At 42.3% G+C, this 69,782-nt stretch overlaps 3 protein-coding genes and 1 pseudogene across 4 annotated transcripts in view; 2 read left to right on the forward strand and 2 right to left on the reverse strand.

Annotated features, from left to right (window-relative positions):
• Positions 1 to 19,090: 19,090 nt before the first annotated feature.
• On the reverse strand, positions 19,091 to 19,957 carry LOC308379935 (arylamine N-acetyltransferase, pineal gland isozyme NAT-3-like; the record flags this gene model as incomplete). The annotated part of the gene is made up of 1 exon (XM_080857208.1): positions 19,091 to 19,957. One exon carries the CDS (start codon positions 19,955 to 19,957, stop codon positions 19,091 to 19,093), a length of 867 nt encoding a protein of 288 aa, XP_080713334.1.
• Positions 19,958 to 29,495: 9,538 nt separating this feature from the next.
• got2b (glutamic-oxaloacetic transaminase 2b, mitochondrial) lies at positions 29,496 to 47,023 on the forward strand. The gene is made up of 10 exons (XM_080857179.1): positions 29,496 to 29,584; positions 31,774 to 31,930; positions 35,585 to 35,713; positions 39,468 to 39,527; positions 39,644 to 39,805; positions 40,106 to 40,210; positions 42,180 to 42,330; positions 42,568 to 42,733; positions 44,086 to 44,236; positions 46,164 to 47,023. The coding sequence occupies exons 1-10, from the start codon at positions 29,505 to 29,507 to the stop codon at positions 46,284 to 46,286; spliced, it is 1,284 nt and encodes a 427-aa protein (XP_080713305.1). The 5' UTR covers positions 29,496 to 29,504; the 3' UTR covers positions 46,287 to 47,023.
• An 8,050-nt stretch (positions 47,024 to 55,073) lies between these two features.
• On the reverse strand, positions 55,074 to 57,385 carry LOC308379829 (beta-1,3-galactosyl-O-glycosyl-glycoprotein beta-1,6-N-acetylglucosaminyltransferase 3-like; annotated as a pseudogene). Its single transcript has 2 exons — positions 57,285 to 57,385; positions 55,074 to 56,231 (listed from the first exon to the last, which is right to left on the reverse strand). The product of its transcript is annotated as a beta-1,3-galactosyl-O-glycosyl-glycoprotein beta-1,6-N-acetylglucosaminyltransferase 3-like (transcript).
• Positions 57,386 to 69,156: 11,771 nt separating this feature from the next.
• The window catches only part of slc38a7 (solute carrier family 38 member 7), an 8,970-nt gene continuing 8,344 nt past the window's right edge, over positions 69,157 to 69,782 (forward strand). Inside the window, exon 1 of the mRNA XM_080857260.1 lies at positions 69,157 to 69,315. The gene's annotated coding sequence lies outside the window, so the exon portion shown is untranslated. The remainder of the gene's footprint in view (positions 69,316 to 69,782) is intronic.

Here is a 69,782-nt window from a genome sequence, read left to right on the forward strand (position 1 = left end):
TGTCTGTTTTGGGAGAGATATTACCTTTTGCAGTGGTGGTCCGTCAGGGCCTTCAAGGCCTTCTCTGCTGGCCTAAACATCATCAGAAAATAAATGTAATAAATACATTTAATTTTAATATTTTCTTTTCATAAATATGTATTCAATTATTCCTCATAGTCCATTATCTTCATTTCATAGCTTCCAGTGTTGTTAATTTATGTTAGAGCTTTCATCCAATCATATTTCAGCTATCATGTGTTGCCACGCTCCGAGAAACCTTCCCCGAGAACAGAATTCTTCCCTGAGGCCTTCAGAATTCACATTGAAGGCCCGTGTACATCTGATTGGTTTTCACAACTGGCTGTTTCAGTTCATTTAAGTTGAATGAACTGAAACAGACAGTTGTGACAACCAATCAGATTTCGAGTTGGCGACACTGGGCCTTCTAGAAGGCCCGGAATATTTCTTTCCTCGCGTTGAACGTGACACGTAAACGTCCTTTGATTGGATACTGAGGCAGACCGGTGCAGTGCTTCAGTGCTCAGTTTAGCTGGCTAATGCGAAAACGGAAAACGACGTACATCGGTTTCAATGCTTATTATGCTAGTTGTTTCAATTGGTAAGACTAAATATAATTACATTAACCAACTCAAATAAACTAGTTTACACCAACTTCATAAATCCAGTTTTTGATACAATTACAAAGCCATTTTCAAGACGGAACTTTCAAGAAAAACTGGATATCGTGAGGATGGGAAGTTTAATGAAACTGCTTTGCAGGTGGGACAATGCGATGTTTAGTGGACAAACTTGTTTAAGCTCTCATAGGCTACTTTCGGTAGACTTAATAAAACTTTGTAGACTAATCCCTGAAAATCGCCTTTTATTTTTAAGTTGTGACAGTAATATCCAAGCGATCATATAACTGAGAGTTTACTACTCTCAATGTATTGTTAATACGGGTGTATTGATTTTAAATGCTCCGGAAATATTAATAAAGTCTGTTGTACTCGACTATGTTAAGGTGATGCAATGCTCACTTATACTGCCTTTCTGAATAAATATAATGGTTCGAGAGCCATGGCGTCATAATGATAGTATTAGGAGGTGGATTCACTCAGTTTAACATCGTGTAGGACATCGCTGAAGGCCCAGTCGTGAAATGCACGGACCGCCACTGACCTTTTGCAGGTGTGCCATAGTGTTTTGATAAACCATCTAGGTTATTTTGGCAAATATATTTAAAGCTTGGAGAATGTCCTTTTCTTTTCGGGAAGGAACTTTTCATTTTGGGGGCACTGACTATTTTTATGAGAAAATTATTTGGTTTTGAAGCTTGACTTAACTGTTTTGGGTGAGATATGACCTTTTGAAGGTGATCTATGTAGTTGTGCTGAACCATATAGGCTATTTTGCCAAATGCACTAAGAGCTTTGAGAATGTAATTTCGGTTTCGTGAAATTGCCCAAAGCAATCGATAAAAACTGTAATGTGTATGACATGTGTCATGTCATTCTTATGACAGTGTCATATCACCCTTATGTAGACCCCTTCAAATAAAGTGTTACCGAACATTCAAGCTAAGAGCAATAGAAACCTGGTGTAACAATAAATATGACTTAGTAGGGATGCACCGATACCGATACCAGTATCAGGTATCGGGTCGATACTTCGTTAAAATACTCGTACTCGTACTCATACTCGTTTTGAACTACCGATACCAAAAACCGATACCCAGTGTTGCGTCTGAACGAGTGTGCTTTCTTCTCCTCTACTGTCTATGCCTGGCAGGTGTGAGAGCGCCGAAGTTGCATAGAGGCCGAGAGCGGTATTGCAGACAGATAGAGCTAAAAAAAATATTGCTGGCAACATATTGAAAAAAAGAACAGGACTAGTTCATTTTGTTGTAGCTGTGAACTAAGTTAAACATTTTTAATTATGAACTCTGAACTGAACTAGTTCATTAAAAAAAAATGTTAACTATGAACTGAACTAGTTCATGTAGAAAGTGAACTTCCCCAACGCTAATAACACTTAACAGTATTTCACTAATCAAACTGGTCGCGCTATGCGGACACAAATTGTGATTTGTTGTCCTACATGACCTACCACTCTCTGCCCTACTAGTAAGTAGCTTATTTGCCGTCTTGTTTCGTCGTGTGTTGCACTTGCTTGATGTTTGACTGTGTTGGGAAAGGCCGTTAGCGTCTCTTTAGCTATTACCAATTCCATTGTGCTGCCTTAACGGCGATTTGGGCTCATTTTAAGATAAATGATGACGACAGGAGTAAGGCACAGTGTAGAGCTGCACTGCTACGGTGTTGAGGGGCGGAAAAGAAAGTACTTTGTTTGACACAAGCAATTTGATTAAACATCTGAAGACGCACCATAGTGCTTAGCACACAAAGTTCACTCATGCCAGGGGCGCAAGAGACCAAAACGCGAAAAAAACGCACACGCACACAGACAGAGAGAGAGAGAAGGGGAGGAAGAGAGACTTATAGTGCCACATAGGAGATCATTTGTGTACCGGAGACTCTTTTGTAACTGAACTGTGCTCATGTGCTTATCCAGGAGTAGTTCTGTTCACTTTTTTGTAAGCAGACTGTGTTGTTAACTATGCAGCCAATTGAATTGCCTTTATCATTTGATCTGCCTTTATATTTACATTTTGTCTAATGTGATGATATTGACTGTTTAATTTGTAAAACCAGAAAGCTCTGATTATTTTTGGCTTGGGATAGCCATCTGTTAATGTTGTACTATAGGCTTGACATAATCTGCAGAGGATAAAATAAAATATTTCATGGAAACCAAATCTAGGAAGTATCGGTATCGGTACTCAGTATCGGCAAGTACACAAATAAAAATACTCGTACTCGTATCGGTTTGTAAAAAAGTGGTATCGGTGCATCTTAGAAATAGAAAAACGACATAAAAGAGAAAAAGAAGTGCAGGAATGTAACTGCTGTAAGTGTAAGTCCAGCACTAGTCAAGGTGCCAGTTAGGAAGGGAGGTGCTCTCTGAAGAGTTGGGTCTTCAAAAGCTTCTTGAAGGTAGAGAGGGACGCCCCTGCTCTGGTAGTACTAGGCAGTTTATTCCACCAACGTGGAACTACAAATGAGAATAGTCTGGGTTGCCGTGCTTGCACAGACGGCAGTGCCAAACGACGCTCACTAGACGAGCGCAGCATCCTGGGTGTAACATTTGCCCTAACAAGAGCATTAGGTGGGTGGGAGCAGAACAAGCAAGCAAGCATAAGTGACTTGAACCTAATGCGAACAGCTACAGGCAGGCAGCCACTGGAGCTTAATGAGTAGCGGTGTGACGTGTGCCCTCTTCGGTTGGTTGATTTTATTTTATTTACAGCAGCAGCAGTACAGGATGCTTAAGCTATTATGTGTTATATTTCCACCAGCAGCACAGGATGCTAAAGCTAATATGTTTTGTAAGGAGAAGACCTTTCTTGGGCTGATGTGAGTGACGACTGTAAGTAGTTACGCCCCATAATGCTTTGCATGTGTGTGTAATGTTTGCGCTTAATGTTCTGGAATAATTCTGCCTTACCTCTTGTGTCCAGCATGTTAGCGTGACTAACTTCAGTTAAGTCTATGCGCTGTGTTGTCTAACTCTGCCTGCTGTGAGCGTGTCTGTGCTGTGTCTGTGGATGGCACATCTGTAATGGGTGCAGTAGTGTTTGAGGATACAATTGCACGACTCAGAGACAGGTGTAAGTGCAATCAACAACTTTTACTAATAAAGTTCGCTACACGGGTAGGCAGTCCATAAACAAGCAAACAGAAGGGGGCAGGCAGTGGCAGGGTTCGGTGCAGGCCCGGTCGAGGGTCGGTACACGGGAAGGCAGTCGGAGATCAGGAGAATATCCAGTAGGGAAGAGGCGAAGACGGAATCCGTTTCATAGGCAGGGGTCGTAACACAAGGTATTTGGTGGAACGCTAGGAACATAAATAAACTATGTAACCAAAGATGTAACCCTCTCTCTCGCTATCCAACAGCCCGCTGCTACTCTGCGTTGTGTTTTGACGGTTGGTTTAGGTTAGCGGGCGGTTGGGCGCACCAAGGATTCGGAACTGGCAACGAGAAAACAGGGACACACAGACTATATACACAAGGTGATGAGAGACAGGTGAAAACAACCAAGGCGGGGCAAACACACAAGGGTTCTGTGAACTCTTAGGGTTGTGTGCAGTTCTGTGGCACTCTTAGGGTTGTGTGGTGTACAGGGAACAGGATTCACATTAATAGATGGACTTGACGCCTGAGTACTCTTTATCTGCCTCCATCTTCTGGGCTAATGTGCCACTGTTTCATATGCAGCTCATCTGATTAGCTGAAACTTCACCCTAGCCTAGAATACAACCCATTCACCACAGACAGACATGGGCTCTAACAGGGGTGTTCATGTGAACAAGAGGCTCATAAAGAGGGAGGCTGGCTTGTAGTAATATGGAATAACACGGAGCATGAGTGAGAGCTGATGAACGAACCCATCAGAGCATCAGGACGTGATAAATGAGGAGCCTGTCATGCAGATGCTTATTTATCTCATGTGGACTCTGTTTGGAGCTGGTTCAAATCTCCAAGAAGAGAAACCTTTTCAGCACGGCCACATGCCAGGCCTTCAGGGTCTGTGCTCACCAGAAGAGACTGGTAAAGTGTGTGTGTGCGCAAGTCTGTCTGTCTGCATGTGTGTGTGTGCCTGACTATTAGTATGAGAAAAGGAATTAGTTTGAATTGATGAGTTTTGGGAGAGATATGACTTTTTTAGGAACTTTTCATTTTGGGGGCATTTTTTTGAGAAAATGATTTGGTTTTGAAGCTTGACTTAACTGTTTTGGGTGAGATATGACCTTTTGAAGGTGATCTATGTAGTTGTGCTGAACCATATAGGCTATTTTGCCAAATGCACTAAGAGCTTTGAGAATGTCATTTCGGTTTTGTGCAATTGCCCAAAGCAATGGATAAAAACTGTAAATCACTAACAACGTTGTTGGAGCTATGGATGACGGAAGTGTGTATTTGAGACGTAGCTAGCACAGCGAAGACGGAATCCGTTTCATAGGCAGGGGTCGTAACACAAGGTATTTGGTGGAACACTAGGAACATAGGAACATAATAGCACTGTCTGCATGTGCGTGTGTGTGTGTTTGTTTACACATGTGTGTATGAATGCTAGCTGTGATAACACAAATGTCTGTGTGTGTGTGTGTGTGTGTTTGTTTACGCATGTGTGTATGAATGCTAGCTGTAATAACACAAATGTCTGTGTGTGTGTGTGTGAGTGTGTGTGCGTGCGTGTGTGTGTGTGTCTGCGTGTTTCTGCGTGTGTCTGTGTGTGCGTGTGCGTGCGTGTGTGTGTGTGTGTGTGTGCGTGCATGTGTGTGTGTGTGCGTGTGTGTGTGTCTGTGTGTCTGTGTGTCTGTGTGTGTGAGTGTGTGTGTGTGTCTGTGTGTGTGTGTGTGTGTGTGTGTGAGTGTGTGTCTGTGTGTGTGAGTGTGTGAGTGTGTGAGTGTGTGTGTGTGGGCTACAAAGTGTTCTCACAGCTGCCCAGTGTGTCCCTCCTGTCATGTTTAATTAAAGACCTCACGGGTTCACAGACCTGAAAGGGCTTCAGCAAGCATCACACACACACACACATACACACACACACACACACACATTCACACACACACACACCCACACACACACACACACCCACACACACACACACACACACACACACACACACACACACACATTCACACACACACACACACACACATTCACACACACACACACACACAGACACACACACACACACACACACACACACACACACATTCACACACACACACACACACACACACACACACACACACACACACACACACACACACACACACAGACACACACACACAAACAGTTTCACAGACCTGAAGGGCTTCAGCAAGCATCCCCAGCTGTCAGAGAATAGAAGTGCAGCCACATCTACAGTAATGATGACAGTCTGACGTCCACATCTACAGTACTACTGATGACAGTGACATCTACAACGACTGTTACCATGGGAGACTGGAGTCTACACCAACTGTAACCATGATGTGATGGCTGTGCAGAGGTGCTGCGGGGTGCTGCGGGGTGAGTCTGGCATATGTAACACGAGTATGTGTATGTGTGTGTGTGTGGGGGGGGCAGGAACAAAACTTGCCTGTAGAAAACTGACAACCTACTAGCAACTGTTTCTCCAAACCGTGCTAGCTACGTCTCAAATACACACTTCCGTCATCCATAGCTCCAACAACGTTGTTAGTGATTTACAGTTTTTATCCATTGCTTTGGGCAATTGCACAAAACCGAAATGACATTCTCAAAGCTCTTAGTGCATTTGGCAAAATAGCCTATATGGTTCAGCACAACTACATAGATCAACTTCAAAAGGTCATATCTCACCCAAAACAGTTAAGTCAAGCTTCAAAACCAAATCATTTTCTCAAAAAAATAGTCAGTGCCCCCAAAATGAAAAGTTCCTTCCCGAAAAGAAAAGGACATTCTCCAAGCTTTAAATATATTTGCCAAAATAACCTAGATGGTTTATCAAAACACTATGGCACACCTGCAAAGGGTCATATCTCTCCCAAAACAGACAACTCATCAATTAAAACTAATTCCTTTTCTCATACTAATAGTCAGTGCCCCCAAAATGAAAAGTCCCTGATGTATTGTCAGTATGTCAGTGGACCATAGAAATATACCTCATGTGCACATTCCAATCTTGGCTTAGTCCTTTGACACTGAATGGTTACTGTAGTAGATGTTTTCTTTCCAGAATACTATGTGTATCAAACAGAAACAAATTCAAGAGGAGCCAACAAGGTTTCACATGGCGAACTGTATTGGACTCATGCCATGGAAATTGTTACATTATGTAATTGCAAAACAGAAACAAAAAATGTGTACAGCAAAAAACACTGTCAAACAAAAAGAACATCAAAACTAAAATTAAGTATAGCCTACACTACTGTAACAAAACATACAGAAGGAAAGGAAGTCTTCAGTCTTCGTCCTCACTCTCGTGCTCATCCTCACGCTCACGTCTGTCTGGCCACAGATTCTCATCTACATCGCATCTTATGTTCTCCCTTGCAATGCAACGTGGGAAGAATCGGCGTGCATGCCGCAACCTTCCCCTGAATTGATCAGCCGTTACATCCTCACAAGCAGCATCCATTGCTTGGAGGAGGGACCTCTGATTTAGAGCCCGATGCTCTTAGACCCTCCACCTCCAAGCTGAAAAAAACTCCTCAATAGGATTTAGAAATGGGGAGTAAGGGGCTAAGAGCACCATCACCATCCTTTGATGGGCAGCGAACCACGCCCTGAAAGTTGACATTGTCCCACACAATCACATATGTCGGCAAGTGAGGCCCTACCAAACCCCCCTCATGTAGAGGGATAAGATCAACGTAAAGTCGGTCTAAGAACACCAGGAGCTTCTGGGTGTTGTATGGGCCGATACTTGGAATGTGGGTGACTACCCCGTTTTCGGATATCGCAGCACACATTGTGAGGCAGTTGCCCTTGCTCGTTTGGTGCTTCCATGTTCATACTTATCAACTGTACTCAGAGATGGGCAAAAATACATCAAAATGTATTTTGATACAAAATACAAAATACCCCTCAAATAAATGTATCAAAATAAAATACAAAATACTGTTGCCAGAAAATGTAACAAAATACAATACATGTATTTTGTATTTTTAAAATACAGGAAATACTTTTTCTGAATTTTCAATTTTCTCACAATTTGGTATAGCAGAACATTCAGGTTTGGGCTATTCAGTGGTGTAACGTAGTAACCACGAGGCCAGGTGCAGGCTATTATGACGGGCCCGTGTCAGTGGTTCCATATCCTTTTTCATGTTCTTTTCTCATTACAATCTCTATGGCTTCTGGGAGGGCTATCCCCACTGTGCTTTCGTCATACGAAATTGCCAGGTAAGGACTAGGACGCGATCTGGCACTCCGCGCCTGGGCGAAACTCTCCACTTTGTAAATGAGGCGCGCCTCACCTAGGACGCGATCTGGCACTCCGCGCCGATGAGACTCTTTTTAAAGATCTAAGCCTACTATAAACGTTGTTGAGACTCTTACTTAAGATCTTACTTATTCTCACAGAGACTAAACAATACACGTAGTCTACTAGAAACGTTGTTGAGATTTTTATTAAGTTGAAAGTCGGTAACAAAACAAAGACAAATAGCTACACGTCAAGCAATGTCATTTATTTCCTAAAATACGTTTTACGAATCCAACTTACATTACCACTGCACACTCACAACCTTACTGATAACGTATAGAAGTTGTCCTAGCATTTGTATTCAAAGTTTACACTTTAATCTACCAAAGTACTCACCATTTAACAATACAACTTCCACAAGTTACAGATTATCTTTGACAACATTGGCGCCCACATGTGATTTGACAACACTGGCGCACACATGTGACATCACACAGATAAATGACCGTGTAGCTATTTGTTTTGTCTCTGTGAGAATGAGTAAGATCTTTAGTAAGAGTCTCAACAACGTTTATAGTAGGCTAAGGTCTTTAATAAGAGTCTCATGTGCGCCCGGGCCCCTGCCTCTATGCAATGCGGCGCGGAGTGCCAGATTAGGTCCTAGGTGAGGCGCGCCTCATTCACAAAGTGGAGCGTCTCGCCCAGGCGCGGAGTGCCAGATCGCGTCCTAGGTGAGGTGCGCCTCATTCACAAAGTGGAGAGTCTCGCCAGATCGCGTCCCGGACCTTAGCTCTAATGCGTATAAGGACATCACACGGCTTTCATCAAGTCACATTGTGTCAAGATGGCTAACATTCAGTGCAACAACACGATTCGCTCTTTGAAAGAACCTCCTTTTAGTCGGTGTACTAATGAAGATAAATTGACAAGGATCAAGACAGCTTTCTAAGTTTTCGACCACAACCCTGTTTTAAAAAAAAATTATTTAACATGAGAGTCAATGAGAGAGATCTGGGGTGAAAAAGGGGCGGGCTATAAGAAGCAACACTTTTGGCAAATTTACTGATTTGACAATGACATTCAGAGGCAGATCAGATGGTCTCGTGGTAGAATCCGACAGAAAAAAAATCCTTCTGCCTAAACAGTGGAGAAAGTAATTTGAGTATTTTAAATACAAAATTACTCCACTCTAAAGTATTTTGTTACAAATTACATTCGATTTTTTATTGGCCCTATCAAATACAAATTACAAAATACTCAAAAGCAAATTAACTAGTATTTCAAATACAAGTAATTGAAATACTGCCCATCTCTGACTGTACTGAACTTTGTCAAGCCCTAGATGTTTGATGGAAGCATTTATACTCCTGGATAGCACCTGTCAGCTAACTAAAATGACTGAGTGATTGGTGATTGAATGTGAGAAACTCCCCCTTGATTAGTAAAGTTCTAGTTGCACCTGAAAAAATGAAGCCGATGATCCAAGAGATCCATATTACAGTATATACCATGATGTTTTTCATGGTATTATGTGCCTGAACGATTGTGACAGTGGAGTAAACTATTCTGCAGGTGATGATGTACAGAAGGAAATTATGCCAACATGGTTTGCAGCGAACAACCACTTGACTGAGAAGCAACAGTCAGTTTAGACCAGCAAGATGTATTCAATTGGTAACTGAAGGCAATTGTACCTAACCATTTGCACAGATGTGCTAAATCATTTGAAATGTGTGCAAGCTGTAGGCAATTGTACTTGTCATTTGCAAGGAGTTTCTAAAACAATTGCAATTTGATTAAAGGAATAAGAAATGCCAATCGGTTTTGAACAAGTGCCCAGTGGTTTGGAGGTTTGCACGTGTCGTTTTGAGAATGTAATTTCTGTTTTGTGAAATTGCCCAAAGCAATGGATAAAAACTGTAATTCAGATTGTAGAGGGTAGAAATTAGAAATGCATTTCACACATTTACTAAAGCAGCTGGTGGAGGGGCCTCATATATACTACACATACTGTATATACTAGGGCAACTGATGGAGCGGCCTCATATACTACACATATATACTGAGCAGCTGATGGAGTGGCTTCATATATACTATACATACTGTATTAGAGCAGCTGATAGAGCGGCCTCATAAGTACTATACATATACAGTGCTGCTTGAAAGTATGTGAACCCCTTGAGCAGTGAAGAGTTTTCTGTTGTTTTACCATGAATTTCCTATTTTATTATCACCAGTTTTCTATATATAAAATGTCAGGTTTATGTTTATCAATTGCATGTACTTGTTTAGGAGGAATAATGTGAGTAGCCAGAAAACTACATAAAACATGGAGTTAGTGTACAGTACAGTCGTATGCAAAAGTTTAGGCACCCCTCTAAGGCTGCATGATAATTTACTCTGTCTTCACCAAAAAAGATCACAGTGGTCAAATATTTATTTTGTAGTTATCACTGAGTGCTAGGGTGTTTTCCAGACAAAGATATTTAGTGTAGCAGTATTTATTGGTGTGAAATTAAATCAAATGTGAAAAATAGGCTGTGCAAAAGTTTGGGCACCCGAATAATTTTGGTGATTTGAATACCTGTACCTACTCAATGCTGATAAAATGCAACACAGAATTAGTCTGGTTAGCTCGTCAAGCCTTCAATTCCACAGAAAGGTGCATCCAACCATTAGAAAAGGTATTTAAGGTAGCCAATTGCAAGTTGTGCTTCTCTTTGATTCTCCGGTGAACAGTGGCAACATGGGGGCATCAAAACAGCCATCAAATGATCTGAAAACAAAGATTGTTCAGCAGTTTTGTTTAGGGGAAGGCTACAAAAAGTTATCCTGGAGGTTTCAGCTATCAGTTTCCACTGTGATGAATTTTATTATGAAGTGGAAGGCAACAGGCACAGTTCTTGCTAAGGCTAGAAGTGGCAGGCCAAGAAACATAACAAAGAGGCAAAGGCGAATAATGGTCAGAATGGTCAAGAATAACCCTCAGACCACCTCCAAAGATCTGCAAGGTCATCTTGCTGCAGATGGTGTCACTGTGCATTGCTCAACCATTCAGCGCACATTGCACAGAAAACAGCTGTATGGGAGAGTGATGCAGAAGAAGCCTTTTCCGCACACACGCCACAAACAAGCTCGCTTGAGGTTTGCCAAACTACATTTGAACAAGCCAGGCTCATTTTGGAACAAAGATAGAGATATTTGGTCACAACAAGAGGCATTATGCATGGAGGCAAATTAATACAGCATTCCTAGAAAAACACTTGCTGCCCACAGTAAAATTAGGTGGGGGGTCCATCATGCTGTGGACTGTGTGGGTAGTACAGGAACTGGAAATCTATTTAAAGTTGATGGTCGCATGGATTCAACTCAGTACCAGCAAATTCTTGACAATAATGTTCAAGAATCTGTAACCAAGCTGAAGTTACGGCGGAGTTGGGTGTTCCAGCAGGACAATAACACGAAACATTGCTCAAAATCCATTAAGCCATTTATGCAGAGGGACAACTACAATGTTCTAGAATGGCCATCCCAGTCCCCAGACTTGAATATAATTGAAAATACATGGGATGTCTTGAAGCAGGCTGTCCACGCTAGGCACCCATCAAACCTTACAGAGCTGGAGCTGTATTGTAAGAAAGAGTGGTCCAAAATACCTTCATCCAGAATCCAAACACTCATCAGAGGCTATAAGAAGCGTCTAGAGGCTGTTGTTTTGGCAAAAGGAGGCTCCAATATTATTATGATTTTTCTGTTGGGGTGCCCAAATTTATGCTCCTGTCTAATTCTGTTATTATACATTTGGCATATTCTCTGTTTATCTAATTTACCTTATTTCACTTCTAAAATATCACTGTGTCCATGTAGTATTATATATGTGACAAAGAAGTTCCTGATCCAAACGCCCAACAATTTATAAATGAAAGTAATAAAGATTATCAGGGGTGCCTAAACTTTTGCATACGACTGTATGTGCAAAAGTAAGTGAACCACCAGCTGCATTGGTAAAGTCAAGTAGGCAACAGATTCGGTGAAACACATTTGGGTGCTTAATTAGTTAATTAAGCAAACTAATCAAATGAGACATCCTTAGGAAAAGGGTTAGGCAACACAGATTAAAAAAGAGAGGAAAACCAACCAAACTACTCTAGTGCCAAGGTGTACCCGCACAAATCAACAATGCACAGAGGAAAGGAGATATCCGAGGACATCAGGAAAGAAGGCACTGACAGCCCAGCAGTCTGGGGAAAGTTAAAAGACCATCTCCAAAAGATTCCAGCTCCATCCAACAACTGTAAGACAAATCATTTACAAATGGAGGGCATTCAACATGACCACAACTCTGCCTAGAAGTGGCAGAAGTGGCCCATCAAGACCATCACCAAGAAGCACCAGAAGAATAATAAATCAGGTAAAAGCCAACCCACACATCACCTGGGGTAAATTTACATGCATCTACAATCAAACGAAAATTGCTGTCTTTTCTGCAAACAAAGTGGTTTTAATTGTGACCAAATCATTCTATCTTGGACTCATCTATCCAGAGAATGGACTTCCAGAAGGCCTCTGGTTTGTCCAAGTGCTCTCTGGCAAAGTTGAAACGTGCAGCTTTGTTCTTTCTTGAGAGCAAAGGCTTCCTCTAGCAACCCTCCTATGAATGCAATGTCTATTCAATTTTCGTCTGATTGTAGACACAATTCCCTCTGAACAAGTACATGCAATTGATAAACATAAACCTGACATTTCATATATGGAAAACTGGTGATGATAAAACAGAAAATTCATGGTAAAACAACAGAAAACCCTAAACTGCTCAAGGCACCGCTGGACTGGGCATAGGGCATGGCGGGCATTTGCCCGGTGGCCTGAAGCCTTTTATTATTTTTTTTATTCATGCCAAACTCACGTCTAACGTAGCAGACCACGTTAATTTCAATGCAGGCCACATTAACGTCAATTCAAGTTAATGGAAGTTACACAGACCCGCGGGTCCTGGCCTTCAAGTACTCTATCTAAAGTTTTCAGCGCTAACTAACTTAATTAAAGAATTAGGTGTCTCGACAACTATTTATACTCCTATAATACCGTACGTATCTTCGTCATGGTGGGCATTATTTTTGCAAAGTAGCAATTAACAACAGCACATGATTAACCTACATACACTGAAGAAACAATAAATAAAAACGATTCAATGAAACGAATAAGTTATTTTCTTTGGTATGTTGTCATTCAGAATTTCAGATTTGCAATGGGGATTTCTGGGTAACATGTTTAACACTGTTAATGGACCAGATAATTTAAATATTCGTCTCGCGAGAAAGGTAACAGAGTGACATTAAGGCTGCTAACTGTCAATAGCAAAGGAGCAAGACTGCTATACCCTATTGTGAAGGCTACACGAGTCTGTTGAAAATGTCTTATAAACACAAAAGTGGCAGTAAGAAAAGGCAAGAGAGAAAAGAGCTGCAGGAGAAGGTGGCAAAGCTACCTAAATTAGATTATTTTGATTTTTCAACAAACGTTCGCCAGTCCGTGGAGTCTGCTAGTGCTACGACCCTCCTGCTAGCACCAAGGCTCGTCGAATGCCATTCAAATAGGTGAGTAGTACAAGGGTATTTGATGGGCTGCCATGCCCCCTTTAACAAGTCGCAGTGGAGCACCCGTTTCATTATGTGTTTTTCAGATGTGGGTAAAGCAGGTGTGTCGCTTGTCATCCGTGTTTTAAGAACGCTTTAGCACACTTTGACCCTGTGTTTACGTTACCGCGAGTCGGAGCGCGTCGCTATCCATGTTTCTAATACATTTGTCACTGTCCTGTCTACTTTCAAAGAGCAAGAGGACTTTGAGTGTGAGAGGTGTCGGGCCATCCGTGACCGCACCATGGCCAGGAGGATGGAAAACAGAAATGTGTGTGTCTGTGTTTAATAATTTAGTTAGTTTCATCGTGTCTGAGATACACAATTTAAATATCCTATTGAAACTTCTTCTTGTAAATATTGTTAATACATTGTTTGCTGTTCCTCTTAATAAATTAGTTAATTACGTTATGTGGGACGTCTGTCATTTTTAAGACCAGGGTTATCGTAAACAGTGCTATCTAGGCTACTTTCTGACCATTTCTAACGAGTTGAACAAGATTTCGTTCTTTGTGTACACACCTGTCACAATCATATCGATTACAAACATCTTTGTTTAGCGTAATAGGGAACGCCAAAGTAACTATAGGGCCCGTCAAAATGGCGTGCACCGGGGCCCGTCGTAACCACGTTAAGCCACTGTGCAGATGTCATCATTGACAGGGTAGCCGAGAGCGATCTGATGAAAAGGCTGCTTTTGTGATGAGGTAAAATAATACGCTGACTTGAAACACTCATAGTGGATCAGATTAAGTTAATTAATATTTTTTTATATAATTCCTTTACTTAAATTTAAGTAACAAGGTTGAAAGAAATGACATGTCTAAAAAGTAATGTGACCTACGGTCAATAGATCATACTTTTGATAAGCCTACGATAACAGTATTTTGGGAGAACTTTTCATAATGCTTCTCATAGTGTTAAAATGTTTGTGTCTCCTAGTGCACATTGATCGTTTAAGGCAGTGATTCCCAACAAGGGGTAAGTGGTACATACCACCTGAGGTGCGCAAGCAAACTGCAGGGGGTACGTGGATAAATTAACGAATGTGTGCAGCATAGTCACTGCATGAGTGAAGGGGTACTCATGGTGTGACAAAAAGGCTTAAGGGGTACGCATGTCAAAAGCAGTTGTGGAAAAAACCCACGCTGTCACACAGCGCGCTTACATTTTTCCCGGTCAATACCTGGTGGTGGCCTGCTCTTGGTTAAAAATGCCCGGCCTGAAAAATGTCCCCAGTCCAGCCCTGGCTCAAGGGGTTCACATACTTTCAAGCAGCACTGTATACTAGAGCAACTGATGGAGCGGCCTCATACATACTATACATATTTAGCAGCTGATGGAGAGGTCTCATATATACTACACATACTAGAGCAGTTGATGGAGCGGCCTCATACATACTACACATACTAGAGCAACTGATGGAGCGGCCTCATACATACTATACATATTTAGCAGCTGATGGAGAGGTCTCATATATACTACACATACTAGAGCAGCTGATGAAGCGGCCTCATACATACTATACATATTTAGCAGCTGATGGAGAGGTCTCATATATACTACACATACTAGAGCAACTGATGGAGCGGCCTCATACATACTATACATATTTAGCAGCTGATGGAGAGGTCTCATATATACTACACATACTAGAGCAGCTGATGGAGAGGTCTCATATATACTACACATACTAGAGCAGCTGATGGAGCGGCCTCATACATACTATACATATTTAGCAGCTGATGGAGAGGTCTCATATATACTACACATACTAGAGCAGCTGATGGAGTGGCCTCATATATACTACACATACTAGACCAGCTGATGAAGCGGCCTCATACATACTATACATATTTAGCAGCTGATGGAGAGGTCTCATATATACTACACATACTAGAGCAGCTGATGGAGTGGCCTCATATATACTACACATACTAGACCAGCTGATGGAGTGGCCTCATACATACTATACATATTTAGCAGCTGATGGAGAGGTCTCATATATACTACACATACTAGAGCAGCTGATGGAGAGGTCTCATATATACTACACATACTAGAGCAGCTGATGGAGCGGCCTCATACATACTATACATATTTAGCAGCTGATGGAGAGGTCTCATATATACTACACATACTAGAGCAGCTGATGGAGTGGCCTCATATATACTACACATACTAGACCAGCTGATGAAGCGGCCTCATACATACTATACATATTTAGCAGCTGATGGCGCGGCCTCATATACAGTGCCACTTTAAAGTATGTGAACCCCTTGACCACTTAGGAGTTTTCTGTTGTTTTACCATGATTTTTCATTTTTTTCATCACCAATTTTCCATGTAAGGAATGTCAGGTTTATGTTTATCATTTGCATGTACTTATTTTAGGGGGAATTGTTTGAGTAGCCAAAAGACTACATGAAACATGGAATTAGTCCATTTCAAAAGTAAGTGAACCCCCAGCTGAATTGGTAAAGTCAAGCATTTTACAGATTCAGTGAGACTTATTTGGGTGCTTAATTAGTCAATTAAGCAAACCGATCATCTGAGACATCGTTAGGGAAAGGTTTGGGCAACACAGATTAAAAGAGAGAGGAAACCAACCAAACTACTGTAGTGCCAAGGTGTACCCACACAGATCAACAATGCCGAAAGGAAACGAGATATCCGAGAACATCAGGAAGAAGGTTCTGACAGCCCATCAGTCTTGGGAAAGCTATAAGCCCATCTCCAAAAGATTCCAGCTCCATCCATCCATCCAAGACAAATAATTTAGAAATGGAGGGCATTCAACATGACCGCATCTCTGCCTAGAAGTGGACGCCCATCAAGACCATCACCAAGAAGCACCAGAAGAAGAATAAATCAGGTAAAAGTCAACCCACACATCACCTCTAAAGAGTTTCAGACCTCTCTGGCAGCATCTGGGGTAAATGTACATAGGTCTACAATCAGACGAAAATTGAATAGACATGACATTCATGATCGGGTTGCTAGAAGGAAGCCTCTGCTCTCAAGAAAGAACAAAACTGCCCATTTCAACTTTGCCCGAGAGCACTTGGATAAACCAAAGGCCTTCTGGAAGTCCCTTCTTTGGACAGATGAGTCCGAGATAGAATTATTTTGTAACGATCAAAACCAACAATTTTCGTCTGATTGTAGACCCATGTACATTTACCCCAGATGCTGCCAGAGAGGTCCGAAACTCTTTAGAGGTGATGTGTGGGTTGACTTTTACCTGATTTATTCTTCTTCTGGTGCTTCTTGGTGATGGCCCCATATATACTATACATTTATACTGATGGAGCGGCCTCATATATACTATACATTTATACTGATGGAGCGGCCTCATATACTATACATTTATACTGATGGAGCGGCCTCATATATACTATACATTTATACTGATGGAGCGGCCTCATGTATACTATACATTTATACTGATGGAGCGGCCTCATGTATACTATACATTTATACTGATGGAGCGGCCTCATATATACTTTACACATATTCTTATTCAGAATGAAGCACTTTGTGCTCTTTCAACTTGCAATGAGTGTTAAAAGAGTATTATTTTGTGTCCCAATATTATACTTATAACAGCCTATCACAACTTATCAGCTCCCTGCCACGGCCAATCAGCTCTGTGTCCAGTGGTTCCAGTAACAGATGGCCTACTTCTGTCTCTCAAGTGAACAATTACATTCATACACACACACACACACACACACACACACACACACACACTCCTGTTTGGTAGATGTGTAAATGTACAGTGTTCTCTCACAGATAAGCTGTTTGTCACCTTTTGCTCGGCAGGGCCACGCTTATGGAACAGCCTCCCTGACCACCTAAGGGCAACGCAGACGCTGGACTCCTTTAAAACTGGACTAAAATCATTTGTATTCAGGAAGGCATTTCTGGCCTTGTGATAAATCACTGTCACTAAGTTTTCTATTATGCTTATGTTAACTAGTCTTATTTTATTGTGTGTGTGTGTGTGTGTGTGTGTGTGTGTGTGTGTCTAGTGTGAGTGTGTGTGTGTGTGTGTGTCTAGTGTGTGTGTGTGTGTGTGTGTGTGTGTGTGTGTGTGTGTGTGTCTAGTGTGTGTGTGTGTGTCTAGTGTGAGTGTGAGTGTGAGTGTGTGTGTGTGTGTGTGTGTGTGTGTGTGTGCGTGTGCGTGTGTCTAGTGTAACTGTGGGAGACGGATCAAAGTACAAACACAAACATACACTGACACACTCACTCACACACACATCAACATACACTCACACACACACACAAACATACACTCACTCACGCATACAAACATACACTCACACACACAGTTTTTCTTCCGGGACAAAGTTGTACTTTGCCTGGCTGAGGTTTGTAAAAGACCATAAGGATTGAACCAAAGCGGACTGGAGGGTCTCCTAGTTCGTCTTCTCTGATGAGTCCAATTTCACAGTAGGTGCAAGACTCTGTGGCTTGTAGGCCTCTCCAGGTCTCCGTCTAACCATCAGACGACCATGTGTTGGGCAAAGCTGAAAATTGGACTCATCAGAGAAGACGAACTAGGAGACCCTCCAGTCCGCTTTGGTTCAATCCTTATGGTCTTTGAGCTTGTTTTCGTTGCATTATTCGAGATCTGAAGACACTGCATCTTTTTTGCTATTTTGACCAATTGTCATTTTTCTGCAAATAAATGATCTAAATGACAATATTTTTATTTGAAATTTGGTAGGAATGTTGCCAGTAGGTTATAGAATAAAACAAAAATGTACATTTTACTTTAACACATACCAATAAATAGTAAAACCAGAGAAACTGATCATTTTGAAGTGGTCTCTTAATTTTTTCCGCGGCTGTATATTATGGGGAGGGTGGTGAGACTGTACTTCTTGTAGTTCTAGTTCTCTTCTTCTTTACTGCTACATCATTTAAATTTAAGCTGTTGTTAGTTGTTATATGTTATTTTTGTCATGTGTTATTTTTCTATCTTGTATGCCATCTACTGCGTTGATGTTGCCTTCCAGGTCATAAAAATGTCACTGCGTTGAAGCTATTTGGTGCATGTGACAATAAACACCTTGACTTTGACGTTGACTTGACATCAGACACGCTCTGTCAGGTTTGAGGTTAAACTCTACCCCCTGGTGGCCATCTTCAGAACATGTGGTGTGGGAATCATGGAGGCACCTGGGAACACGCTGGCATTTGACTCACCAATGAAGAAACAGACACAGACATGTCCATGGATAAATAGTCTCATCTGACGCAGTTCTTTATCTGTAACAGATCAGGCAAACAGAGAGCATTGCTACAGCACGTTTTGAATCGATCAAGTATGTCACAGGCAAACCTGCAAATGATCTTCATCAGTCTACAGAAAATCAAGGGGAACAAAATGGAATGCGTAAAGTATCTTTTATTTCAAACGATCTGCTTTAGCCCAAGAACAGAACAGTTACATGTTGATTTTATTGTTCTTCAGTTTGAGGTTGTTGACTGCCGGCATTCCAAACTCCTCCCTCAGGATGTCTTGGACCTCGGCGTCCGTGATGTGACGCATGTCCATCAGGTCAAACTTTTCCTGGAAGCCAAACGTGACCTTACAGTAAATCCAGCCAATCAGGGCTATGTATCCAGTGGGGGTTGGTAAGGAGCAGAGGGATATGTTGGTGTAGATGGAATCGGGGGCGGTCTGGAGGAAGTGGGAAGCGGCGTGGAAGTCCTCCGGCTGTCGGGGCTCCAGACTGAAGCAGAAGACAGGACTCGTCCCGCCGCGGTTGAGGAGGCTTGCTTTGGCAAAGGCCTCGTTGGGGATCAGTGGCGGACGCCTAGTTTTCTCCAGGACCCACGTGCCGCCATCTTCCTTCAGGCAGAACATTCCGGGCGGCTGGGGCTGCTCCTTCCCCGACACCAGCTCCAGGGGCTCCCAGATCTGATCTGCAAGACCAAAGCTGACGTCGGCAATGTAGGAGCCCCCGGCCACCTCTACCCTGTTGATGAGGTGGCCCTCCCGCTCACTGAAGCCGGGGAGATGGGCGTCGTAAACGCGAGCACCCAGGGTGGTGTGTGTGTATCCCATCTGCCCCAGCACCCAAGAGAAGAGCAGGTTGCTCTCGCAGCACCATCCCCCGCGGCGCTGCCGCACCAGCTTGTTGAAGACCAGCGGCAGCTCCATGCTGGCCTGCTGGCCGCTGTGCAGGCACAGGTTCTCAAAGGGGACGCTCATCACGTGCAGCCGGTGCACCAGCAGCAGAGTGGGAAGGTCTGGCCTCTCAAACGGACCACTGAAGCCGATCCTCTGGAAGTACTCCTGCAGGTCCATTATATACCTGCACAGGTGACACACACACAGCGCAGACACATCAACATACACACATCAACACAATATATAATACAATTCCCCACATTTTGTAATACATTATTATATATTAAGGAGAAAGGGATTGGAGAGAATCAGAAACATGGCTCATACACGTATCAGGATAAGCATGCTAATATACATGTGGAAAATGTACACGATACAGTGTTAAAATATTGTAGAACAGCTAAGTGGGTATACAGTGTGCTCGTAAGGTTACTATTACAAGGGTAAGTACAGTAGTGGAACAGAAAACTATGTCCATGGTGGCAATTATTTACATTGCAGGAAAATGCTAGCACAGAGTATGGGGTAGAATAAGAGTGCATACAGTACTACAGTAGCATCCCACAGCGAAGGTTAGGAGGATTCTAGACAAGGAGGGGAAGAAAGAGCCAAAGTGAGTGGGCAGACCTCGGCTGCCTAATATGGGTTTATATACATGGATGGTTATGGTGACGAGGAACAATGTTTTCACAGCCATCTGGATTTGAGAGGACGTCAAAGGTCCCGCTATAAGAGAGGGACATTTTGGTTGGGAAACATCAATTTGATTCTCAGGCCGGAGTCAGAAACTGAACCGGAGCACTGGACCCGGAGCACTGAACCGGAGCACTGGACCCTGAGCACTGAACCGGAGCACTGGACCCTGAGCACTAGACCTGCAGCACTGGACCCGGAGCACTGGACCCAGAGCACTGGACCCAGAGCACTGGACCCTGAGCACTGAACCGGAGCACTAGACCTGCAGCACTGGACCCTGAGCACTGGACCCAGAGCACTGGACCCTGAGCACTGGACCGGAGCACTGAACCCAGAGCACTGGACCCTGAGCACTGAACCGGAGCACTGGACCCAGAGCACTGGACCCTGAGCACTGAACCGGAGCACTGGACCCAGAGCACTGGACCCGGAGCACTGGACCCAGAGCACTGGACCCAGAGCACTGAACCCTGAGCACTGGACCCAGAGCACTGGACCCGGTGTTTAGCCCATTGAGCAATGTAGGAGCCAACGAGGAGATAGTGTCCAGAACTTCGCACTGTTATTTACCAAATCAAGAATCAATCCAAAACTTATCAAATCCAGTCAAAACACTTAAAGTGAAAACAGGGAAGGTCATTCCAGGAGAATCAAAAACAAGAAACAGTCCAAGTTCAGACCACGAGACACACACACATATATAGACACATGCGCCTGTTGCGCATACATATGCACACAGACACACGCACGCACACACACACATACACACACACACACACACAATCTAGGAGATGGCTTACAGAACAGAAAGAGAAAGAGTTCATCCAAAAACAAGACCAACAAAAAGTAACTCCAGCATACTATGTGACTTCTCCTGACTGCTGGTGAACGCAACAACATGGTTGATGAAAAGTATGAATGCATTATTCATAACTATGGGATAGACTAAAGATGTTTAGAGATGGAAAGGCTGTCTGCTTCTCTCGGCCTCCTGTTGTGCTTTTTGATACTCTTGGAACTACAAGGAGACCTGCACTCTGGGAACAAAGTGGTCTTGGTTGGCAATAGGGGACAACTAATTCCTTGAGGTAATTTGGAGCCATTAAGGGCTTTGTATGTCAGAAGGAGCCAGTGCAGAGAGGCAGGTACAGGTGGGATATGTTTATATTTCTCAGTTCTAGTAAGTGTTCGAGTGGCAGCGTTCTGTATGAGCTGGAGGCTTTGTAATGTGCTGTTGCTACATCCCGCATGGCAGCAGTCTAGCTTACCTAAAGTTCAGTTCTGTTTTAGGACAAGTCTTACAATCCCTGGTTGATTTGCACTCCTGATTTGCACTCCTGAGAACTGAAGTGGAATGATGCAGACATGCGAGGTGTTTTCAGGTAAGAGTCATGGTGCTGCTGTCTGTGGGACAAAAGGGTTGAAAAGCCTCATTGGAGTCATCAGGTGGGCACCCTCCGTCCCTGGTGTATCGATGATAGGCCCACAACACCTTCTGAGTGGTCATCGGCAACACCTGGCGTCCCAGATGTGCCCCCCTCGGCTTTAACCCTTCTGCGCCACAGATGCTACTTTGGGGCCCAGCTGGTGTCTCTCCTCTTCACCCATAGCCACCGACTTGCCTGTTCAGCTGCTCTTGAGAGGGCTTTGATGGCTTGGCGCTGTACTTGGCCTCGAATTCCAAGATCCTTAAGCAGCCTCGTATTTGTCTTACCCACAAAACCTTTGCAGCCGACTTCCACTGGGCAAACTTTGGCTTTCCAGCCATGTTGCTCAGCATCAGCTGCCAGCCCAGCGTACTTAAGGCTCTCTCGTTTGAAGGCCTCCTCTACATTGTCCTCCCAGGGCACGGTCAGCTCTATGATGTACGCTTTCTTAGTTGAGGAGGACCAGAGCACGAGATCTGGTCTAAGGCTTGTAGTGGACGATCTCTGGTGGAAAGCAGAGCCTTTGACTCAGATCCACCATGAGCATCCAGTCTTGCGCTCCTCCCAGCTGACCCAGGTCTGATGTTGTACTGGCCTTGGTCTTGGTTGGCTTTGCACCTTCACAGTCGAACCCTCTTGCAGATGTAGGATGGGATTATGGAGGTAGGGCATTGATAGTCGTTCGTCTGGCCTCCAGCATAGCTGCAAGGCACTTCAGCACTTGGTTGTGCCGCCAGGTGTAACAGCCTTGAGTCAGGCCTGTCTTGCAGCCAACCAGGATGTGTTAAAGGTTTGCTGGAGACGAGCAGAGTGGGCACGTTGGATCTTCTCCGTAGCATTGTTGAAGGTTACTGGGAGATGGCAAGACATCATACGTTGCTCGTAAGATGAAGCTGGTGTGAAATGCTTCCATACTCCACAGTTGCTTCCAAGAGAACTTCCTTCTCATAACTCCCTCCCACCTCATCCACTGTCCCTGTTTTGGTTGGGAGACAGCATTTGTGCACCTTGTTGTCTGCTCTTGCCGGCTCCTCTGTAAGACTGGACACATGCAGCTCCAGAATGCCTCTTCCATACAGCCCTATGTTGCTAAAGCACCTGGTAAGACCCAGCTACTTTTTGGCAAACGAGCTGATCAACCTCTCAAGTTTTTTAACCTTTGAGATAGGGACCTCATAGATGGTAAGAGGCCACATCAGCCAGGGTAGAAGACCGAATTAAAGGCACCAGAGCTTTTATCTGCCAGGAAGCAGGGACTTGTCGATACTCTCAAGGCCGCAGATTGTGTCCCACCTAAGCTGGTCCACTTGATCTTTGTCCTTGAGGTTGGCATCGTACCAGCACCCTAGGCTATTCACTAAAGATCATATTCATGCTTCATTTTATAACAATAATATCAAAATTGAACTGCGACATTCTTCCCAGCTACTTCGCTTGCTTCACAACAAGCACACACACACACACACACACTACACAGACAGCCACACACACACACACACACACACACACACACACAAACACATGCTACACAGACAGCCATTGTTTGTCATCACAGTTATACTAGAAACTTCTGATAGCAAGGCAATATAATAAATCAAGTTCAATTTAGTACCTTGCCATTAGAGCAACAATTAGAGAGTAAACGTTTGGGAGAGGAGTTCAACATCATTCAGTAAAGGACATAAACCGCTACTTCACTCTAGAGAGGATCAAGAGAAAAACACGCCACTGCTGAAATCATAACTGCTGCGCCAGTGACCACTGCTGAGTCAGAACGACATTGAAAAGGATTAAGCCATTTATACACAATACCAGGGGGCAACAGAAGGCAAATACACTTGCAATGCTTTAAATTGAAAGATTGGTGGACTTTGTCAGAACAGTTATTGATAAGTTCGGCCATATGAAAGATTTTTGTGCCTGTTAAGCAGTGAACGTCACTGGTGAGTCTATTGCATGATCAGGAGGCGTGTTGTGTCAAGGATCCGTAAAGTAAGGGTTCTACTACATGTGGAATATCCTAGAAACATCATGGTTCACTACATATGCTTGTCTGTGTCAGGAATAACAATCCAAGACACATTTAATATTAGCCTGTGTGTGTGCGCGCCCATGTGTGTGTGTGCATGCGAGCAGATCATAATTGTATATTAGCGTTATGGTCAACTGTAGGCTATGCTATATGTATGCATGTGTGTATGTGTGTGTGCCTAATGTATTGTTACACAGCAAGCACACACACACATAAACACAGACACACAGACACAGACACACACACACACACACACACACACACACACACAGACATGCACATACGATCACCAGTGTTGGGCAAGTTACTTCAAAACTGGAATGCATTATTTATTACTTGTTACTGTCATTTTAAAGTAATTCGTTACATTACAATATTACTGTTTTTAAAATGTAAGGCATTACACTACTATTGTATTACTTGTAAGTTACTCGCACCAAAATCACTGGAAGTATGGATTTGGCAATCTTACTGTAATGAAGCTCAAGACGCTCAATTAGTGAATCACACATCCAGTGGAAGGTGATGTGGTATCTGTACTTATGGTAAACAGTACAACATAATAGCCACAGTGATGGCTCATGGCACAATACAAAGAACAATCATCGCAAGAACAGACAAAAGGTCAGAGTCTGGCAAATTGTGATAGAAATACTGTAACTTTAGGCCTATTCATATTAACAATAATTGGACTGTATTGTAATGTCTAAAAATATGACAGGATACAAAATTAGCATTTCTATGCCTTTATTATTTCCAACTTCACAGCATTAAGCATAGTTTATGCGTCATAAAAAATAAAAAATTGTTTGCAACTGGATTAGTGTATGGGCTGTACACCTATGGTGTGGAGGCAGTATAGCACCTGGGCATCCAAGTCCTTTGTGAAGGTTTTTCGGCTTTGAAGTACATGCTGAAAATATAAGAAAATAGCCAGATTTCAAATTCAAGAGTCTAAGATATAAACACTACATATTAGCTAAGGGGCCGTACAATGTACAACCCAAATGAAACCAACTATTTTTGTAAGGTATGGCTGTGCTGAACATGAAGATTGAAATATTTGGGTGCATTAGGCAGGCTACCTGCCCCATGAGAACATTTACATTGAAAAATGAATGTGTGTCAAAATATTTTTTTGTATGGGACAGGTAGCACAGGCTAGTGCACCCCAATGTTTCAATGTTCATGTTCAGCACGCCCTTACAAAAATGCTCCGCATTATATTTCAAATTTATAAAACGCATACATTGACGTGGTTCACAATGACGTTATGTGTCTGTTCTGATCTAGAACTATGTAGGTTAAACCAGATACATAGAAGGATTCTAGAAAGATAGAAAGATTCTAAGGCTCTGGGCTAAACTAGTGTTTAATGATTTGTAGGTTAAGTGCACTTTAACAGAAAGACGCTTTATCTTACATGTACACTGTATGGTAAAAGAGCTAAGTTAGTAACGTTACCTAGTATTTTCAGCTAACAAGCTAGCGGGTTATTCAGTGAAGAGGTGGGCTTTTAGGCGTATTTTTGATATGAATAAAAAAATCCCTGTGTTTAGTTAGATATGTAGCGGAACTAGAGACTGTCAATACATTTGTTTGCTTTGATAAGAGTCTTAAGACAAACGATACAGCCACAGTGGCGGGTGAAGTAACATCACATAGCCTAGCCTAGGAGGGAGAACCTTGGTGCTAAATAAGGCTAACGTTAATTCTCTGAACTTGTCTGATCATGTTGATGGCCACATATTTAATCGTTTGTGATTCATTTTTTAGGCTATATTCTGAGAATGGAAAAGTACATTTTCATTCATGTCTGTTAGAACCAATGAATGTGTGGCTCCAAACCACATTTAATTTAATTGTGACATGGCTTCAGAAGGAAAGTTACCTTAGCCCAGTAAGAAAAAAACATGTTGACGCAATGGTAGTGTGGGTATCATATGCAAGGATACCATATCTGAACGTTATAGCCTTACCTTGTCAGTCATCATTGGTGGCCACAGGGATCTTGCTGCCAATTTTTCAGAAAGCTGACGATTCCACCGTTGAAAGCGGCATCGATTAGCCTAAAGGAAAAGGAAGTGAAACATTTTGCGCCGACGTTTCACCTCTGCTGATCTCGCGGTGATTTGGGCGAATTTGGATGAAGGGAAATAAAACACTTCATTCCAGGTTAAAAATGCATTGTAACGCGCGTTACTGGCATTTGTACCGAGGTAAATATTACAATTTTTTTTCTGTAATGCCTTACATTACCGCGTTACCGCAAAAAGCAATGCATTACAGTAATTCGTTACTTTTGTAACGCGTTACTCCCAACACTGACGATCACATACTTTAGATAGAGATAGACATCTAAAGAGATTTTATTCTGAAAAGCATATTTACTTACTCCACAAACTGAGGAAGAATCAGGTTTTCAGTCTGTCCGTAATCACAGAGTTGAAGAAGTGCAGTTTACCCTGAAAGACTTCTTCTTTCTGTTCCTCAGAATCAGGAGTCATCATTTATGAGTCATTGCAACAGTTTGATCATGGAACGTTTCCTTGATTTTCCTTTCAGTGAGGCAATACTATCACATGATTAGTGTGTGTGTCTGTATGTGTGTGTGTTTATGTGTTTATATGTGTGTCTGTGTGTTTAACACTATCAGGTGATTTCAATGACCATGTGTCATAACCCAAATCATTTCAGACCAGTTGCATATCTTGGCTTGGTCCCAAATTCACACCTAACAACCGATTTAGTGAACTTGTTTTGTTTAATTTAGAGAGTTAATAAATAATAAATAAAAAAGAGTTTGAAATAAAATAGTCTCAAGTAGCACAGGAATCCCGCCTGTTTGAGACTGTGGTGTCAAGCTCACGGCTCTGTTTGGTCGTAAGTGAGTAAGTGAGCCTAGCGAACGTGCAGACAGACAGTGATAATAACGTCTAGACTTGGAGCGACTGTCCATCCCAAGCTGGTGAAAGCTGCCATAATCAGCTGCTGGATATAAAGGTATAGCACATGAAGTTTAAAATAGTAAAAGAAACGAAATGGTAAAATCATCACGAGTTAATTATAGATGCAGTGGCTCTCTTTTATCATGACGGTTCATTGATTCTGTGGGTATGCTACCCGAATCAGTAGCTCCGCCAGCTATAGCTAGTGAACTCTAACTAGTGAACGTTAACTTACTCACTTGAGCTGCAAATCTCTACCATACTTCAGTATAATTAGCACGTATCTCAGCAGATGTCTTCTATATGTTTATTGTTGTGCCATATTTTAAATCGTAATGTGTTAATTTCTCTTCTTAAATCCCAATAGAGGACACTTTAGAGGACACACCTGGGTGTTAAAATGGATGCTGAATTGACCTATGACACCCACATCAAACACCTCTGCAAGGTTTCATTCCATCACCTCAGGAACATTGCCAAACTCCGGCCATCACTCACCCTGGCAGATGCAGAGAAGCTTGTCCATGCCTTTGTCTCCTCCAGACTGGACTACTGTAACACACTCCTCATTGGGATCCCTGGCAAGAGCATACAGAGACTGCAATATATCCAGAACAGCGCTGCCAGGATCCTGATGAGGGTGCGTAAACACGACCACATCACCCCCACCCTGAAAGCACTTCACTGGCTCCCGGTCCCACTCAGAATAGAGTTCAAGGTCTCCCTCCTCACCCACAAATGCCTATACGGACATGCTCCCCCCTACCTCAGGGAACTCCTCTCCCCCCAGACCTCCTCACGCTCCCTCCGTTCTGCATCCGCAAACACCCTTCAAGCCACCAGAACTAAGCTCTGCACCATGGGTGACCGGGCTTTCTCCTCTGCTGCCCCAAGGCTGTGGAATGCCCTCCCTGACCATCTCAGGGCCCCACAGTCTATTGACGTTTTTAAAAAAGGCCTGAAAACTTATCTTTTTTCAAAAGCTTTCTTCTAATCATTGTTAATTGTTGTTGTCTTATATGTATATGTAGCACTTTGAGATCTGTATGATGTAAAGTGCAATACAAATAAAATGTATTATTATTATTATTATTATTACTTTTTAAAATTATATTTTTAAAAATGTATTATGGGGGAGCATGCCCCTGTTTCAGACACCACCGAAACACTGATGAAGCCTGCTTGAAACTCATACTAGACTGCTTACTAAGGCAGATTTGCTGATGTTGTATCCTGCTGCTCAGGTTCAATGATTGGGAGGTCATGGAGGTGAAGTGGTCTGAGCCGCCCTGTGACGTGGTCTGAGCCCCCCTGTGACGTGGTTTGAGCCCCATGACGTGGTCTGAGCCGCCCTGTGACGTGGTCAAAGCCGCCCTGTGACGTGGTCTGAGCTGCCATGGAGGTGACATGGTCTGAGCTGGAGGTGACGTGGTCTGAGCCGCCCTAGCAGACACAAATTTTGTCAGGTTTTTTTACGTGTTTTTGTTGAGCAGCTCTTGTCACCTGGATTATAAATTTGCCTCAACACTGAATCAGAAAAGAGAAAAATACGACATCAGTCTTCCACTGGCCATGTGTCTTAAAAGCACGGGCCCAGCGCTCAGAGCTCATACATCAGACATCATCATGTATACAGATTTGGGGACAATATTTTCTGTATTTTTAAAATGCGAAAAAATACTGAACACTATACTTTTTTGATACAATTTATTTAACTATTTTATCTATTTTGATAAGGTCCATCAAATACAAATTACAGAATTCTATTCTGTATTTCAAATACATATTGTAAATACATGTATCAGACACATACCTCCCGTCCCGTTTTGTAGTGTAATGTCGGGAGCCCAGCGTCCCTCTTTACCAAGTCAAAACATTGCAGGCGTATTTGAAGTACAACGCTGCCACCTAGCGGCCATATTTAATAAGTGATGTTTTTTATTATTGAAACACACTCAGAAATCCTTAGGTAGATAACATGCAATTTTTGTAGTGTTTTTTTTTTTTTTGGTAATCTAAAAAAAGATCATGACTGTAAAGAAATGGCCTAGCTCAAAGATTCAAGATGCATAAGATATGCCCATATATACGCCTCTTGAAATATGTCCACATTTTATATCAGCTTTTGAACATTATTGTACTGCAGCGAGGGAGCAAACTAAGAATACACTAGGCAGTGGTGGTGGGCAAATATGCCCAAAAAAAACTGAGAGAATCACATACACTCGCAGTTACGCAAAGCACACGGACTCAGAAATACAGGCAAAAAACACTAGAAAATGTAACATTACGCACAGAATTATATTCTGACATTCACTCTAACTCAGAAGGACAGCATTCAGGGGCGAAACACACACACACACACACCAGGAACGATACAACTCCCATTGCACGCACAGTATTTTCTATTCATATTTCAAAGTTTTAAAAGTGAAAATAAATACTGTGTAGTTTTTTTTCCATATAATTTTGATATCAAGATAATACATATTATCTTTAGGTGTCGCTGTTGAGCTGACCGGACTGCCTCTAGGTTTTAATAGCGCCACAGCACGACCAGCGTTTCTTTCCTTTCTCTCAGTCGCGCCGGTTCGGTTGGACTGTATCATCAACTGCTCGTTATGGCCATGGCGCTATTGAAGTCCAGCAAGATCGTGTCCGCTGTCTCCCCGTCTCTGGGGGTCTTCCCTATCCGGGCAAGGTAACGCTATGTTCGCTCGTTTCTCCACGTTAATATTTAACGTTGCTTTTATGAAAGAATCGGCTTTTCGTTGTGTACCCGTAGTGCTGCAACTTGTCAGTAATTTACCAGACCTTTTACGGTCGGCTTAACCGAATGAAGGGTCAGTTTGGCGACGCCTTTGACCTTGCCATGCAGCTTGAGTATAGGCACGCTAAGGAATGTTTTAGCTGTTCGTGATTCATTTTACGACTGTGTTGCCATGTGGAGGATGTCACGCAGAATGCCATACCGCTCGCTACAAGCTAACAGTTACGTTACATTATTGAGATGTGATTTTGCGGACTTTGGGAGGTGTTGTTGTCGTCTTGATAATCAGCATTCTAGCGAGTGTTTGCCCCTTTTACTAATTTAATTGAGAGTGATGAGCAACTTGAGAGGTGTTCTCTCCGACATAGTAGTCATTCTGTATATAGTTACAGAGAATAACCTATACGCACCTGAACGCCCCTTTGGAAATGCATCCTTTGTTGTTTAATAAAGACAATATCTTGTACGTATTGATGGTTTAGAAATACGATGGCTTTGGCATTGGGATACGTAACATTGTGTTTTCTTACATTTTTGATCTGTAAAAGCCACCGTAAGTGTTCCTTTCTTCCGGTCCTCCGGGTTGTGTGATGGCTGTGATGCTATAGTCCTTTCGCAAGGGTCCTGGAGGACAAACACACTGGGCTGAGAATTCCGCTCTGCATAAACCAGTTGAAGTCGAGTGATGTTGAGACTTTGGTTTCTAAAGCAGCCAATAGCTCTTCTGACACGCGCAGGCCTGGCGCAGTGAGCCCCCACTTTCTGACGCCATGGAGATGCGTAGCAACCCACGCGCAGGCCATTCACGAGGTGTGTTTAGTCACGTCTCGGAAAGCAAGGGTGCTGCATTAATAAGTTAAACGTGTAAGATTAAGAGCTAGGGGTGGTTTGATCGGGTTCGTGGAAAAAGGCCTATCCGGCATCCTGGGAGCTGCTTAAAATTGCGCCTCGGCATTGATCTTATCTTATCGTATTAGGACACGATTTAAGACACCTAAGATATTAGATAAAGATTACACATGATGAATGGCGCGTTTGTATCACACACGAGCCCGGAGTACTACTCTCATTAGTTTATAAACTGTCCTTATCAGACTCCGGTGGACTTTGCACTGGTAAAACTGCTGATCAAAGAGATGGTTACTTTCCCCCTCTCGGACTAAGGCACTGTGAACCGGCAAACAACAACCTGTTACCTGTCAATATAGACCAGTGCAGCTGAATGGCTCAGTAGAACCTGTTGAGTGACAGCGCTTCGTAGGCTAGCCTTACCTCCCATTGCAGGGGTAGAGCCACAACACACACATACACTGCCTGGGTAATGCGACCCCAGAAGTGACCTGCTTCAGTGGATCTCCTTTCCTCCCGACCTCACACACATACACCTCCCTAAATATATGCATATCTACACTTCCTTAAACACACAAACACACACACATGCACACACTTGATTCCTAGACACATGCACACACTCGATTCCTAGACATACGCATACACTCCTGTGTTCATGCACGTGCATCCCTTATAATACTTGCACACGTGTACATATGCATACACCTCTCCACTAGTATACATACAACACACCTTCCCTAAACCTGTCCACACACACCTTCCATAAACCTGTCCACACACACTTACAATACACACACTTGCAATACACACACTTTCCTAAACGTAATCACCTGTATACATGCACCCACCTAAATATACTCACACACTTAATTAAACTTACTTACACACTTGTGTGCACACCTTTAGCTTGTAACCAGAGTGAGTGTAGAGTTGGTAACGTGTGTGTGTATGTATAGAGTTTGGAGCCAGAGTGAGTGTAGAGTTGGTAACCTGTGTGTGTGTGTATGTGTGTGTGTAGAGTTTGGAGCCAGAGTGAGTGTAGAGTTTGGAGCCAGATTGAGTGAAGAGGTTGTAGAGAAACGATAAGGCTGGTGGAGAAATGATCAGTCTTCTCCACTCAATCAATCCTCATCCTAAACCCCCTCTGTCTGCATGTGTGGTTTGTTTTAATCATCTTTAGCTCCTGTTGCATTTAATGGCACTCAGTGCAGTGTTTGCTCGAAGGTCTCACCTGTGTGTGTGTGTGTGTGTGTGTGTGTGTGTGTCAGTTCCTGGTGGACTGAGGTGAAGATGGGACCCCCAGACCCCATTCTCGGGGTGACGGAGGCGTTCAAGCGCGACACCAACCCCAAGAAGATGAACTTGGGAGTCGGGGCGTACCGCGACGACGCCGGGAAGCCCTTCGTGCTGGACTGCGTCCGCAAGGTACGCTTACACATCAGCCAAAGCTATCACACACACACTAACACACCATTGCCTGTGCCCCATGCACAAGTCTAAGGGACACTTGTACTCTCTGCATGTTGAGACAAAGCACAGAGGAACCAAAAGAGATTTGTAAAGCAGATAGCCTGTGTGTGATCTGGTAAAGCAGATAGCCTGTGTGTGTGTGTGTGTGTGTGTGATCTGGTAAAGCAGATAACCTGTGTGATAGCCTATGGCCCCATTTAGACGGACACTAGAGCCACTGAATCTGGTACATTTTTCACATAAATCGAATCTTTTAATTTCGTAAAGATGGAGCCTGGTAACGAGAGCCTGCTCCGACCATTCTACATTCATTTCTGAACAAAAAAGCAAATTAAATCGCTGGCCAATTTATATTTGTGGTCATGAAAGTTATGTAACGTCTGAATAAAAATAATTAGATCAAGATAGGAGGCTAAACAAAAACCAGTAGGCTGGATTAATGAGAGTGAGTTCGAGACACACCATGAGTGAGATGTAGAGAGACAAGAAGTGTTATATATATTGGTTGGAGATCGCGACGGGATCACGTGGGACAATGACATTATCAGGTTGCGTGAATCCGTGCACACAAACACCAGCCCCCGTACCGATTCACATCTACTCACTTTCTACCCTCGAATCGTTGCAGATACCGTGTGCGGATAGAGAGTGTTTGTCTAAATGATAGGGCTTTCTGTATTATGAACAGCTCGGACACAGACAAATAAGACTTCATATAAACACCACATATGTGTGTGTGTGTGATCTGGTAAAGCAGATAGCCTGTGTGTGTGTGTGTGATCTGGTAAAGCAGATAGCCTGTGTGTGTGTGTGATCTGGTAAAGCAGATAGCCTGTGTGTGTGTGTGATCTGGTAAAGCAGATAGCCTGTGTGTGTGTGTGTGATCTGGTAAAGCAGATAGCCTGTGTGTGTGTGTGATCTGGTAAAGCAGATAGCCTGTGTGTGTGTGTGATCTGGTAAAGCAGATAGCCTGTGTGTGTGTGTGATCTGGTAAAGCAGATAGCCTGTGTGTGTGTGTGTGATCTGGTAAAGCAGATAGCCTGTGTGTGTGTGTGATCTGGTAAAGCAGATAGCCTGTGTGTGTGTGTGATCTGGTAAAGCAGATAGCCTGTGTGTGTGTGTGATCTGGTAAAGCAGATAGCCTGTGTGTGTGTGTGATCTGGTAAAGCAGATAGCCTGTGTGTGTGTGTGATCTGGTAAAGCAGATAGCCTGTGTGTGTGTGTGATCTGGTAAAGCAGATAGCCTGTGTGTGTGTGTGTGATCTGGTAAAGCAGATAGCCTGTGTGTGTGTGTGATCTGGTAAAGCAGATAGCCTGTGTGTGTGTGTGATCTGGTAAAGCAGATAGCCTGTGTGTGTGTGTGATCTGGTAAAGCAGATAGCCTGTGTGTGTGTGTGATCTGGTAAAGCAGATAGCCTGTGTGTGTGTGTGATCTGGTAAAGCAGATAGCCTGTGTGTGTGTGTGTGATCTGGTAAAGCAGATAGCCTGTGTGTGTGTGTGATCTGGTAAAGCAGATAGCCTGTGTGTGTGTGTGATCTGGTAAAGCAGATAGCCTGTGTGTGTGTGTGTGTGATCTGGTAAAGCAGATAGCCTGTGTGTGTGTGTGATCTGGTAAAGCAGATAGCCTGTGTGTGTGTGTGATCTGGGCCCTGTTCGGCGTACAACTGAAGCTAAGATAATTAATTTAGCTCGCGACACTAGATAATATAGCTCGCTAAATGAGAACAGGCCAAGCCTGTCTGGCGACGTGCGCTAAGATAAAAAATCCTCAAGTTAAATTGTCCCAGGCTAAAAATTGCGCGTGCACGTCCTGCTTCAAAAGGCAGGATAGGTCGATCACCAAAACCATGATTTTTTTTCCCGACACAATAGTCTAAATTCAAAGAAAAAGACAAAAAATGTTCTCCGCTAAGGCAGGATATGACCATGAACGCGTTATGAAGAATTCAAGATCATAATCATGTCAAAATTCAACACTGCCGCGGCTGTGACAGCAATATAAGAAACTGTCTATAGGCTGTCTAACTTGTGATATCTTTTCCTTTGTCTAATATGTGACTGGTGAAGCGGTTAGAGCTCATGGATTGCATGCAACAGGTTGCTGGTTCGAACCCCTTCTCCTCCCTAATAATTGTAGTTTTACATCTCCTTGTAAATAGCTTTGAATAAAACTATCTGCGAAATGACTAAATGTAAATGTATTAATAAGAAATTCAATAAATTGAAGCAATGAAAACATAATGTGTGTATTTCTCTCTTCTTATCATGCATCCACCTTTTCTACAAAAATGATATGCTGTGAAGTAGACTGAGGTAGACTTTATTCACTAGGCTACTGCACAAAAACTAGACACGTTTGCAGAACTATACGTTTGCAATGATGTAAGTTGCATTTGTTGATGACGTATGGTTAATAACATCGTGATTGTAGAAGGGACATAAAATCAAGATCTTAAACAACTTTAGCCAATATCTCTGTAATGGAGATGGGGTATGTGCTCAAATTTCCTGGGATCAAAGAAAACGTTAGTATTCATGTGCAAACTAAAAATCTCGTATCAGGCTGAGCATGAAAGTTATTTCGGGTTTATCAACTGTACCAATGTCTCAACTGTACTAATAGGCATATGAGTGCTTTGTTCTCCGCATCGCCGACATTACAAAAATGAAGGCTACCACTCGCAAGAAAGTGAAGACATTCAATGTTCGATGGTGGTGTATGCAATAAATGACTAGAGAAGGTCTTCTAAATGAATTATTCCTTGTCGGGTGGATCGGTAACGCTCATACAAGAACTCATCATGATGGAAAAATGGATCTTCTTGGCGATCGCAAAGAACTCTTCCTACGCTAATCAAACTATAATTTGACTCCTTGTCAATGGGATCCCTCCTTTTGGCGTGGGTGTGGCAAGTGAGCAGACGCAAACATTATTTTGCTTAATGTGTGGTTTTGTTGTGTGTGTGTGTGCGTGTGCGTGTGCTTGTGCTTGTGAGTGTGTGTTTGCTTACATTCAGTCTGTTCCTCTAGGATTGGCTGCCTGGGACGGGAGGATCAGAGGGGTGGTTAGGGGGCGAGGCATGTGTGTGGATGATGTTTTTGGAGTTTAAGTACAGGAGGTTGTGAGGTTTGGGCTGAGTGCATATATGTGCTGGTGTGTGAACATGTGTGTTTCATTATTTATGCCGAGTCATGCTTAGTAATGTGTTGTAGGAGTAAATGTTGAACACACACACACACTGACCACCTCCTCCTCTTTTCTCACACACACTCTTTCCCTTCTTACCTTCCTCTCTCTCTCTTCCTCCCCTGGTCTCTCTCTCTCACTCACTCTCTCCTGCTCTCTCTCTCTCTCTTACTCCCCTTCTCTCTCTCCTGCTCTTTCTCTCTCTTACTCCCCTTCTCTCTCTCTCTCTCTCTCTCTCTCTCTCTCTCTCTCTGTCTCTTTCAGCTCATGCTGTTGTATCAGCACATACACTGAGTCTGCAGTACCAGAGCACTAGGCTGAACCTCATGAGGAACTATTATTGAATTAACTATTGCTTCGGTTATGTGTATAAATATGAATGTGCTAGAATTGGTGTGTGTGTGTGTGTGTGTGTGTGTAGGCCGAGGCCCTGATCGCCTCTAAGCAGCTGGATAAGGAGTACCTGGGCATCGGGGGGCTGGGGGATTTCAGTAACTCCTGTGCTGAGCTGGCCCTGGGGTCCAACAGCGAGGTGCTCAACAGCAAACGGGTGAGTGTGTGTGTGTGTGGAGGACTTGTATCCCTGTCTGTGTGTCTGTTTATTTTACATAATAAACTCCTCCCAAAAAGTTTGGAAACATTATTTCGGTTGATTATTCCTCCCCTTTAATAATACCAATTGGTATTGTATTTTATATCGTTGGAAAGCCTGATTAGTCACCTTTACAACGAGGTACAACTTGTAAGGATCGTGCATTCGTGGAATGAGCAACACAGCTAAATGTGTGGGTAGCGGCCTAAAAAAATCCCCTGCAATATTCTTCTGTTGGTAATCCAAAATCCCCTGCAATATTCTTCTGTTGGTATTCAATCTTGTTTTGAGTTGCTTGGTGGATTGGATGATTGCATTCTCCCAGTGTAATAAGGAAAAAACAACACATATTGGACATTTTTACACTTTATTAATTTACACTGACAGGGACCTCAGTAGCGTTAAGGGCAGTCATTGCAGGCTCCCTGGCAGCCTTATAAGCACGAAGACCGGCCATGTGCAGTCTGTTCCTCACCGTCTGATCAGAGATTTATCTGTGGTGCCGTTGTGCAAATCTTGCCTGTAAATCTGGAAGAACGCCTACGGTTCCTCAGTGAAGCACGGTCTTCTTGGGGTGTTGTCTTCCTGGGACAGCCACTTCGTGGTCTGTCTTTGACTTTACCAGTCTCACAGAACTTGGTCCTAAGTTTGGAATTGGTACCAGGGCTGACACCAAAAAATTCTGCCACTATGCGTACTGGAACACCAGCTTCCAGTTGCCCTATTGCATGGGCCTTATCCTGAATGTTTATGCTTGCATGTTTATGCTTGGAGCACACACAAATTCAATAAAGTGGCAGGACCCATGCACACAAGTGCTGTCAATTAGGTGCCACTCAGGAGCCAGTCACACACCTGTGACTGGCATACACCTGCCAGCACTTGAAGCTCAAAGCAAGAGTGAATACCAACAGAAGAATATTGCAGGGGATTTTGGCACATTTTTTTAGGCCGCTACCCACACATTTAGCTGTGTTGCTCATTCCACGAATGCACGGTCCTTACAAGTTGTACCTCGTTGTAAAGGTGACTAAACAGGCTTTCCAACGATATCAAATACAATACCAATTGGCATTATTGAAGGGGAGGAATAATCGGCAGAAAAAACGTTTCCGAACTTTTTTTAGGGGTTTATATAAATTGTGTGTGTGAGTTTCTGTCACGTTGTGTTTATGAGCACCTGCATCTGTACCTTGTGTTTGTATGTGTTTGTTTCATCAACCCCAAATGAGGGACACTTTCTTCCAGGTGCCAGCGCGCGCCAACAGCTGACCAACAATAATGGAAATCGAAAGGTTTCATTAGCCATACCATAAACCTATTCATTTCAGTGTAATTTTGGCAAACCACTACTGGACTTGCTAGGATGTATTGTTCATTGTTCTGTCTCAACGTCCTATGTAGCTCAGACTGGTTGCAGTTCACTGCCTGGCCACAGTTTTAACATTGTTTTAGATGGGTCACGGGGGGGCGCTATCTACCTCTTGTCAATACAGAACCTAAGTTAGTAGCTAATGTTATAGTCTCCTCGATTTAACTTCTACAGTTATAATGGGTGCCTGTGACACTTCGTATGAACGAGGTCATATTCATGAATTCATATTCACACATATTAACACCAGTTCATCATGAGTAAAGAATGCTGATATGAAATATGAAAAATGAAAACAACCAGTAGTCAATGTGCAAGCTTTCAATTAAATCGTGATTTAAGATTCTCTATTTGATGTGGGGCAGTCTGTCCTTCAGTCGAGGCATGATGATCTCTCGCTACAAGTTTCACCTGTTTGTGTTGGTGTGACCAATTACTATTATTATTATTTTTGTTGGCATAACAAATGCTAGTGGAGTCAACTGAAGTTGAGAGGCGCTTGTCTCCAGGGCACAGATTACACTAAACTGTCATATTTAAATTTTTTCATGGACACAAAAAAAAGGATGTAATTGGAATACAGGACTGGAGCTGTCCCTGACGGGACAAAACAAAGTCACCCATAATTCGGGATGACACGGACAATTAGGGACGTTTGGCAGCCCTACTTGCACAGTTATAACATATTTGAGTGTGCTAACATTATCAATGGACGTACCTGAAAGTGATGCAGGGCATCATCTCGCAGTTTCTTACTGTTTCTTTTTTTCTGCCCCTGACTCCTGTTGTCTTTTTGAGGCCATTTTCGAAAAGTTGACCTAGCCACTGAGATAGGAAAGGGCACAACCACGGCGAGCTTGGGAAGTTGAGTGTGTATTTGTTTTTGTTTTCTGTAACTTTTTTTTAGCGATTAAATACTTTATATCTCTTGTTCTGCCTGTTTTGTGATATAAATGCCTAAAAGGTGCCTTATACACTGAAATAATATCAGCATAATAATTTTTATAACTAAGATGATTTTTCAGTTGCCTATTTTTTGGTGCCCCCTCAGGACGTGGTGCCTTACGCACAGCGCGTAGTGTGCATTATGGAAGCGACGGCACTGCATGAGGGGATATCTTGCATGGAGCCCCAAACCTAGAGCGATTGACAGTTGTTTGGTGTTGCTTCCATTTATGAATAATCGCACCAATAGTTGTCTGCTTCTCACAAAGCTGCTTGCCAATGGTTTTGTAGCCAATTCCAGCCTTGTGCAGGTCTACAATCTTATCTCTGATTTCCTTTGACAACTCTTTGGTCTTGCCCATGGTGGTAAGGTTGAAGGTGTGAAGTATGATTCTTTGGACAGGTTTCTTTTATACAGGTCACCAGTTGAGATCAGGTATACCTTGTTAGACCTAATGAGGACTAATCTGTGTGCTTCTTGGGCACATAACTGGTCATTGGGAGCCAGAATTCTTGCTGTTTGCTTGGGGGTTCATATTACTTATTTTTTGCATTAAATGCAAATAAAGTCATAAATCTTATAAAATGCAGTTTTCTGGATTTTTTTGTTGATATTCTGTTTCTCACTGTTGAAATACACCTACCATTACGATTCTAGATCACACATTTTTTTGCAAGTGGCCAAACTTGCGTATTCGGCAGGGGTTCAAATACGTATTTTCCCCACTGTATATACGTGTGTGGATGTCTTGAGGATCTACGTATTTATATATTAGTGCTGCCAAACGATTAAAATATTAAATCGCGATTAATCGCATTTTTGTCATAGTTAACTCAAAAGTAATCGCGATTAATTGCACTTTTTTATCTATTCTAAATGTCCCTTCGATTATTTTATTTTAATGCTCTTATCATAGAAAAGTGGATTGGCTTGATTTATGCAATGTTTTATTTTATTGAAAAACAACTTTGCCAAACAGGGCGGTACAAAATACAATGAAGTGCACATTTCAGATAAATAAGGACTCAGCTTATAGTGCAGTTAAACCATGGCTTAATATTTTCTTTTTTTCAAGTTTGCTGTGAACATAGAAGTCAGGCCTCTTATTTCAAAAACAATGAACCGTTACAGTCAGGTCACCAAACGCGTTAAACTGACAGCACGAATATATGTGTGTGTGTGTGTGTGTGGGTGTCTTGAGGATGTATATACGTGTGTGTGTGTGTGTGTGTGTGTGTGTAGTGGATGTATATATACATTTGTGTGTGTGTGTGTGTGTGTGTGTGTGTGTGTGTGTGTGTGTGTGTGTGTGTGTGTGTGTGTGTGTGTGTGTGTGTGTGTGTGTGTGTCTTGAGGATGTATGTACTAGCAGTATTTTCTTCTTTGTGTCCCAGAGCATCACAGTCCAGACCATATCAGGCACTGGATCGCTCCGGATTGGAGCCAACTTCCTGGTATGTCACTTCCTCTCCTTTGATATGTCATTATGACATATAATGCAGCCTCAACCGATCCACTCCTCCTGACTGTTTCTGTACCCCCCCCCCCCCCCCCCCCCCCCGCCCAATAGTCTCGTTTCCACACAGGGGTGAAGGATGTGTATCTTCCCAAGCCGTCCTGGGGGAACCACACCCCCATCTTCCGTGACGCGGGCATGCAGCTGAAGTCCTACCGCTACTATGACCCTGCCACCTGCGGCTTCGACTCCGCCGGGGCCCTCGACGACATCTCGGTACGCCAGCGTCCCACAGTGCTCCTCTCATCCAGGAAGTGGACATAGCATAGCATTAGCGCATGTTGACGTCCTTCTTTATTTGTTTGTCTGGTTGATTGATTTATTTGATTGATTGACTGATAAATTGAGAGTGAAACATGGTCAGGTAGGTGTGAACTGTGGAGACAGGAGAAGAGTGCAGGAGAGAAGGACGAAAATGTGGATACAGAAGAGAAGAGATGATGGAGTGATGGATGGATGGATGACTGGTAGATAAACAGATGATGTATTAAATGAGGTGTTCTTGTTGCTGTGTAGAAAATCCCAGAGCACAGTGTGATCTTGTTGCACGCATGTGCCCACAACCCCACTGGAGTTGACCCTCGGCCGGAGCAGTGGAAGGAGATTTCAGAAGTCATCAAGGTGTGCGTGTGCGTGTGTGTGTGCGTGTGTGTGCGCTCATGAGCTCATCTTTAAAATCTGCGTTGAATTCGGATTAATATCCTAAATGTATAATGCAGACCTGCCAACATGTACGCATTTTGCGTACCTGGCACGCATTTTGACATCAAAGTACGCTGGTACGAGTTGATGGTCCAAAAGTACGCAAAACCTAAAAAATATATATCTTTTTTTTTAAGAACGCATAACGCTCAATAATGCATTGCCAGTTTTCAATGGGTTCAAACTTCACAGTCTGTCTCGAGTCACCAATGCGTACAGCTGCAGCAGAGCAAGAAGCAGAAGAGGAGTTTGACCAATCACAGACCCCCTGCCGTTACTATCCCCTGTATGACCATCGAAATCAGAGAATACTAGGTTACTCTGCGGTCAGAGGAATCAACCGCTGTTTAGGTGTCAGTTAGCGATTTTTCATTCATGAATACTTACCTAACTCTCCCTTCCCGACCACATCTGGCCAATTCTTCAAGTGAGGACATTAAAAAAAATCACTTAAAGGTAAACTAACGAGTAATGTAGAGATAAGACGTTAAAAATGTATTTAATTTTAGCCCAACGATGTTAACCATGTGGTTTTCGTGTTCGCCATCGATTTAAAATGGCAAATACATCTAAGTGTCTTGGCTGTGTTATAAATGGTTTGACTTTACGCTTTTGGGGTTTTTTCAAACTACTTATTTTAGACAAACTCTTGTAGTATGTTACCATGGCAGAACCACCGGATAAAATAAAAAGATCGCAAAAAATCATTGATAGTTACCGGGAGAGATGGCCATGCCTCCGTTCTTTTAGACATCCCCACCATGCTTTCTGCACAGTGTGCTATGTCATTATTGACATCAGTCACCAAGGAGCAACAGGTAACGAACACAGTGAGATGCATATTATCAGAAAATCATAGGCCTATCTGTCAAGTTCATGCTAGAGGTCCGCGGCAGCCTTCTACGTACAGTGTCCACACATGCTTACGCACAGCTGTTGTCATGTCACAGTGTAAAAGGCTATATGTTTCTAATACAAATAATAGGCTAATGATAATAGCAGACATCCAAAGTCTACCGGAAGTTCCGGGAGTCCCCCGCATATTGATAACCACTCCCTGATGCCCTCAAATGACTTAAAATCTCCCGGAATCTAGAGCGAGCGATGTGCTCCAAACCGTGTTAGCATCTGTGTAGCGCGCTCACGATAGAGAGGGAGAGGGACTGTGCGTGTGTGAGGCAGTGTGCGTGTGTGCCTCAGGAGCATCCTGATTGGCCTGTTTCGGTAAGTAGAATGATATTATGCTTTTATAACTTTTAGGGACCACAACAGTAATACGTAGGCCTAGGGGGGGAATACCTCCCTGAAATGACTTTTTGCAGGTTGGGATGTCTGTAATAGCCTAAAAAACTCTTCCACTGACTAGAATTTAATTAAATAATAAAGAAGCAAACACAGCGCCATCATTTGGTCTTAGCAGTTGTCTAGTCCTGGTATCACATGTAATTGGGCTTGCATTCAAACATCAGACGTGGGGAGAAAAAAGAATGATGAATCATGACACTTGATAGGTATGAGGTAGGGAAAAAATACAACATGACCATTGTGTGAGAAGTTCCTAAGGAGCCTAGAGTGAAATAACATCCCAGGCTACAAATTTGTTGTCACAGTTATCACTTATAACTGTTATCACAGTCTTTTTATTTTATTTCATTAGGCCTTCTAAAGTGGTTCAGAACTGCATTATGTATTAGCTCAGAATGTCGTCGATTGGTTCAATAATGCAACAACAGCATTATAACTAATAAAATGAAGGCCACAAAATCTTGTCGCACCGCACCGCACCGCGCCGCACCGGGGTGGTACTCAAACACATTTTCCAATGTTGGCAGGTCTGATAATGTGACTAGTATTCTAAATGTATCATATGACTCTTCCCCCCCTGCAGAAGAGGAAGTTGCTGGTGTTCTTTGACATGGCCTATCAGGGCTTCGCCAGTGGGGACATTGACCGGGACGCCTGGGCTGTCAGGCACTTCATCGAGCAGGGACACAACATCCTGCTCTCCCAGTCTTTTGCTAAGAACATGGGCCTCTATGGTGTGTGTGTGTGTGTGTGTGTGTGTGTGTGTGTGTGTGTGTGTGTGTGTGTGTGTGTGTGTGTGTGTGTGTGTGTGTTATTGATACCTGCTTTGGGTGGAGGGGTGTTTCATATGTATTTGGGTTGCTGTATGGTTGCTGATGATATTTATTTATGTTTGAGACTCTGTGTGTGTGTGTGTGTGTGTGTATATGTGTGTGTGTGTGTGTGTGTGTGTGTGTGTGTGTGTGTCGTAGGTGAGCGTGTGGGAGGGTTCACAGTGGTGTGTGCGGATGCAGAAGAGGCTAAGAGGGTGGAGTCTCAGCTTAAAATTCTGATTCGTCCGATTTACTCAAACCCGCCCATGAATGGAGCACGCATCGCCTCTACCATCCTCACCACACCGGAGCTACGGTCAATCTGGTAAACACACATACAAACACATACACACACACACACACTAGAGCGTGGCTCGGGCCAGTTTTTTCTGTCCGAGCCCGGCCCTCAACCGACAGAATAGTAACCGAGCCCGGACCGAGACCGACAGCCATTAACATTTTTTTTTTCGAATCCGAACCGAGCCCGACGGAATTAATTTCTCAACTGTTCATAGTAGCCTACTTATGCCACATTGACGAACGTCTTTTATGAATATCCTGGCTTTATTAAACTGGGGCATCAACAGTTAAATGCTCTCTCTCTCACACAAACAAGCGCTGTTAAATGCACAACCGTACACAATAAGGCCAATAAGCATATTTAAATTAAATGATTCACATTGCAAGAACGTTAAGTAAAATGGTGCGGCTCCTTTAAGAGGAGCACGTACAAGGACAAAGGTGACTCATAGTTAGGATGTACTAGCGACAAGACAGACAGCAGGAAAGGTTAACAAACGGAATGAAATAGCTACACATTACAAACGCTATGCTTTAATAAAACTCACGTTTCATGCTACACCAACGGAGGCACAACAGACAAGTCTTACCATTGAAGATCTTTTAGCACGCCGACGTTCGTTCTGAAACTATCCGAGGTTTAATCCATGTTGTTGTGGAGAACGATAGTTGCATCAATCATATTTCATTAAAACTTCACACTTCTTACATTGGACATATCCAACAACCAAATTAGAATTTGCATCATCTACTAAGCAGAAATATCTCCATACAGTAGATTTCCCTTCGTTAACCTATCATTTTAAAGTCTCCAGATGAACTTTCTCCGTGATGCCATTTTGCCACCTGTAATCGTGTTGTCACGGACATAAACAAATTCCCGCCACGGGAAGAAGGCTGTTATCCTAAAATGTAGGACCTAAATGTAATTTATTTGATTTGTCAAAAACAAACTTTTGCATCATGTGAAGCAGACAGTTGGCTTGACTATTTATTAAGATATTTTAAATTTGGAATGTTCAATGCATTATCGCGCTGATGTGTCGAGCCCGACCCGAGCCCGCTTATACATTTCTAATATTTGTCCGAACCCGGCCCAACCCGACGGGTACCGACGGGCTCGGGTCGGGTTGCCATGCTCTAACACACACACACACTGCCTCTACCATCCTTAATACACCAGACCTACTGGCACTCTGGCAAACACCAGCGCACGCAGGCATAGTCTCTCCATATATACACCATACACACATTGTCAGCTTGTTCACACCCACTCACACCATTTTAACATACTCAGCTCTATAGGCCTGCCTGGTTCATAGCTTGTGTGTGTGTGTGTGTGTGTGTGTGTGTGTGTGTGTGTGTGTGCACGTGCAGGCTGGGCGAGGTCAAGGCCATGGCAGACCGCATCATTAAGATGAGGGAGATGCTGGTGACTAACCTGAAGAGCGAGGGATCCACACAGGACTGGCAGCACGTCACGGACCAGATCGGCATGTTCTGCTTCACCGGACTTCAATCTGAACAGGTACAACACACACACACACACACACACACACACAGAGAGTTCTCTACTATGATGCCCAGAGGCTTTTGGTTTTAAACTTGCCTGTTGCAGGAGAAAACACGTGGCTTCGCAAAGTACATTTTTGTATTAGTTTATTAGCACAGGTCGCTTGCAATAAATTAACACTTAACTTACCTTTTGGTAATCGGTAACAGATAACTAGTTATCCTGTTAGTCATCTTACTTTTTTTAATAATTTTTTATTACTCTTATTTATAACTATTACTTTATCAAAGTAACCAACCAATCAAACACAATGCTCAATTTGAATGCTAACCGCCAAATGAATGGAGCCAATCTAGACGCTGAAAAGATGCAAAGCAACAGAAAGAAAATTCTATGTATCAGCTTTAAAAACAAAATACCAAAAATAATATATCATATTCTATAGATTGCGTGACTCCATTACATGTAATTAGTTTCTCCACAACCATGCTGAAAAGATTGCTAAAATCTCAGTCTGTAGCACCATTGCTGCACCATAAACACCTGCAGTAGACTATGACCATAACCTGACCCTGGCTTATGACCCTAACTTGACCCTGTGGATTAACCTCTGACCCTTACCTGACCCTAACCTGACCCTGCGGATAACCCTATGACCCTAACCTGACCCTGCGGTTTACCCTATGACCCTAACCTGACCCTGCGGTTTACCCTATGACCCTAACCTGACCCTGCGGTTTACCCTATGACCCTAACCTGACCCTGCGGTTTACCCTATGACCCTAACCCAATTAACAAATATTGCATCCATTACACAGATGGCAGGATTGTAGGCTATGTATGTCATTTTTAGGATTATGTAGGCCTATGTCATTTTTTTTTTTTTTTTTTTTGTAAGCTGGTGTCCCTTCTCACAAAAAGGCACGCCGAATGCAAACAGCGCATTGTTTATTCACCATGAGCACCAAACACCATTGTTATTTTTGATTTAATTGCAAATCAAATGGCTGATTGATATGATGTGACATCCAGTCACAAGCCACATTTGCTAGATTAAGGCCGAATCTCGATTCTTCCCCTTGCCCCTTTTGCTTTGTCTTGTCTTTGTCTTAACCCTAGCACTTGCAAGTGTAAGGGCCAAGGGCTGAGATCTTTCCCCTATGAAATGAGACGCCACTCGGTTTCGGGTACGTCATGCGTGTGTATGAGCTATGAAACTAGCGATTTTAAAAAAGTCTAATGAAGAACATGGTTGCAAATATATATGTATACAACTGTGTAGAGCACGAAACAAGACTGTCGTCATTTTTAAATGAATTATAAGCCAAAAATACTTACATGTAGTGTATGTAGCATGATAGCTGGCAAGCTACCATATAAGCCAATGGAGTGGTGGTATACGCGCTAATTGTATCCTAAAACTACCGTTTGAAAGCTTCAGTTAAGACCTACAATACTATGCATCGTTCGAGTAGCACATTCAGATCAAACCGAGTCATTATAAACATATAAAAAGTTGTGTAGATAGCTTTATTCATGTAAAATATTCCTCGCTTCAAGCAGCCATGTTTTTTTGAAAATTCCCGAGCTGGTTTCGCGGTGTGCTCTGGGATAGCCCTTGGAGGAGCAAGGTAGCTCTCCGATCAGCTTAAAAACGAGGGCCATACACCACTTAAGCTTACCCCTTAATCTTGATCAAATTGGGTATTGAGACACCACTAGCTCTCACATGAACGCGCAACTTCAAGGGTAAGGGGGAAGATAAGGGGTAAGGGGAAGTATTGAGATTGGGCCTAAATGTAATTTCCCAAAATGAGTGGTTGCAGCCTAATATTTAGGAATATTTTCTAAGATCAATTCCCAGTGAAGAGATTGTGCATAACCAGAACAGGTAGTGTAACAGTTATACTTTATTTTTGAATTGAATGTGTGTGTGTTTCAGGTGGAGCGCCTTTCCAAGGAGTTTTCCGTTTACATGACCAAAGACGGCCGTATCTCTGTGGCCGGGGTGACCTCGGGGAACGTGGGATACCTGGCGCACGGTATCCACCAGGTCACCAAGTAGAGCAAAGCATGCTGGGAGGAAAATTCCAGCCAGAGCCACCCACACATCATCCTTTACTGTTTCTGTTTTCACGCCTTCAACCCTGCATACAGCAGCCCTCTGATTGGGTTACTGGCTTACCTTTGACCTGGAACAAGTGCTCAGTAACGTGTGACCTCATGACCTGTTCAGTCACACTTCCAGTTGCAATCTGAAGAGCATGAAATAACATCCTTTTAAACTTCTCTCTTTCTGTACAACGTGTGTGTGTGTGTGTGTGTGTGTGTGTGTGTGTGTGTGTGTGTGTGTGTGTGTGTGTGTGTGTGTGTGTGTGTGTGTGTGTGTGTGTGTGATTGAAAAGATTATGTGTATTCTGTACAGACACACACACACACTATGGCTTCAGAAAGGACGATGCTCCTAACACATACCAGTACTATATGCACTCGCACAAACACCTTCAGAGAAATTGTGTATGTGCTGTGGAGAGGTGCTGAGGGCCTCTACTCTTCGTCTTGGCCCCAGGAGCTGCTGGTGCTGGGTCTGGTGACCTGTGGCCCCGCACTCTCCATTTGGCCCTTAGAAGATGATGTGAATTTCATTTGGCACTTAGAAGATGATGTGAATTTCATTTGGCACTTAGAAGATGATGTGAATTTCATTTGGCACTTAGAAGATGATTTTGTTTCCTTTCTTTATGGCTCAGGTGGTCTTTAAATAAAGGGGCACACCTGAACCATGCGGCCCACACACTAACACAAAGTAAACACACACTCAGATCAGTGTACGACAAGGTTAATGGTTTCAATACAAGTGCTTGTATTTGTTTGTGAATGAGTTCATGTGTTGTTTGAAGCAAACACAAACTCAGACGTAACTGTTTGTTGTCTCATCAGTTATTAATAAAAGGCGCTCTGGTATATCGGTTTAGTGTCTGCTTTTGTGATATGAACAGTGATTGACACACATACACACACCCACACTAAAAATGTGTGATGTATACCATGGGGTATTCCAATTACGCGGTTTAGTGACAAACATGGGTAAGTTAACTCCTAGCAAAACAGCCTTAGGGCTCTTTAAGGAAGGTTATGACTTACTTTGAGTTCATGTTTGTCACTGAAGCACGTACTTGGAACCCCCCCCCTCTAGACAACAGATAAGGGCATCCTGCACACACACACACAGACTGATGCAGAGCTGCAGTACAAAGGTGTCTTTTTCTGCAGAAAGTAGCACATACCCTAGGCTACAGGTGCTGCTGGTGCTGTGATGCGCTATGCTGCCTCCTTGTGGTTAGTGGAGTGACTGCATGACATCAGTGGTTCTCGCAGAAAGGAGAGGATTGGTTTGTAAACTGGGCTGGTTATATTTATCCTTACAATATTCTTCACTACGCATTGCTTTACGTATTTTACTTCACACAGAGTTACATATTTGAAATGAGTTCACACTGAGTTATACATTAATTTGAATTCACACCGAGTTACATAGCTGATATGATTGCACACTGAGTTGCCTCAGTCTGACAGTAGGAGGTCACACCGGCACTGTTGGGGCACAGAGCCAATCAGTCTCACTCCAAAATGTGGCTAGATTTCATTTCAGTGTGTTGACACCGCCTGAGAGGAAATTACTACATCACATCATAAAAGAAAGCTCCAGTGATCACCGCCCTCACAGATGTATCCAGGTATCACCTGAAACCCAGTGAATGAACATCATAAATCTTTTATTTACAAACCAAACAAAAAAAAAACATTTATGGCCGATTATAGGCTTAAGTCCTTTTCAAACAGCCTTTTCTGCTTCTGATAAAGCAGCTGGTAGATTTGGAACTAGGCCTCCATGCGCTCACAGACCAGAAGTTTGGCCACCAACATCCCAAAGCGGTGCTCCTCCCTCTGACTGCCTTTGGCCTCATCGATCTGCTGGAGCAGGCGGATGACCGCTGAGGAGGACGTGCTGAGAGGGGACTGGGGGGCTGCTGTGGGGGGAGGTGATGACGTCACTGCTGGCGGTGATGGAATAGTGCTCCCTGGGGAAGTAAAGTGGGTTTTGTGCATCACCAGTATACTACTGCAGATGTTTCATTTTGTCTGGCTGAAGCCATTTAGGCCAGCAACAGAAATGTTCATTTCATTCTCAATTAATCTAATCTATTAATTTATTTAAATAATAATGCTATAATATAGCTCCAAGCAGCAATGGTGGTTTCCTCCAAACATTGGGATATTAAAGTAACACTATGCAACCATTTGACACTTTTTAAGGTATGGTTTTATAGGGAACTGGTTTTGCTACCATCCTCAAATTCACTTTGATAGCATATGGTTATATGAAGGACAGATAAACACCTCTGTCTTTCCCACTAGCCATCCAAGATATGTCTTATGTAGTTCTGTGTAACGGGCTGGAACCCCCTGCAAAAATGGAAGAAAAGCTTTCACACGCATGAAATTCGCAGCTATACAGTTAAAAGACGCCAGTTAGTGTGTTGGCAAGCTTCTATCAGTGTCAACTGGGCTGTTGGTGGTGTTTGCAAGGTTTTTGCATGTCTTTTATGTTGTTAGCCTACTAGTTTTGGAACAGAACTCTGTATTGCTGCTTTACATTTCAAATGCAATACTGTGCTAGAAGGCTGTGAAATTTGGCACACTCATTAAGGATAGTCCCTTCTTTATTCACAACAAGTTTCATGTGTCTCATTAGACCACTCTAGCGCCACCAATGGGTCAAAGTTGGACTTAAACACGCAACTTTTGAACCGTATGACCGACTTTCAAAAATGAGGTACCATTGGATTCCCTGGATCAAGGCAAATTTAACACACTCAATTTCACTCAACACACTTAAACACACTCAATTTACGGTTATATATTTCAAATATTTGCTGACATATGACGTCACTTCCTGTTCGGCGGCTTTTCTGCTGAATTTGAGTGCCTGTACCGGACAAACGGTTGTGAGGATCAAAATTCTGTTCGATAACTTTTGTGATAACTTTTGTGAGGCTAGGTCTGAAGATCATCTCTGGTGATTTTGAAGAAGATTTGCCAAAAATTGTAGGAGGAGTAGGCTTTCAAAGGTTTTTGATAAAACCGGAAATTGCGGAAAATCTATATACCGGAAGTTGAAGCCGGGGGGGGGGGGGGGGTAAACAAGTCCAACTTTGACCTGTTGGTGGCGCTAGAGTGGTCTAATGAGAGCCATGAAACTTGGTGTGAATGAAGAAGGGACTGTCTGCACTGAGTGCGCCAAATTTCACAAAAAGTTAAGGAAGGAAACCTAATAATCATATAGTCTTATGCAATTAAGTATAATCATATAGTACATCTAGATTCACCTTATTTAACCTAAATAGGTGGTCATGTGAGCTGATACTGCTTTTTTGACCTGTGAAGTGCTGGATTTTGGGGAGTTTGTTCTTGGGACAGTTTAAAGTCGACTTAATTGGCTTATAATTAGAACATCATTATCTGGTTATTTTAGATTCTACATAACCAAATATCGCCTGTTTAACTGTAGATTTGCATGGAGGATCTGTTAGTCCGTAAAAGCTAAACACATCCAAACGAAAGGGGTCCACAGGGACAGGACATTTACGCAAAGTTGCTCATCATAACGCTTAACATAACAGGCATCACTTCAAACTTCAAATGGGATTCAAATCACCTCTGCTGGAAAGCTGGTGTCTGTTCCGTTCCCTGTGTCTGATCTCAAAAATAAACTGGGTAGCGCATCCCATGGTATCAATGTGAGGCATCGTAGCGGCCATTTTTTTGGGACCACTTTCCTGCTTGAGACCAATGATTATGACGGGCGATGAATATTAGATTTAAGATATTTAATGAATTTGCATATTAAGCCTTAAAGTAATTTCAAGTTTTCATAAACCTTGTTATATAGCTTGTGTTTGCTTGATATGTATAAATATTTTCAAATATTGAAACTTGTTCCTCTATCGTATTTTATTAGTGTTTATGATTAGAACCTGGCCAATTACTATAAGGCTTAATATGCAAATTCATTAAATATCTTATATATAATATTCATATGCGCAGTTGAATGAATACCATTCCCCATAAAACGTTTCAGTGCATAGCCTAGAATTCTATATTTATATATGACAATTTGCACCATTTGAATTCAATTCATCTAATGGAATAGTGTATTTTCTCTCAGGCAGTGACTGCCCTTCCACTTTGTTTTGGTGAGTTTCTTACTGTTAGTCTCCTGACATACATGTAGTGTTGGAAGAGCCAACATATTTTCATCAATGAATCATACACAAGATATATTCTGTTTTTATTAGTACTTTTATTTATTGCTGACGTGTAGGCCTAGATTTTAAATAATGTTGTAAGGCTGTTTAGTCTCACATGTAAATGACTCACCTGATCACCTGCATGTCCAGAGCATGTCCCTGTCTGGCCACTGCTTTCAGCATGCCTGCCCCTATCCCTGTCTCTCTGTGCTGCCTGCATTGTGCCCACACGTCATTTCATCAGAAGAACAGCGACTGACCTTCATGATCTATCATTTAATATTCTGCATTTATTTTATTTTTGGGGGTGTGTTTGGGGGGGTGGGGTAACATCAACACAAGGGATGCAAACTAGATTAATAAGCTGGTGAGGAAGGCTGGCTCCGTAGTGGCAATATAACTGGACAATCTGGAGGCAGTTGCGGAGGAGAGGACGAGGAGGAAGCTCGATGCTATCCTGAGGAACCCCTCCCATCACCTCTATGACGAGCTACAACAGATGGGGAGCATGTTCAGCCTCCGACTGATCCCTCCTTGGCACAAAGCACCTGGGCCAATAGCCAGACTCCACAACTGAACAAGACTTTTATGTAATTTACGCCAAGGGAGTTGTACTATCTTATCTATTTATTTTTGATTTCTTATTCAAATTTGTATTTATTCATTTATTTTATGTATATAGGCTGCTTGGTTCCTACTAGGCCTACCTTGATGCTACAACACCTGAATTTCCTTCACAAGATTAATACAAGTTTATCTTATCTTATCTTTATGAGGGTACTTGTTTTGTTTACACATTTAGCTCGGTATCAAGTTACTTACTTTCTGAAAAAAACGCGCTTGGCTACTGGTCCAGTTTTCTCAGCTTTTTAAGTAATCTTAATTCCTCCAATACTCTACCTCCTCTCCACCAAGTTAACAACGACACAAGATGGATTTAAACTAAATCTCACAAGGAGGGGAGAGTCACACACTAATGTTTTTCTTAACAAACGGAAATAAATTGAAAATAAATAGAACATAACAAGAGACGGATCCATTGACAGGGTTCATTAAAGGAGAACATATATATCAGAATCAGAATCATGTTTATTGGCCAAGTATATTTCATACAAGGAATTTGTTCTGGGTTTAGTTGCTCTCAATGTACTTAAACTGAAAATATACAGTATAACCAATAGTTTAGGATAAATTAACTAAATATAATATATAATATAATAATAAAATACCATCATTTGTCAACTGTTCATCAGAGTGACGGAAAGGGGGAAAAAACTGTTCCTGTGTCTGGTGGTTTTGGTGTGCAGAAATCTAAAGCGCCTGCCAGAGGGGAGGAGCTGTCCTTATCTTATCTTTATAAGGCAAGACAAGATAAGGACAATGTCATCCCTATAATCAACACCATGTGATTCATGTACATTTGTAATTAAGGGGAAGATAGTAAAATATCATATTCTGAAGCCAAGGATTCACGCACCTCATGTGCTTAGTCATCATCCTCTGAGCAGCCAGGTACAGCGGGTAAAATAAGTATTGAACATGTCACCAGTGGCGGACCTACCATTAAGGCGAACTAGGCAACTGCCTTAGGCCCTCACCCAGCAGAAAGCCCACGATAAATTGCCCTCCCACGCACCGATGGGCCGGCCCAAGTCTATAACTAATCGCCCATCCCGCATATATCGTCGGTAGCGACAGTTTTCCTTGCTTAACCGAATAATTATTTACCCCTAATGATAAGAAAGGGAATCACTGTCTGCTATTTATACTACTCCTAGTGACCTGTATTCACACTCATGGTTACTATTTTCTTACTATTTTCTAATCTCCTCCGTCAGTCTTACTATGTTTATTTGTTATTAAATGTTAATCACTCTAGTCTAATACTTGCGTGTCTCGCTCGTAGACACATTTAACACCCCTACACACACACATAATCACACACCCAGCATGCAACACTACCATTACCACTGATGTTTACACCCCATCGTATGTTCTGGGCCCAGTTTCCCGAACGCTAAAAAGGACTTGAAATCGGTCGTAAGAGGGATATTGCAGAGCGGTTTCCCGACGCCGCACTTACGGCAATGATGAGTCTATGATGTCGCCAAAATCCACGTAGGCCGTTAAGATACGTCGTTATCGGGAAACTAGGCCCTGTTCTGTTCATTTCTACAGCAAAGTTCAAACCAGTGGCGGCGGACCTTAAGGGCGATTGTGGCGACGAACTGCTTTCAGGAAAAGGAGATTGTTTTTCTCTGTCGGCGTACTAATTAAGATAAATTGACAACAAAACAATTAGGACTTCCTACACCAAATGTATCGATTCAACAGGTTTCTACAAAGGGTGGAACCCTACATCCAAGAATTGGAACGAAAGAAAATCATGGCTAGCGCTGTGAAGTGGCTAACGCGGTCTGTATTTCTTTATTTGTAGGCTGTCACTTTTCATAGGTTGTACAGTGTGAATGTTCGCTTTTTGCCCTAACACTGAGTTATTTTCTTTGTGAAGACTTAGTTAGCTTTTGTAAGCCAATACTTTCGAGATCAGTCAATAAATATAGTTGGTTTTGACTTATATGTTGCCCCCTTCATACGTTGTTGACATTTATGTGTCCTGTAAAGCTATGTTGCATCATACAACATTTGAGACATGTGGATAATGAAAAAGTGGGATAATTTAATGTGGAGCCAAATCACTTGCTTATGAAGGCTCCTGAATGCAACTTTCTTCCATATAACTAGCTACTGTAGCTATGTAGGTAGAGGGGAAATATTTTGATTGTGTGCTGCCATCTACTATACAAAAAGGTATTGCTGTATGAGTTAATCAGCCTACAAAAAAAATGATATTGCTTAATGTAGGTCGCCCTAATCATTATCAAAAAAATTGTGTACTCTTTCTCTGCTGACATTTATTCCTAAAGGCTCTATAGTTATACATATAGGCCTAACCATCTGATACTAGCCCAGAGTTAAGCATATTCATCTAGCAAACTATACCTACCTTGGAGTGTTACAATAGCCAGTATCATTTTATTCCATGTGTCCATCCAGGCAAATTTGTGGATCCAAATGTTATTAAAAAACATATATAATGTTATTTCTTTGTAATCATCCAAAATTATGTTAAGTGTATGGGTATTTTGCATACATTGAGCGGGCAACGCGCCGTATATTAAGTAGGCCGCTCTGACAGACAACTCCAGGGCCACTTTTTCCCCCCAGTCCGCCCCTGCTTTGAGGTGGCCCTTTTTTTTTTTGCATTAAAAGGACGGATGAAGAGGGCCCCTGGCTATGTTTTCGCCTTAGGCCCCCAAATTACTAGGTCCGCCACTGCATGTCACCATTTTCCTCAGTAAATATATTTCCAAAGGTGCTATTGAAATGAAATCTCAAGGTGTGGCCATGGAACAGCAAATCCGCACATCATGCAACTAACTCTATGACTCACATCCAAATATGAATGATCTTTGATAAACTCCACCAGAGTCATTAAACAGAGAAAGAGAAGAAAAGAAGAGAACAAAGCTCTGGTTGTGGACAATGCCATCTAGGGTATTGGTGCCTTCATCAGCATGACACAGGCTACATTTCAGTCTGTGCACATAACTTCAAGAATGAAGAGTTTTTTAATTTAGCATTATGACACGAATGAGAGGTAGGGAACGGATATGCCCCAATATAGTAATGTTATCATGTATGCTTTTCTTTTGTTTCTGTTTGCAGTGCACCCTGGGGTTGTAAAACAGACCATCTCACAGACACCTGGGCTCTGTAAAGCGCCTTGAGATCAATTTATTGTTTTGGCATTATTTAAAATACAATATTTATAAATAAATGTAATTTAATTGACTATGCAGACGAAACCAAAATGGGCTGAAGAAAAACTCAGTAACCCATACACACGGGCACATTCATACAAACTATATCTATCTATTTAAACACTGTGTGTGTATTTATTAAATATTGAAATGTAAATGTAACAATTCCCTTTGTATTGTGAAGTCTTTTTTTTACCTATAGGAGTCATGGAAAACAAATACAATGGGAATTTCTTTTTTCAAAACACCAATAGGAAATAAAATGAAAATGAAAAAAAATAACATGAATATGATAAACAATTAAATATAGCTGCAAGGGAAACTTAATTCCAAGCGCAAGAGACGCGTGCCTCTGAGATTGCCGCAATTTACAGACATGCAAATGCTCAACGATGCAAATGTTATTCTATGGTCAGCTCTTTGTGATTCAAAGGTTGCAAAGTTTATTCCATTTACAGCTGTAGTCACTTTATTATCATTGGTAAACACGAGATGTAATGTGAACTTGTTTAGCGTCAAGAAAAGGTGCCTTCAAATGCAGTGTTCATGAATACAAACATCAAAAGAAGGCTATGAAGTAGTTTATATGCTTATATATTTTCAGACAATTACGTATAGCCCTAATAAATACACATAAATAATTCTGGCAGAATGATGAATTACCCTTTCATTAAATGTGATTTTTCAGCTAAACTGAAGGGATTGACCAGTTAAAGTTTAATATCGTAAGTAATGTTCCAGGCACTTAAGTGCAATGTCATCGACTTCTGGGTCAAATTTGTTGGCAAAAAGATGCTGATGCCTGAGAATCCAGTTGAGATCACCAACACCATACACACAAAATCCTCTTCTGTAATCTCCATTGCATGGGGGATAATATGCCCCCCTCCTTACATCTCCTTCATGATGAGCCCACTTCACCAGACGGGCTATGGAGTTCATGCCTGTCATGTCGTATTTCTTTTCGGTAGAGTTGTACAATGGCTTACTTGGCATGCGCTGAAGAGATGCCCAAATGCACTCATCTGGACTGTATGTGTCCTTCGCCCATTCCATCAAAGCTTTAGCCTCTGGGTTTTTAAACACGTTCTCTACAAACTCTCTCGCCATCAGAAAGTAGGCCTTTCCAGAGAACTTTGGGGTACTGATGGGAGGGGGGCTCTTCTTAATGCCAGTCCGAATGACAACAGACTCAGTGACATTATGGTGGTATTCCCAGCGAGCTCTCTTGTATCCAGGAGGTGCCTCAGACTCTAAGCTGTTCTGTCCATTTAGCACTTTAAGTGCTCGCACTATCTCTGCGTTGGTTTTGATGGGGAAGTCAGTTCCACAGGTATTGATAAGGTACTTCCACTCAACAGTCAAGTCAAGCAGATCATTCATGCAGTTCAGGTCAGCTTGGACTCGAGACCAAGAGGCATAAACAACCCTCTCCAGTTTGCTTGCCACAAACACATTTGGAAAACAAGAAACAATGGCTTCCACAGCCTTCATGAAGTTTTCTGGAGACTTCTTGTCCACATGCACATAGTACACATTCTGTGGTGTGTACACAGCTCGGAGGAGCCTCTCAAACATCTCGATCTTCTCATGGATCACCATGGAATAGGCAATAGGAAAGTCTCTCTCTTCTTTACTGAGGGCTACGGTTAGAAAGCCCCTGCCTTTGACGTAAGCACTGCAATCTTTTGTTGAATTGAGATAGAAAGACCTTCACGTTTTTTCTTCTTCAGAAGTCTGCTGAGATCCTCCTTATTAAGTCCTCCCATGTCCCCTCGGATTATTGCTGAGCAGGTCAGTAATTCTCCGAGGTCACTGGTAGGTAAAGCACCTGCCTCTGGCGGCTGATCAGAGTTGTAGCACTTATTCTTTGAGCTGCTCCATAAAAATAGGCAAAAAGTAATCAAGGTGAATATGAATACATTTTTCAGCACCTCTAGTCTAAAGGGGCAAACCTTTATTAGAGGCATCTTGCTTAGTGTCTCCTTGACTTGGTTTGAAACTAACACACTGACACTGCTAACACCAGATACTCTTCAGATCTCTTAACTCCTGAGATTACCTCTAAAAGGAAATTGGCCAACCTTGAATGATTTATGATTTATCCAAAGTACGCATCAGATGGTGTAAATGTGGGAGGGATGGATAGGCCTTACGGCAAGATGAGATAAGGACTATGTAAACTTTGAACACCACAGTCAATGTGATTCATGTGATTGAACTGTGTATTTAAGGGGAAGATAGTCAAATATCATATTCTGAAGCCAAGGAATCCCGCACCTCATGTACTAAGTCATCATCCTCTGAGCAGCCAGGTACTGCGGGTAAAATAAGTATTGAACACGTCACCATTTTTCACAGTAAATATATTTCTGAAGGTGCTATTGACATAAAATGTTCACCAGATAACAACCCAGATAATCCAAAGATACCAAAACAAATACGTTCAGAAATAAAGTTATGTCTAATAATGTGAAATGACACAGGGAAAAAGTATTGAACACGATTACTGATATTTATTTAATACTTTGTACAAAAGCCTTTGTAGGTAATGGCAACCTCAAGTCACTTCCTGTATAGAGAAACTAGTTGTATGCATTGCTCAGGTGTGATTTTGGCCCATTCTTCCTCACAAACAGGCTTCAAATATTAAAAGTTTCCTGGCCTTTTCTATGAACTCTGATCTTCAGTTCTTTCCATAGATTTTCAATTGGATTCAAGTCAGGTGATTGGCTGGGCCATTCTAGCATCTTTATTTTCTTTCTCTGAAACCTATTGAGAGTTTCCTTGGCTGTCCATTGTCTTGCTGAAATGTCCACCCTCGTTTCACCTTCATCATCCTGGTAGATGGCAGCAGACTTTTATTAAGAATGTCTCTATACATTTTTCCATTTGTCTTTGCTTTAATTGTGTGACGTTTTCCAGTACAGTAGGTTGAAAACAAGCCCCCACACCATGATGTTCCCTCCTCCAAACTTCACTGACTTCATGATGTCCAGTGCCATTTCTCCTCCAAACATGGTGTGCATTATGGCATCCAAAGAATAAAATTTTGCTCCCATCTGACCAGATGATATTCTCCCAGTATTTCAGAGGCGTCCAAATCTTGTGCAGCAAACTTTAAACAAGCTTCAACATGCTTTTTCTTAAGAAATGGAGTCTTGCGTGGTGAGCGTGCATACAGGCCATGGGGGTTGAGTGCATTACTTATTGTTTTCTTTGAAAAAATTGTACCTGCTAATTCCAGGTCTTGCTGAAGCTCTCCACAAGTGGTCCTTGGCTCTGGACAACTCTAATAATTCTTTTCACTCCTCTGTCAGAAATCTTGCAATGAACACTTGGTCGTGGCCAGTTTATGGTGAAATGATGTTCTTTCCACTTTTCGGATTATGGCCCCAGAAGTGCCAAATGGAACATTCAAAAGTTAAGAAATGCATCCTTAAACAATGGCATCAGAATGTTTTGATTGCAACATTTAGGTTGCAAAGGTCTTGCGAGAGCTCTTTAATTTTACCCATCATGAGATGTTTCTTGTGTGGCACCTTCTTCTTCTTCTTCTTCTTCTATGGAGTTTTACGGCAGCTGGCATCCATGATGTTGCATTGCTGCCTCCTACTGGACTAATGTCCCACAGAATTAGATTCTCCCATAAAGTCCAGTGTCAAATAAAATTTTTAAAAAGTGACGCTTTCCCTCCCCAGTTGTTCCCACATCAAGTACGCTTTTTAAGGAAACTTCCTTCATCCCACATTGCCTTAGGCGCCTGAACAAGACTTGTCTATAGGGTTCATACTCCCTACAAAATAGCAATACGTGTTCAACAGTCTCCCTCTGCTGACAAGAACACAGTCCGTCCTGATGCTTTCCCAAAACACACAATGTGCTATTGAGACATGTATGGCCTATTCTCAGTCTCACAATGATCACCTCCTCCTTACGCTTACCACTAGTGCAAGCCATACCTGAGCCAGAAACACTACCAATGATGGAATATAGATGTCTGCCCTTTGTGTCTTGATCCCAAAGCTGTTGCCACTTAATAAGAGAATTCTGCCACACAATACTCTTTCCTTCAGACTTGGACAGTGTCAGAGGAACATCTATGGCTCCTTTTCGAGTCGCTTCCTTGGCCAACGCATCCACCTTCTCATTCCATCTGATTCCCACATGGGCAGGTACCCATAAAAATGACACCTTCACTCCCTTTATGCTTACATTATTGAGTGCCAATAGTATGTCATACACAATATCCTGCCGCCCCTTTGATATTCCCTTCCCAAGGCTTTTGACTGCAGACACCGAGTCACTGCATATTAAAACCTTCCTATCTCGTAGTTGATCCGCCCACTGATTCTCCTCAGCCCAAGAGGCATTTCCCCAGTAATCACTTGCAAAGCGCACACAGGAGAGGACCGCACAGCTCCAGTACATAGTCTCAAGGCAGTAGCCTGAACTACATCAAGCTTGGCCAGCACGGATGCCGCCGCAGAGGCATACACCAAGCACCCATACTCAATCCTCGCCCTGATCAAGTATACATAAATCAATTTCAAAGAGGCCAAATCAGCTCCCCACTCTTTCCCAGCAAGACACCTCATTAAATTCAGAACAGTTTTACACTTATCTACAAACCTGGAGATATGAATTCTCCACGTTAGTCTAGTGTCAAACAACACACCCAGGAATTTAAAACAAGACACCCTCTCCACAGGACAATTGTACAGTTGCAGTTTCAGACTATCGCATATTTTCTTCCTCGTAAAAAACATTGCCTTCGTCTTCTCCACAGAAAATCTAAAGCCCCACTTTCTACCCCATTCCACCACAGTTGTTAGAGCTTCCTGAACTCTCTTCATAATGTGTTTCACATTTTTTCCTCTTTTCCACAAGCTACCGTCATCAGCAAAGAGGGACTGTCCAATATCAGGCTGTACTCCAGAAAAAACATCATTAAACATTATATTGAAGAGGAGGGGGCTGACCACGCTCCCCTGCGGAGTTCCATTTGTGTGGCACCTTTGTAATGGGACACCTTTTTAAAGGCCATCAATTGGGACTGGACCAGCTGATATTAATTTACACTGACAAGGGGCCGGATTGCTTTACTGATAGATTCCAGCTGTCGTCTTGGCTTTCAATGCCTTTTTGCACCTCCCTTTCTTCATGTGTTCAATACGTTTTCCCTGTGTCATTTCGTGATATATTTTCTGAGTTTATTTGTTTTGGTTTCTTTGTGGATCACTTGGGTTGTTATCAACATCTGGTGAACATTTCATGTCAGTAGCACCTTTTGGAAATATATTTACTGAGAAAAATGGTGATGTGACAAATGATCATTTATTGCATAGCCCACCACCGTAGAACATTGAATGTCTTCACTTTCTTGCGAGTCGTTGCCTTCATTTTTGCAATGTCGGCGATGCGGAGAACAAAGCACTCATAATTATATGACAGTGGTAGCCTATTAGTACAGTTGAGACATTGGTACAGTTGATAAACCCGAAATAACTTTCATGCTCAGCCTGAGACGTGATTTTTAGTTTGCACATGAATACTAACGTTTTCTTTGATCCCAGGAAATTTGAGCACATAACACATCTCCATTACGGAGATATTGGCTAAAGTTGTTTTACCTACTTTAACTTACATCATTGCAAACATTTAGTTTTGCAAACGTGTCTAGTTTTTGTGCAGTGGTGGATGGTGGATGTGGATGGTAAGGTGGTTGCATGATAAGAAGAGAGAAAGAAACACAATTTATTTGCATTGCTTCAATTTATTGAATTTCTTATTAATACATTTTCATTTAGTCATTTAGCAGACTGTTTTATTCAAAGCGATTTAAAACTACAATTCTTACGAAGGGAGTCGAACCGGCAAAATACTGCATGCAAGCCCTACGCTTTACCCTCTGCACCAAAGTCACATGTTTGGTACAAGAAAAGATATCACTACTTAGACAGCCTATGGACAGTTTCTTTAATGCTGTTGCAGTCGCGACAGTGAAGAATTCTGACATGATTATGGTCTTGAATTCTTCATAACGTGTTCATGGTCATATCCCGCCTTAGCGGAGAAAAAAATGAGTCTTTTTCTTTGAGTTTAGACTATGTTGCTGTTAAAAAAATCCTGGTTTTGGTTATCGACCTTTCATGCCTTTTAAAGCAGGACGTGCACGCGCAATTTAGCTGATGATTTTAGCTTGGGATAAATTAACGACAGGTTAAAATAAATTAGCGCCCGTCGCCAGACGCGCTTAATTCTCAATTAGCGAGCTAGTTAATCTCCAGTTGCGAGCTAAATTATTTATCTTAGCTTCAGTTGTACGCCGAACAGGGCCCTGGAAGACAGCAGTTGACAGGGCACTGAGAATCCTACCCTACAATAAATAACAATAGCAAACATAAATAACAATACATTACAATGCTAGTCATTACCACCCTCTTAGCCCCCAAGCTAACTACAGGCTTATCATGTGACGATAGTAAACTAATATATAATATGCACAGTCACCACCACAATAATTATGTATAAGTGCAGAAAATAATGCGAGAAGGTTGGAGACTCCAGGCTTGTTGGCTCAAAATGGTGAGGGTCATAAAATGAGAGGGAAATTTGAATTTTTCATCTATTGATAAGGACATCCCACCACAAGTGAACACTACACTAGCTCTGGAGGAACTGTACAGCTTTATTAACGGCCAACTAAACCAACATCCAGAGGGTGCCTTGATAGTGGCAGGGGATTTTAACCATGCAGAAGAAAGTGTTACCAAAACTCCACAAAAATGTATGCTTTCCAACCAGAGATAAAAACACAATGGACCAGGTATATACAAATATACAGAGGGCATATAAAGCTGCACCATCCCCACACCTCGGATCATCAGATCATATCTCCTTGACACTGATTCCATCCTATAAACCAGTTGTCTGTAGATCCAAACCAGTTGTGAAGACAGTGCAGGTATGGAGTGAGGAGGCTGCTACATCTTTACAGGACTGTTTTGAGAGCACAGTATGGGAGGTATTTTCGCAGGGAGCCAACCTGGAGGAGTACACCTCTAACGTCCTGAATTACATTCAGTTTTGCGCCGAGACAGTACTGAGCACCAAAACCATCAAGGTGTTCCCTAACCAGAAACCGTGGTTTGACGGTAATGTCAGGTTGCTGCTCAGGACGAGAGATGCTGCCTTCAAGTCAGGTGACACACTGGCCTACAGCACCACCCGACGAGATCTAAAAAAGGGCATTAAGGAGGCCAAAGGCAAGTACAGGCAGCGCATTGAGGGTCACTTTGAAAGCAAGGACGCCAGGAGCATGTGGAGAGGCATCAAAACCCTAACTGACTACAAACACAAGAACACACTGGTTAGCAAGGACAAGGACCTCCCAGACACCCTAAACCGCTTTTTTGCCCGCTTTGACAAGCAGCACAGTGGGGTAACAGTGGAGCATCAGATGTCAGGGTCAGAGGAGGAGCAGACTCTCACTCTTCAACACCACCAAGTGAGGTCCACTTTGAGTAGAATTGACACCAGCAAGGCCACTGGCCCTGATGGGGTGTCGGGACGTATACTTAGATCATGTGCCGACCAGTTAGCAGGAGTTTTTACAGACATTTTTAACCTCTCCCTGCAACAAGCCGTAGTCCCCACCTGCCTCAAGACCACTACCATCGTCCCTATCCCCAAAAAATCCGCCATTACCTGCCTCAATGACTACCGCCCAGTCACCCTCACCCCAGTAATCATGAAGTGTTTTGAGCGGATGATACTGGCACACATCAGACACCACATCCCTGTGGACCTGGACAGCCACCAGTTTGCCTATAAGGCAAACAGATCCACAGAGGACGCTGTCTCCATAGCACTCCACACAGCCCTGTCCCACCTGGAACACCCGAACACATATGTAAGAATGCTCTTTGTGGACTTCAGCTCTGCGTTTAATACAATAATCCCCCATAAGCTGGTCCTCAAACTCATTAATCTTGGTCTCCCTACCTCACTGTGCTCATGGATCCTGGACTTTCTCTCAAACAGACCACAGAATGTCAGAATAGGGCATATGACATCCTCAACTGTAACCTTGAACACAGGTGCGCCCCAGGGGTGTGTACTCAGCCCAGCCCTCTACACGCTCTTCACCCATGACTGCGTGCCTATACACTCATCCAACACACCATAATCAAGTTCGCCGATGACACCACTGTGGTGGGGCTCATAAGTAACAACAATGAGTGCCATTATAGGCAGGAGATCGAACACATGGCAGAGTGGTGTGTGGACAACAATCTGGTCCTAAACACAGAAAAAACTCATTGTGGACTTTAGGAGGCCCAAGAGGACCACGCAGACCCCACTTACCATCAACGGGGAAGAAGTGGAGAGGGTGGACTCTGTTAAATTCCTAGGGACGTACATCACCAAGGACCTAACATGGGCAACTAACGTCTCCAATCTGGTAAAGAGGGTCCAGAAGAGGCTCTTCTTTCTACAGAAGCTGAAACGGGCTGGCTTATCCACACATCTGCTCATAAACTTTTATAGGAGCACAATTGAGAGCATCCTCTGCCAGGGCTGCAGTGTGTGGTATTCAGGCTGCACAGTGGAGAGCAGGAGGGACCTGGCCAGGGTGATTAGGTCAGCAAAAAAGATCATAGGAGCTGAGCTCCCAGACCTGGAATCTGTCTGTAATGACCGCCTGAAGAGGAAGGCAAGGTCAATAAGTACGGACAAAACACACCCTGGACACACCTTGTTTGTTTCCCTACCATCAGGGAAAAGGTACCGCACACTGCGGGCCCGCACCACAAGACTGAGGAACAGTTTTTTCCCAAGAGCTGTAGCCTCCATCACCCCCTCAACCCTCGCCCCTACCTGACCCCCTAACAAAGCACTAAAGACTTGATGGGCACAATATGTACATGGTGATGTGTGTGGGTGTGTGAGTGAGCGAGTGAGTGAATGTGTTTCTGTGCATGTGTAATGATATCTTTGCACTTCACAACTGCCTTCCATTTTTAAGTATTTATATATATTTATATTTTATTAATTTCTGTATTTTTGGTCTTTGTCCTTAAATTGTCATATTTGTCATGCTCTTATTGTGTCTTTGTGTGTTGATGTCAATTTTATATATCTAAGCAAACTGCTGCTGGAGAGCGCCAAACTGTTTTTCGTTGTGTACTACAATGACAATTAAACTCCTTGAATCCTTGAATCCTTGAATCATGGAGGACCGAAAGTGCCAAAATTCAATAAATAAATACATCATCAATAATTATTTAAATGTGTCATTAATTAATTTAAATTGGAATTAAATACATAAATGTTGTATTAAATGTGTCATTCATTTATTTAATTCAATTCATTTTATGTTAAAAAAACGTATTTAATTATTTCACTATTTAATTAATTATGTCATGGTCCTGTGTTGCAGCGCATCAATCATTTATTTTATCTGTCAAACTCACCCATCAAAGTCAGTGGGCGGATTCCTAATACCTGACGCATACCTGACGCAGGCCTCATTCCTAAAGTGTCAAACTAAACTTGTTCTTAGACGCTAAAAATCCAGAGCGTGCGAGGTTTCGATTTCTACTGCAAGTTCAACCTCAACTTAACACGTACGACCTCCTGTAAAGGTAAGTGCTATCTTCTGCTATTTTATGTTTTGCAGTTAACTTAAGGCTGATTTATGCTCGGAGACGTAAGCGTAAGCGCAAGCGCAAGAGACCGCGCAAGCCCCTTGCGCCACCCTTGCACGACTTTTCACGTCTTGCGTGCGTCGGCCCCTTTTTCTAGACTTGCGTCATTTTTTACGTAAGGTCTTACGCGAGCCTCGCAGCCTGCATTCTATCAACGAATGTTACGAGATGAGGTTACTTATGGAGTAAGGAAGCTGTCAGAATGTTCGTGTGTATAAAATAGATACGTGCATATTTTTTGAAGTTGAGCAAAAAATACATATTTGTAAACTCTTACAAACACAAAATGCAACTTCACGATAACGATTTCTTCATTACGAATACGAATTCACGAATTACAAACACGAAATACAACTTCACGATTACGGTTTCACAAATTACAAACACGAAATGCAACTCCACAAGTTACGGTTCACAAACGTGACTAAACTGTCAAAAATACGTCAGCACTTTCATACGTCACCACAGACATTATTATTGAGCAGAGGATACATCGATCCCACAGACTGCGCATGCGTTCAAGTTCCCGACCAAAGCCAAGAGAAACTGATAGTGGCTGAACAACGCGATTGTGACCGGGGTGATAAAAGAATGAAATTTGGCACACATTTAGCTTTTACCCTACCAAATGATATTAGAAGGGGTGCCCAAGTGAAACTGCTCGTTTTTTCGTTTTAAGGAAATTTTAGTTTTGACCGATCCATCCCGAACGGGTATGCAGACAGGCTAATCCCCAACATGTAGGCCTAGGCCTATTATACAGCGCAGATAAAAATGATTCAGACTACAGCGTTTATATGTTCAACAATATGAAACTTAAGGTGATTTTACATGACACCAAATTAATTTCGGATTATTCCAACGGCAGAATAATCGAAATTAATTTGGTGTCATTTTAAATCACCTTAGACTAAGTTTCATTCATTGCATTAAGACAGGGACAAACGCTTTTAATAACGTGCTTTCAAACACGATGATGCCGGTAACAAGCCAGCCTTCCCGGTTCCACCTATATGTGCTTCAGACTTTCTGTTAGGGAAACAGCTTTCTATCTGCCAAGCAAATGGCAGGCTCATGACAACACGCGCAACCTTTGGGAGCATGAACTGCACTGAGTAAATTTTGCGCAACAATTAACGCTGAAGCAAGCAGCCGCCTTTAGAACTGTTGTTACATAGGCAAAGTGTAGGGGCTAGCCTACTGTTATTAGCGACGGTTGCGCCTAAAACGTAATGCCATTTGCTACGGTTGATTGACGGGGACGGGAATGTATTTGTTTTCTCCTCTTTTACCCGGACGCATTTAGGTCTCGAAAAGAGGAAATGTCCGTGTAAAAGAGGACGTCTGCCTTAGTGCCTTATCTTGTGTTTCAGTTGCTTGATGTTTGACTGTGTTAGGAATGTTGTCGACTTGCTAGTTTGTCATAAACAGCTGCTAGCAAGTAGCCGCTAGCAAGACATCCATGTTATTGTGATAGCCATGTTGGCTAGGTTGCAAACAACTTCCCTAACACAGTCAAACATCACCAAGTTCATTGTCAACATTAAAATCGCTATACATGCTAAATAACCTACAATTTCACTTATGTGGGCCTGTATGATCATGAGGTCAGAATGCACACAAAAGTGTACCAAATAATACACATTTGATGCAATAGGCTACATGCTGTTGGAGCCTGAGGGTGGATCTTGAGCTAATTATTTTACTTTTAGTGAAGGAAAAATAATTATTCCATGAATTAAGACAAAACATGAATGTGAATGAATTTTACATCTGTCAAATTATGTAATTCGAAATAACTATGTAGTCAGATACGGACAATAGGTCTACATAGCCCTGTATAATCAATGCAATGATGTCACCATGTAGTTTTCAATAATATCTTGCTGTAGGCTAATACTGATTCGAATGCCATTTGTTAAGTGTTCAAAAAGCTGGAACAAGCTGGTAAAAAGGGGAACCTTGCAGATGTTTTTTAAAATTACTATCATAGATAAATATACCAGTAGCCTATCGCATCGTATTTGTGGTATTGTATTGTGGTATCGTATTGTAAGTAGGGTTTGGTGATATTTTGGCAGGTATAGTATCGAAGTCATAATTTTGGTATCGTGACAACCCTAGTGTCAACCATATACTTCATCAGTTTCAGTGACATTGCGTTTTTGGTATGGTGCAGATTGGCATTTTGTAAATGTCTGCTAAATTAATGAATGTGTGTTTCTTTTTTCCTTCAGGTTTACCTACAGAGAGGCAAAACTGGGAACCATAGCAACAACCATACATCCATCATTCAACGTACATTTGTAGTTCCACGTTGGTGGGATGAACTGCCTAGCACTACCAGAGCAGGGGTTCAGATGTCATGCCTTATTTGAAAAAAAGGATGTTCTGTAAGGCACTGCCATTGTAACACAGCTCTGCACCATGAACTTCATGGCATCTCTTACTTAAATACATTTTACATAAGGAATAGAAAAAAAGTGCAGAAATGTAACTACTGTAAGTGCAAGTTAAGTAGTACACTAGTAAATGTGATCCATGGACCCACACCTGGCAAACTAAGCACCGGAGCAGCCAACACAAAGCAGATCAGGACATGCCATGCCCCCCACTTTACGCCGCTCTTCCCCCTCACTATGGCTCCCTTGAAGTATCCCTTAGAACAGGCATGCAATTGTTAACATATTTACTACACATTTGTTTACATATCCACTACAAACATGTTCCTACCTAAACTGACATGTTAAAGAAGGGATCCTTGGAACTGGGGTACTCTTTTTTTTTTTTTTTTTTTTTGAGCTGGACAACTGGTCAGGAACTACCATGCTTAATGTTTCAGCAATAGTGAGGTTACGGCTGCGATATAAATGGTACACTGCTTTACGGTGTCTTCGACATCGCCCACACTGAGGAGTGTGAGTGGCAGAGACTAGTACTGACAGTACTGTGCAAAAGTTTTAGGCAGGTGTGAAAAAATGCGGTAAATCATAGACTGCCTGGAATTACATGATGAAACAGAAAGATTTGAGGAAACCTGCATCGACAGAACATCTGTGGTTAGTTCTCCAAGATGCTTGGGACAACCTGCCAGCGGAGTTCCTTTTAAAAACTGCAAGTGTACCTACAATAATTTATGCTGTTTTGAAGGCAAAGGGTGGTCACTCCAAATATTGATTTGATTTGATTTAGATTTATCTTCTGTCCATTCACTGTATGCTAATTGATGGAAATCAACTGTTAACACTTCCATTTTAAAAGTATTCTTAGGTTACAGCATTTTTTCCCACCTGCCTAAAACTTTTGCACAGTAGCCTTCTGTATAACAGAGACAGTTTAATTATCAAAAATGTATTTTAATAAAATGATATTGGAGAAAGTATTGAAAGCAAACGTGCTGTAATAATCAGAGGTAATAGTTGGCCAAGCGTTACATTCACTCACGTAAAAACACGTTAGTAACATTTTCTTAATCTACCAACTGATGTATTTATCAAGTGAGTTATTAGCTACCGCTGTATTCAAAATCAGGTTTGGTTAAAGGTATAAGTCTTGTAGCTACAGACTTCAGTCGCTAAGTATATGTCTCCCCAGGCACTTCAGACTAAAGCAATGGATCAGACTAGATCAGCGTTAGCCCCGCCCACTGACTTTGATGGGTGAGTTTGACAGATAAAATAAATAATTGATGCGCTGCAACACAGGACCATGACATAATTAATTAAATAGTGAAATAATTAAATATGGGTTTTTTTTTACACAAAATGAATTGCTATTTAATTAATTAATGACACATTTAATAAAACATTATGTATTTAATTCCCATTTTAATTAATTAATGACACATTTAAATAATTATTGATGGTGTATTTATTTATTGAATTGTGGCACTTTCAGTCCTCCATAGTATCAATGGATGACCATGGAATAGGCAATAGGGAAGTCTTCTTCACTGAGGGCTACGATTAGAAAGCCCCTGTCTTTGATGTTAGCACTGCAATCTTTTGTTTGTGGGTATAGTAGTAGGCTATATGCCAACATTAGATAGCTGGCTCAGACAACTCGCAAATCCCCACATTAACATTGATAACCGTCACTTGAGTTGTTTATATTATAACATAATCAAAAGGCTATCTTCAGCTGGCATCATTCTAGACGCACGTGTGTTGTGTGTGTGTGTGTGTGTGTGTGTGTGTGTGTGTGTGTGTGATCTTAATCTTCAAAGAGTGAAACATATGACATAGACTTAAAAGGGACTTGTGAGGACACCCGTGTGAAGATTGATGAACAAGATTAAAAACAATCTAATTGAAGTCATTTTTTTCTTGCTCTGTCATTGATCATTTATCAATAATTCAGCTAAGATTACAAACCAAGGTGCTGTTAAACGTCTACGACTCCCAACGTCACACTCACACCGTTGTGTTGCAATGCGTCAGGGCTAATGTCTCTCAAAGTGATTCTTCAATACCTTTAAAGTGCAAATCCGTTAATCAGTTACACGTCACACTCACACCGTTGCGTTGCAATGTGTTGATCCTGGACTAGGACTAAATTCCTGGACCAGTGGCCCACAGCGTAATACGATGAATCAGTAATAATATAGTTGCAGTTAAGTAGTTTATCATGTAGTTTTAATACTATTTATTTACTAATTTATTAACTAAACCTGTGTTACAAATGAATACCATTAAACTTCAACCCCTTTCCACGAACAACCCCCAGTACACAATTACACATCTACGCTTGAATCAAATAGTAGCCTACTGAAAACAGGCGTTCAATATTGAATAGCCTGTGTTGTCACAGTTTGTCATTTTGGAAATACTTGTATGGTGGCGTGTCGCTTCAGGATAAATGCATTAACTATTGTGTAGGCTACTGTCCACGATCAATCTTATGTTAGTAAATTGACAACTTTACTCTGATGATCAATCGGATGAAAGTTTAACGTAGGTAAATAGACGCCTTTCGACTTTCGAAGCTTTTCGATGGAAATGATGATGTCACCGACTCGACATCACATGACAGTCACGTGTTGCAGTGCTTTATCAGCAGTAGTGCAGTAGCGCTTCCAAGATTTAGCGTACTGGGGAGGCTTTTAACGTCTGTGTTTTAAAACAGTCCATCAACAACACGTTTCACACATCCGAGGCGCTGGCCACTTTGACACTGTGGCGGTGCAGAAACGTGGCTGTGCGTCCGGTGGAAATACGAGACTCTCTGAACGTTGCAGACTGAAACAGGTTAGCTCTGGCGGCTTCTCGAACAATAACAAAGATCCTTGCTCATTCGCAGAGGCATGAGTGGATGACAGGTCTTTGTGAGTTAAAACATTATTGGACTTCTATTTTGAATCCATTTTCTTGACCCGTTTATCTGGTATGTATGTGAATGGAGGTGTATGTCATTGTGTTTAAGTTGATAGTCGGGTTTGCAGTGTCCTTCATGGGTTGTTTGCTTGGGTGGTGCATTAGGCGACTGGACTAGGAACATGGCAGGACTGCGGTGATGTCAGATCGAACAAAAAGGCTGGTTGGGTTGGACCCAAAAAGGCCCAAGTAAAATCATGATCCTTAGTCTAGTCTTTTTTTTCCTCTCTCAGTCTAGCTTTAAAAGAGCAACCCAAGTGTGTGTGTGTGTTTGTGTGTGTGTGTGTGTGTGTGTGTGTGTGTGTGTGTGTGTGTGTGTGGGGGGGGGGGGGGGGGGGTGT

The sequence above is a fragment of the Sprattus sprattus genome (genome assembly GCF_963457725.1).
Source record: "Sprattus sprattus genome assembly, chromosome: 18".
Taxonomy (NCBI): domain Eukaryota; kingdom Metazoa; phylum Chordata; class Actinopteri; order Clupeiformes; family Clupeidae; genus Sprattus; species Sprattus sprattus.

Coding starts and splice junctions, on each gene's coding strand:
- got2b (XM_080857179.1), top strand. CDS start 29,505: ATGGCCATGGCGCTATTGAAGTCCAGCAAGATCGTGTCCGCTGTCTCC. Junction 42,331..42,567: donor TAAGAACATGGGCCTCTATG/GTGTGTGTGTGT, acceptor TGTGTGTCGTAG/GTGAGCGTGTGGGAGGGTTC. Junction 44,237..46,163: donor CCGGACTTCAATCTGAACAG/GTACAACACACA, acceptor TGTGTGTTTCAG/GTGGAGCGCCTTTCCAAGGA.